The following is a 72089-nucleotide window of genomic DNA, read 5'->3' as shown; positions in this document are numbered from 1 at the left end:
CAGCTTTGATTACGGACTACAGTTCCCGTACATCGACAAGGTAAGAATATACTGAAATGTCATTGAACACAAATGAAAAGTGTATTGTGAAATTTGAAATTCAATATGTTTATATAATATATCTTTGTTTTTTTATTATTACGACAGTAGCGTTCTAAAGCTAATAATCATGTAACTTAAAGGGATAGTTCACTTTAAAATAAAAATTCTGTCATCATTTACTCATCACCATTAGCTTACTTAGTAGGACAAATATTTTGTATGTATTGTGATAAATGATGAAGAAAATATTTTGATAAATTATGGTAAGCACACAGGTAACGGTACCCATTAAATTCCATTTTTTTATTACTACTATGGAAGTATATGGTCACTAACTGCTGTGTGTTTACCATCACTTCTCAAAATATCTTTTTTTGTGTTTATCAGAAAAAAGAAATTCATACAGGTTTAGAACATCATGAGGATGAGTAAATGATGACAGAATTTTCATTTTAAAGTGAGCTATCCCTTTAATATCATTTGCGGGTTAATATTAGCTACATTCTTCTATTAACACACTTGTATTCAACGGGACACATACCTGTTATGTATGCACTGGAGCTGTATTTTGTTGTTTATCTAATTACACTTCAAAGTGCTGTAATGCTGTTATGCATAAACTATATACAGGTAACAATATTTCTCTATTCTGCTGCAGGACCATATGGATTCGGCAGAGATCTGGTGTGTGGTGGCAGCATGTTCTCAGCAGCTGGACAGACTGTGAGTGGAAGGCTAATTTCAGAATGAGAAGGACATCATTCTTGCAGTTGTGCAACAGCCTGCAGCCGCACCTTCAAAGACAGACCACTTCATTCAGAAAACCAGTGCCCGTGGACCAACGTGTTGCAATATGCATATGGAGACTGGGCACAAATGTAGAGTACCGAACCATCTCCCATTTATTTGGGATTGGTCAGTCGACTGCTGTTAGCATTACCAACCATGTAGCCTCTGCAATTGTGAAAAATTTGCTTCCCCTTTTCATCAGAACACCCTCTGAACAGGAGTTTGAAAGCATAATTCAGGGATTCAGAGACAGGTGGGGCTTCCCACAATGTGGAGGAGCAATTGATGGCACTCACATTGGGATTTTGGCTCCACCTGTTAGCTCTGCAGACTACTACAACCGGAAAGGTTTCTACTCTGTTATTCTGCAAGGTGTGGTTGACAACCGACTTATGTTCTGGGACATTAATGTGGGATGGCCGGGCAAGGTTCATGATGCAAGAGTTTTTGCCAATTCATCCTTGTTTGAGAGGGGTCAGAGTAATACACTTTTCCCTCGGATAACAGTGAGGTTTGAAGGAGTAGATGTGCCAGTGGTGATTTTGGGGGATGCTGCATATCCGTTACTGCCTTGGTTGATGAAACCTTATCCAGAAAATGAACAAACAACCCCTGCACAGGCCACCTTCAACAACCGCCTCAGCAAGGCACGGATGACTGTTGAAAGGGCATTTGGCCTCCTGAAAGGAAGGTGGAGATGCTTAATGAAGAGGTGTGATTGCCGCATACACAACATAAACACTATTATCAGCGCATGTTGCGTTCTGCACAATTTTTGTCAAGTAAATGGTGAGGAATGTGAGGAGATTGCCACAGAAGAGGAAAATCTGAACAGTGAATGTAATCCTCGTAATACAGCCACTAGTTCAAATGCCACCAGAGATGCATTGTGTTCATATTTCTCAAATTTGTAAAGAGAGAGTGTATATTTCAAGAGGATGGTTTTCATTACATACTTCTGTGTCATGCCGCTACTACATTCAGTGCATGTATATTTGTTGTACTTATTGGTTTACTATGACTTATTTTTGTGCTGTTGTCAATAAAGTCATATTGATGATTTCAAGAACAGTGCAGGAGTTATTTACAAATAACACACAAAACATAAGATGAGGCCAAAAAAGTTTTAATCATAAACTCAGGAGCACTTCTCACAGGAAAAAAAAACAGTACTTCACAGAACACAAACATGTACTGTGGTGAAACAAAATAAGACAATAAATCAAATACAAAGTGCTATGTAACCAGGCACTGCTGTGAAAGAAGTTTTCTCAAAAATGACAATTTGCTTGCAGTATACCTTACTTCAATTTGCAAACATACCTGAGTGTCATTATTCAATACAGCATAGAAGAGCGTATATAAACATGAAATTCAAAAAGTTTGTGTGAAGTCCAGTAAGTGTATATGGAAAGGTTTGAGAGAACTATAGGTTACCTAATGTGTGTGGTGTATAATTTTTGGAAGTGTGTGGTATATATTGTAGAGGTTCGAGTTAGAATTATAAAGTGTAGAGGTTTGAGGTAGTGCGTAGTGTTAGGGTAAACTGCATAAATATATGTTACAGGAAATTAAACAACTTTTGGTCATATTTACCTATGACAAACATGTTATTAATTAAAACAAGATAAAACTTAAATAACCCTTATAATGAAAGGCAACGTCCAAACACAATAACAACATACAAACATGGACGTGAACAACTGTGCCTTTACAGGTTGCGATAAACATGTGTAGAGTTATCAAGCTCAGAGTAGGATGATGATGTCTCAGCATGGTAAGGATACTGCAGATGAGGATGATGTGTAGCAGGAGGAGGAGGTGTAGGAGGAGGAGGAGCATGAGGAGAGGGATGTTGAGGAGAGGGCTGGTGATGAGAGTGTGAGGGAATCATGGCATCAAACAGTCTGTTCATGGTTTGCAGGAACATCATGTTTGTTTCTTGGCGTTCCTCCCTTTGTAGTTGCAGTCGACGCTCCTCCATCTGTACTTGAGCCTTCATCCAGTTATCAAACATTTCTTTTTCTTGCTGGTAACGCAAGTTCTCCCCTTGAATGAATTCTTCATTCTGCCTTTTCTGCATATCTAGAAAGGCAGTCATCATTTCACTCACTTCTACCTTTCTCTTTCTCTTTTTGCCTTGCTCTGAAGGTATTGTCTCAGTGTTATCTGATGTATCCTGTGTCTCATCACCAGTGTTTGAAGCGATTGAATTGACCGATGTTACTACAAAAATAAAAGCAAAATAAACACAAAAGGTAATCATTTTAATAATAACATTAAACAAACATCCCTTACGTAAACTCAATTTTTAATTGTTGTAGTATAACCCAGTTTTAACTGCATACCCATGGTCAGTTTGTGGACACCACGATTTTACTACAGTAACCATGGTTTCTTGGTTGGATTCGTAGTAAAACCTTGCGTAATTTACTTTAAGGACATGCACAGACTGATTTAACAGAATAGATATCAAATGGAACTGGCATGTATGTTAACGTTACTCACAGCTCTGTGATCTCTCCAGTCCTGTGTTCTCCGTATCAGATGACGTAGAATCCAGCGATCTTCGCGGATGGGACTCCAGCACATTCGGTTGGCTAGAAGGTTTGCTGCCAATTATACTGTCGATAGCGTCATACCATTGAAATTTGTCCTTTTCTTCTGCAGAGCTGCCCGATTTACGGAGTGCATCCCGTACCCTCAAATACTGTCCCCGCAGTTTCTTTACCTTGTCTCTACACTGCTCGGTAGTTCTTTGATATCCATGACGAAGAAGATAGTCACGGATTTTTCTAAATATATCTGAGTTTTTATGCGTTTTGTCCAGCTGTTCTTGTATGCTCTCATCTGCCCAAATTTCCAACAAGCATTGCACCTCTGCCGCAGACCAAAGCGACCCTTTCCCCGCCATGTTGGTTTTGGAGCGTCGCAAAACCGTGACGTCACGCGTCCTGTTCCGTACTCCAGCACAGTTAGCGCTCATACTGCATGCGAACCGCGCCTGAGTCCAACTGAACCGTGCTCTGGCCCACCTCTTCCAAGCGGGCCAGGGCCGGCTAATCGAGCCGCGCCCGGGCACGGTTCGGAGCACTCACACTAGTCAAACGAACCGCGCTTTGGTGGTCAAACGCACTCGGGCACGGTTCAAACTGGCTAGTGTGAGTAGGTCCTTAGAATGCTCCTTAGTCAGGGGGCCAATTCTGAAAAGGGCTTCCGTTAAGACTTTTGCGGACATGTTTTGGTACAAGCTGTCACCCTATTTTTTTTGTTAGAAGACACCTATAGGTAAGAGATTAGGGTGGTTGTCAAGCTGAATTATTATTTTTTTACTTGTGGAAGCGATTTAAGGACAATTTTTTTGGTTTCCAGCTCAACTCGACAATCCAACAATAAATGTTAAAATCTCCACAACCACAAGGCCCATATACATAAAAATGGTATCAAATGAAAGCAAACACTCATGGGATGTCTGCTGAAGTGTCAGAATGAACATTTATTGTACAATGTAAGAGAAAACAGAACTAGAACATGAAAAAAACAATCTCCGCCTAAAGAGAACCAGTTTTCAAAGTGAATATCAGCTTGGAAACATAACATAGTATCCCAAAAGTTCTATCTATCAGTACCCCTATCTATGGGAATGAGCCAAGCCAAGTTTAAAGCTTGTAGGGAGAGACAGTGCAATGATGCACAAGTTATAAAACTTTAATGTCAAGCCGAAATGTAGAACTGTAGATATTGGAAGTAAGTAACAGTTAATTTATACTATTTATATTTGCTATCATTTAATATGCTCATGGCTTGTGCAGTTCAGCCTACGTACAGTAAGCATCAGCAGACGGCATGCTTCGGATTGAAAAAGTTTTGCATTGTTTACAAACGAGGACGCGATCTCACGTAATGGCGGATTTCACTGTTGTATGCTGTACAATGTTAAACACAGTTATTCACTTATATCCTTCATGGCAACTTTCAGTAAGCCTGCACTGCTGTATCTTTTAAGTGTGTGATGTAATATGATTCCATGTTTACATGCTTATTTACAAACGAGGACGCAATCTCACGTAATGGCGGATTTCACTGTTGCATGCTGTACAGTGTAAAACACAGTTATTCACTTATATCCTTCATGGCAACTTTCAGTAAGCCTGCACTGCTGTATCTTTTAAGTGTGTGCTGTAATATGATTCCATGTTTACATGCTTATTTACAAACGAGTACGCGTGACCTCCCGTAATGGCGGATATCTGTTACATGTTGTACAGTGTTAGACACAGTTATTCACTTTCGTATCCTTCATGGCAACTTTGAGTAATGCTGCACTGCGGGATTTGCTGTAAAATGATTCCATATTGTTTACATGCAAGGCATTTCCATACATTGCGCTTTACACGCGACACCGTTTTTATGAGTGCCGCGTTACACGGATACGCGAGCCCGCGCACATGGCCGCCATATGCAATGTGTTTTTAAAGTTCATACGCGCTTACAGAAACACGTTTAAAACAGAAGCTAGACGATAAGGGGATGGGCATCTGAAAACAGCTTTTTATATAACTAATCACTGCAGATGTTTATCTGAGATGTTCTGAATTTAGTTTGTGTACATGATAGTTTATATGAATGTACTATCAGTGATATTTACCCATCAATTATATATGTAAGGGTATTTCTGTGGACAATTTAGGCTAACAGCTGTCCATAACTCTCTTACAGGTCTGCATCCCTCTCATCAGTACAGAAACTATGAAGTGGAAAAACACTTTTTGGACATAAAGTTATATGGTAACATTAGCCACATGACCAGCTCTGTTGTTTATCAGTTTCTGAATTACAAGTTAAGTTTTTGAATTAAGTTTGTTTCTAAATAAACTGAAAATGTCCTACTGACCTTCATCTCTATTTTTATTATATTGTTAACTTCTTAACAAACCTCAAACAAACATGTATACATTTGTCCTCACATTCTTTACTGGTGTTTCTCAACATTCCTGCCTCATTATGCAGCTCATTAAGCGAGCCTTTGTTTGCTAGCTGTAAATCAATCCTTTCTCGCATACGGCCCCTCTAAACAAAAACTGTCTTACAATTTCTAAATCAATATATTGCTTTATGTGAATGAGTAAGCAGAATGATTTTCACATCATTTTAATGAGAAAACTCTTGACGATTAGATTCTGTTTAGAAAAGTCTTGTTAAAACATGTTTAGTATGGGTTTTGTGGACTTATATCAGTGAAATTTTGCTTTTTTAAAAACCACGCATAAACATTTTTCTCTCAAAAATACAAACATGTACATACATGTAGCTCATATAATATTTTAACCCAGTTTGTGCTGAACGCAGTGGTATGAGACACTTGCCATTAATAAGTTTAAAGCAACTGAAAAAAGACCAAATGTAAGAGCATGTCAGAACCTCTGACAGTGTCCCAAAATGTTCAGACCCAAGAGGGTTAATGTCCTAATGATCAGCATACTTATTTGTATGTCCCACAGCTGACATGGAACATTATTAACCTGTTTGGGAACTTCATTTTTTTTTTTTTGCTCTAACCGGTTCAGGAACGTCAGTTTTAGGGTAGAACCGAAAACCGGAAACGTTAAAATACTGCTTCTGTTCGGAACGAACCAACTGGGAAAAAACCTGTTCAAAGCCCTGGTTTGCAGACAAACTGCTCTTCATGTGCAGCCCGTATGTGGGCAACATTAATCATCAATCCCAGCTGCCGTTGCCACTTTTTCATCATCATCGGGCGGCAGTGGCCTAGTGTTCATGTAGGTTGTCTACAAACCGGAAGGTTGGTGGTTCAATCCCCGGCTCCACTGGACCAAGTGTCGAGGTGTCCTTGAGCAAGACACCTAACCCCAGCTGCTCCCGACGAGCTGGCTGGTGCCTTGCATGGCTGACACCGCCGTCGGTGTATGAATGTGTGAGTGAATGGGTGAATGTGAGGCTAATTTTAAAACGCTTTGGATGGCCATAGGTCTGTTAAAAGCGCTATATAAATGCAGTCCATTTCCCATTTACCATCATGATTAGAAAGTTTGGTTCAGACTGTTGACTCTGCTGTGATCATCTTCTCTGGATCTGCTGCCTCATGCCAAATCACAGCTAGGCTGACACAACAGTGCCCAATGTGGTGTGGTACTCTTGTGGTATTTATTGATTATTATTTTTTAACGATCATGCTTGCACATAAATTGGATTATATTGCACATTTGCCCAAAATTACAGTAGGACATAGAAAATGGAAGCACTTTGGGGGGGATCCGCTTTTACCACTTTTAAGAATATAATGTTAAAATGGTCAAAAAACATTTACTAAGCTGACAACCTGGCTAGAACACATGTTGAGGGGTTAAATATTAATACTGGATAGGTTGTATGCTTGTACCAAAAAGTGTCCGACAAAGTTTTAATATCAGTTTTGGCCTCCTGACTATTTCAGTCTTTCTTTCAGATTCTGTTCATTTGAGATTGTTGCAGATCTTTCACTGGGCCTCGTTTAAGGCAAAAGTCCATAGCCAGGAAGTTTAATTGACTGTAGCAATGCAAATCTTCTGTAGTAATCGCCTTCGTTCTTTAATTGACTGTAGCAATGCAAATCTTCTGTAGTAATCGGCTTTGTTCTTTTCAATTCAATTTCTTTTGACAATTTCTCTTTTTCACTTCTTCCTCTCGGTGCTCAAAACTTTGCTCTCCATCCGTCGGTATACTTGAATTGCTTTTACTTTGATTTGGTTTTGATGTTTCTTCTTTCATATCATGGCATTCTTTCTCCTTCTCTCCTTCCTACGAGCTCTGCTATATTGGCTGCTCCTCCCACTTGGACATTTCTGGGGCTGGTCTCATCCTTCAGTTAGGCCCCCTGTGGCCGTGTTTAGGCTCCCCCGACCTCTCGACCCTCAGATAAGCTAGATCATCTCGCACAATGAGTCATGTTGTCTCATCTCCTCCTCAACTCCTTTCAGCTTTTTCTGTACACAAATAACTCAATACATAGACAATTAGTTTCTTCCTATAACACTTAATTCCAGATGTTTTTACAATACGCATAGGTCTATCGGCAAATATTTCATGCAGTGTTAAAGGTGTACGTTTGTTAGTTTACATGCTCATTAATACAAGGTAAAACATCAATTCTGTTACGATTAGTATTTTCACACATTTTGTTAAGTATGGCTTTGATGATTATTCCTTTTCTATACCATTTTATCTACCATCCTTTGTGATTATAGATGATAGTCAAATTTTTCTTCTCTCTTATCTATCACATCAGTTTTTCCCTTTTTATCTCAACTCAAAATCTTTATTCTTCTCATGAATCAAATAATTTATTTTCATTCATTTATTTGCCCCATGTACATCTATGATAATAATATTTATGACTGAGATTTTTCACTTCTATACAATCTAAAAAGATCTCCTGACACTCTGAGGCCCTTTTTAGCTTCCACATCTGTTTGCCCATGCTGGCAAAATCAACTGTTCTCCTGTGTCCCTGTAACTCAATGACAACCAATCATTTTATCAACTTTTTAGCATTAATCAACCAGGCTAACCTTTCCGCATGTTGGAATAGTAGTTCATCCATTCTAAACCTGTATAATATTTTCCCTTATTTTTAAATACGTAAATGCAAGTATCTACTTCTTATGCAAATCATAATTCACAGTAAAAATGTTTATCAAATGGAGAAACACTTGTAAGTATGTGGTTTTTTGGATCATCAATCTTTTCTTGTCATTAATTGCTCTTAAATCGTGACTAGATACAATTTAGATTTATTTCCTTAAATCTGTTGTGATGGTGGTAGGGTGTGAAGGGATGAACCCAAATGCAGACAACAAGGGGTTAACTAAGGATATTTATTAATGAATAAAACAGAAAACAAAACCCACGAGGGGGCAAAACAATATAAAGAAGATACTAAACAGAGGAAGTGAACACTAAACAAGACTAGACTACAACTACACTTAACACTAAACAGGGTGACACTACACAATGAACTTGACAATAAACACTATTTGACTAGACTAACTGAGACAGCATACTCACAGGTATCTGGAAACAAATGCACAAGCACAGGACAACAAACACAAGGATCTTAAATAGAGGACAACTAATGAGGGCAACAGGTGACAGGAGTTAAACAATGAAGATGAGAACAACAAGGGAGCGGGGTAAAAGAGACAAGACACAGGGAACACGTGGTCTAGTAAACCAATACTAAGACCACGTGAACCCACACAAAACATAGGTCTGTCATGATTCTGCCACAAGACTAGATTAAACAAAGGACAAGATGGCAGAACCATGACAGTTTCCCCCTTTAAAGGAGCGGCTACCAGACGTCCCCAGGGGAACACTAGACACGGGACAAGACAGACTGACAGATAGACAGACACCAAGAAAACATGACAAATATACATAGGGGCAGACAAGAATACAATACAAAGGGGTTGGGGTGACACATTAAAAACAACAAACAAGGGAGGGGGGGCGGAGGCAAAACAGAGTTCACAAAAGGAAGTCCAGGTAGTGTGGAGCTGGGTGGGCAAGGGGTCTTGGGTTCAGGGGTAGTGGAGAGCTTGGGACGAGGAGTCCGGGCAGGCTTGGTTATGGATACAGACTGGGTAAGGGGCAAGGCAGGGTTCCAGGGCATGGTAGGGGTAGACAAAGGAGAAGACGGGGGCAAGCCAGGACTCACTGGGTAGGGGAGAGAGTTCAGGGAGGACATGGAGACAGTAGCAGGGGAGGAAGCAACAGAAGGAGCCGGTGAGACAGGGGGCGCTGCGTCCGGCAGCGGAGACGAGACAGGGACAGAGACAGGGGGCGCTGTGTCAGGCAGCAGAGACGAGACAGAGGCAGGGGGCGCTGCGGCCGGCAGCGGAGACGAGAAAGGGACCGTGACAGGGGGCGCTGCGTCCGGCAGCGGAGACGAGACAGGGACCGTGACAGGGGGCGCTGCGTCCGGCAGCGGAGACGAAACTTAGACCGAGACAGGGGGCGCTGCGTCCGGCAGCGGAGACGAAACTGAGACAGAGACAGGGGGCGTTGCGTCCGGCAGTCCAGACGGCAGGGGCTGCAGCGGTGGCTGCGCAGACGGCCGGGGCTGCAGCGGTGGCTGCGCAGACGGCCGGGGCTGCAGCGGTGGCTGCGCAGACGGCAGGGGCTGCAGCGGTGGCTGCGCAGACTGCAGGGGCTGCCTCTGTGGCTGCGCAGACGTCAGGGGCTGCAGCGGTGGCTGCGCAGACGGCAGGGGCTGCAGCGGTGGCTGCGCAGACGGCAGGGGCTGCAGCGGGGGCTGCGCAGACGGCAGGGGCTGCAGCGGTGGCTGGGCAGACGGCAGGGGCTGCAGCGGTGGCTGGGCAGACGGCAGGGGCTGCAGCGGTGGCTGCGCAGACGGCAGGGGCTGCAGCGGTGGCTGCGCAGACGGCAGGGGCTGCAGCGGTGATTAAGGCCCGCGATGAGGTAAGAATTGAGGAGGGTTTCAGGCAGAAAACACCTCCTCGCTTCCAAGTCTTTGGCATACTCCCTCAGGGCCTTATCTCCCTGGGGAGGAAATGGAGCCTTGCCCATCTTCATGTCGACGGCAGTCGACTGCCACCACTGTTCAAGGTCAGCCGACTGCCGCCTAGCGGGAAGAGACATGCTGTCTGCTGGGTTCCTTGTTGGCTTGTGCATTCTGTTATGTGGATGAAGGATGAACCCAAGTGCAGACAGATATGATGAACACTAAAGACTTTTATGACAAAAACAGAAAATAAAACCCACGAGGGGGCAAAACAATATAAACAAGATACTAACACAGGAAGTGAACACTAAACAAGACTAGATTATAACTACACTTAACAGGGTACACCTAACAATAAACTTGACAAAACACTTAATATATGTTTAACACTACTAGACAAGACTTTGATGACAGCGTACTCACAGGTATCTGGAAACACAGAAACAATGCACAAGCACAGGACAATGAATACAAGAGGATTAAATAGGGAAACAAATCAAGAGGGGAACAGGTGATATAAATCAAACAATAATGAGGAGAGGATGACAAGGGAGCGGGGTAAAAGAGACAAGATACAGGGAACACGTGGTCTAGTAAACCAATACTAAGACCACGTGAACCTACACAAAACATGGGTCTGTCATGATTCTGCCACAAGACTAGATTAAACAAAGGACAAGATGGCAGAACCATGACAAAATCCTAAGTTTGTTACAATAATTAGTTATTTCTTTTTTTTTTTATTCTCACAGCTTTTTTCTTGTTTACCTTTTATAGTATCCTATGGTGTTTTTTCAATTTATTTCTTGTATCTATTTTATTTTCCTTTCTGTCATAGCTGTTCTATGCCATTTATATTTGCTTTTTAGACTAGTACCATCATTGGAGTTCTAACTTCCTCTGTAGAATACCAAATTCAAAAAAAAAAAACCAAAATTTCATTATGCATTTCTTCCTGTCAGATTAATAGGAGTCTGATTTGATTTCAAAACAGGTAGTCACACCTAACAACATAAGTTCTTGATCAGCCTTTAAATTTGTCTAGCTGATTTTCTCATAAAGATTGTCTGTGTCCCTATAGTAACAGGGTCTTTTGCTAAACATTGAACGGCTGTTTACTCTTTCCCCTTTTTCACTCAAAGGCTCGTATGAAGATGAAAAAGTTCAGTGTCCAGTGAAGTGTTGTCCAGTTTCTCTTGCCTCCAAGAACATTATTGTCTTTGTGAGTCTCCTTCTTGACTCCACTCAGTCTTTTTTCATCCTTGTAATTGTCTCTGAACATATGCAGTGCCCCCTTCACTGCTTGAGATCAATTATAGTCCCATTCAAATAGAATGTGTTCTCAGTCCAGTTTATGAGTTACTCCTCTCTTTGCAACTCCAACACTTTGATGTCACACACAGTTTTTCATTGTCTGTTTCTGGCCAGTTTTTTTGTCACTTTCTTGAATGTCAAAGGATGAGAGCTTTCAGCTTTTCAAGGTTTAACTTAACCCATTGCAAAATATTGCCTTTCAATTTAAAATAAAATTTATTTTGTGACCACCTTCAATCATCAGATGAAGACTCCTCTTCATTTTGTAATAATTTATCTTTGTATAATTTATCTGTGTCAATCACCTTTTAATTTTTCTGTCCTTTTATTTTTCTCTTTATTTCCACTTTTAATAACTTGGTCTCTACTCTTTTTTTCTCTAATTTGTTGTTTTTCTTTCAAAGCTTCGCCTCTGTCTTTCTGCTAGATTTTGCCTAATCCCACAATTCCCTCGAGCTATGGGAGTTGACCTTTACAGGTCAAATCTGGTGACCATTTAGAACCCCCTCCCTTTCTCTCTCTCTCTCTCTTCTTCTCCCTTTGAGCATTTCTTTGTCTGTTAATTATCTCCTCTTATCTTTCATTAGTTTATATTTTTATTTAGTTGTATTTATCCTCACACCATGCCACACCAAATGTTTCCTCATTTGAACATCCAATTATTCTATTTTCTAATTCTCCACACAACAATTGTTTAATCCTTATTTTTCCATTAATGTGACTGCCATAATCTTTTCTTTGCAATATAACACACCTTATATTTTATAATTATTTCTCATTTAACCCCTTCACAAACTTATTGTTTTTATTTGTCCAATTTATATATTCTCCAAATAGTTACTTAGATTTCCAATGTGTCTTTAAAAATAAAATTTCCTTTATAATATTTTGTAATGTTTTGTCAAATAATGTCAAATACCATCACCAGCATCTGTCCCTTTTTTTTTTGACAAGCAATCTTTTCCTATTGAGCACAATATTTTATTTTAATCAATCATTTAAATTAATTATTTAATTTCTAGAAGTAGCTGTATATTTCACTGTAATAACTAATATTTTTAGCTACAATACCTCAGAACCACAATGTCTTCAAATCTACTCTTTAATTTCCAGCATTTATAACTGTCTCTTATCCATACTCATATTACTCATATTCACATCCTTTAAAATTTATTCCCTTTTTTATAGTTTTAAACAATCATTCACTCCTGTAACACAACACCTCTCTGTGGGCTCTTTAGAGCCACAGGAGAAGGACACACCCACTACTCACTCAGCCCCCACTCTTTCCATCTCAGACATTCACACACAGACTCATTATATCACAGACACATTGCATTCTCACACAAATAAAATAAAACAACTCTATCTAGACTACCTGGCCAAGTTCATCTTTCCATTACACTTCAGTCGACATGGAAAAGATTCACTTACACAATTTACCAATCCAACATGACAAATAAAACAAAAACAATATCTCTCATCAGCCCGAGCGTCAGTGGCGGAACTAGAATTTTTTTAATGGGGTGGCCAGGGGGTGGCCAAAGGTACTTTAGGGGGTCCATAGTCACTAAAAGAAAATGACGTGTAATGATGTATCAAGAAAGCATAAATGAATCTTTTGATCGCATTATATGTAAACATAATAAGGGTGAATTTAAATCTTTCTACTGTATTTCTTACATATGATTTACTGTCTGTTAAAGGGATTCACCCAAAAATTAAAATTCTGTCATCACTCACTCACCCCCACGTTGGTCGTAACCTGTATTTTATTTTAATAAACACAAAAGAAGATATTTTGATAAATGATGGTAAGCACAAAATCCACTGAATCCCATCATGTTGTTTTTATTCCTACTATGTTAGTCAATGGTTAACGGCTGTGTGCATACCAGCAAAATATCTTCTTTTGTGTTCATCAGAAAAAAGAAATTCATACAGGTTTAGAACAACATAAGGATGTAAAAATGATGACAGAATTTTCATTTTGTGAACTATCCCTTTAATGAAACAAAAGATCAGGAAATCTAAACTCCATGATAAACCTTAAACTTACTTCAAATAGCAGTGCTCAACACAAAGGATGCTTGGATTCATCTTTATTTACGAAGATACAGAAGATGCAAAAGTTTTCTTTTTTCTTTTGATATTTAATTAACTTTAATGCAGATTTCAACACGTTAGGATAAGACGAATGCAATAAAATGTTTATTTGTTTAAGACGTACAGTAACCAAATGTTTAGTATGAAAATCACCAAAACAGCTATTTTGACATATGAGCATTTGTCCGTTTAAGCAAAAAAGACGCGAACATGAAGTCGTTTAAGCTCTGGCTGTGCACGCGCATTATCGGATGCGGATATGCGCGTCGCGCTTTCAAGTTCAATGTGGCAATCCAGTCGAATTAACAATCATACAGTAGCCTATAAAGATCACGTCAAGAATGAAAACATGGTGGGATTTGTTGTAAAAAGAATTGGCAATCTTAGACTTTATTCAGTCCACAAGAAAATTACCACACTTCCAGCATATACGGTGAAATCATGTAGTATTAGCAATGTACAACTTCACTTACATAATTTTAAAGAGATTCCAAGCATTATGTAGACATTACATTTATCTTCTGATGATATGAAAAGTATTCGTTAAGTTACAGTAATTTTTCTGACGCGTTTTTGAAAAGACGTCACTGATGGAAAGATAACAGAACGCGCATTATGTATATTTTCTTAATTTTGTGAAAAGCACAACATTCAGTTTTTATAGACACACAAAAAATGACACTTTAACGTTTTAAATGATGTATAAATCATATCTGCATGTCCAAAATCAGCAAAGTAATCCAAGTCTCTTTGCGCAGTGATCGAAAAATAAAGAGTTTGCGCCGCGACCGCAGGGAATTAATATTCATAGTGTTTGTTTTTAACAATGTGCTGCGCTGCTGCACGTCGAAAAATAAACATAGCGATTAAGTGAAAGTAGCGCATTAAATTTGGGGTGGCACACGGGGTGGCCAGTGACATGTCAAGGGTGTCCAGTGCCACCCTGGACACCCCTCTGGCTCCGCCACTGCCGGGCGTTCCAAAACAACAAGACAAATAACACATAGACCCTCTGACCTACAGGATTTGAGTACTCTTCTCTCCGAACCCCAACGTGTCTGCCCCGACACGGTAACACTCAGGTTCCTCACGACTCTTGCGTGAAACTTCTTTAAATCTTTATCCAAGCCACTCAATGACAAAAGATAATTCACACAATAAACCATCATCTGTCCTAGCAAACATTCCTTTTGAAAATGAAACCCTTTATTCTTATCATTTAATCTAATAATCTTCAATTTCCCCTTTTTATTCTTAAATTTGGAAGAGCATTTGAGATTAGACCACCCCGAGCCCTCTTAGGTGAACAATACAATCTTTTAACAAGCAAAACTGCTCATCTCTTTAGGTGGCCACCTGATTGCATTGTCCATTGAGAAAGCCAGCTGTGGTCTCCGGTTCTGTGTTCTTTTTGATGTCCCATCTGGTGTCAATTGTTTTTACCAAACCTTAAATTTCAAATGTATGTTTGATAACCTATAAATCAAATTGTTAACCCAACCATTTTTCAGTAATAATCCATTAGCATTTATGTACAACCCTTTATGTATTTATTTGGGCTCTCTTTATTTTATTTATTTATTTCCTTAGGGCTCATTCTTCCACACTCTAACACAGTAGTTTTTTACCCTACACTCACATACACCCCCCTTAACAGCCCAACTGCCCAAGGGAAAGTCTCTCCCTGCTTTACCAGATGCACGTTCACATTTCTCTCACTAACACACACTCTGCAGCTGCATACATACACACTCAAACACAAATCATTAAATAATTAAACAATCGTCACTGCACTTCCCCGACGTAACGACTTTTGCGTGTCCTTTTTTACATTAACCAATTAACTCATTCACCGCCATTGACGAGTTATCTCGTCATTTATGAGTTCATATTTAACTAATAAAAATGCCTTTCTGGACGAATTTCAAAGTGAAAGTGTAATACCGCTTTTAACCACCAGATGGCGCCAAAACGAATTTATCAAAAACGGATGTTAAAAAGATATTAAAATTTATTTAAAATGCCTTTATGTTTGATAGTCATTCTGAGTCTGATCTCTAACATAAATTCCTTTTAAAAAACACAATTTTTTAAGCTTTTTGCTCAAAATGTTGTATTTTTGAAGAGAAATATCCATATTTCAGTGGTTAAATTAAGTGGAAAAAGTAAATATATGTAACCAGGTCAAAAAGAGAACATGTAAATCATAAAAGAATATGTAATTTATCTTATTTAAGCCCTGTGTTATGTGTCCTGTGCATAAAATGTGTATAAATGCCTTTTTTAATGTGTTGTTGAAATGTTACGCTGGCCCTTTAAGAAATGGGACTGTAACAGACATCCCAAGTCTCCCGGAAGTTCCGGGAGTCTCCCGCATTTTGATAGCGGCTCCCTGATGCCCGCAAATTAGTTAAAATCTCCCGGAATCTAGAGCGAGCAAGAAAGAGTAGCACACGCACGGCAGAGAGGGAGGGGGAGACCTTACGTGTGTGTGATAGTGTGCCTCACTAAGCGCATGTAAGACAGAGAGCATCCTGATTGGCCTGCTCCGGTAAATCAACCAATCAATTGTCAGTGTGGGCGGGCTTTTATCTCTTCTCCCGAAGGTGAGTTCAACCGGTTTAATATCATGTGCATATTTTTCAGGCTGGATACTAGTTGCCAAGGCTACATGAAAACAACAAACTCTTTAGACCTGTTTAAAGTTGCAATAGAATATAAATAAAACAGTTCATATAAATATTATAAGCAGCTTATATAAATAGTAAAAGTGATCTAAATATTGTAATATAATTAACAAATAATTGGGTAACACTTTACAATAAGGTTCATTAGCTAACATTAGTTTACTACATTAGTTAACATATAATAATGAACTGCATTTATAAAGCATTTTTTATCTTTGTTAATGTTAATTTAAACATTTACTAATACATTATTCAAATCTTGTTAACATTAGTTAATGCACTGTGAACTAACGCGAACAAACCATGAACAGCTGTATTTTTATTAACTAACGTTAACAAAGATTAGCAAATACAGTAACAAATGTACTGCTCATGGTTAGTTCATGTTAGTTAATACATTAACTAATGTTAACAAATGAGACCTAGTAAAGTGTTACCAATAATTGCATAGGCCTCTAGAAATTAATATTATGCTTCGGGATACCTCCCTGAAATGACTTTTTGCAGGTTGGGATGTCTGCTGTAATGCTGCGGGAAGTTTTTTGTTTACTTCCTGTGTACAGCGCGGTTCACAACGCAGTTTAGAGAGTGCACGTGCAGTGGGGAATATAGCATCCAACACAAAAAACACAAAATAAGAAACTATAGTGAGATATAGTGAAGCTAAAAGCTTTTGAGTGTTTTATTTTATTTGGATGGCTGTGTATTTTGCTGATTGACAGCGATTTCTGTTGAGATACTCGTGTGGTGTGTAAATAGCACGAAATTGATTCTCAAAGAAGCGTAAGTGTTTACATATAATCAGTATACGAAGAGTTCTGAGTATATGATTATTGAGTTTTGTGTGTAATTTTATGTGGACCAGTGATATTGAAACATAGTTATTCTGTTTAATTAAGAGGGGAGAAAGTGCTTCGTAAGCCTTCTGTGCGTTTCCTGGGGAGTGTGAAGCATCAGAAGAAAGAACGAGTCTGTCATATGCTGTGATAGTGTGTGCATGTGTCAGAGGGGTGATAAAAAGTAAGTTTGAGACATTGTATTTAATTAATTTTCTCTATAAGCTTATTTTGAAGTTATTTACTGTGATGTAACACTGATGTTTAAGTGTAAGAGAAAGTGTTATGTGGTGTAAAGATACTTTTAATGTTTGAGCTGTACTAATCACACAAAAAGATGTAACATGTTATGTATGACTGTGTTTTTGTGTATTCTCATGTTACTCAATCAGCCTTATTTAGTCTTCTGTGCATTCAGGTGTTATATTCATGTGTCTGTTTGTTTTCTAAAAAAGGGCTGCTACCGTTGTCTATGTTAGCTTGTTAAACAAAGAGAATTCTGTCTTTTACTAAACAGAAGGACATACACATTGTGATAAGAGAAGCAATTTTTATTGTTTTATTTTATTTCCACAAACTTTATTTACAAGCTCTACCTTTCCATCTCTACAACTCCAAAGTTTGCATAATTAACGCTGCACTGCTTAACGTGCAGTCTGAAATAAAAGATCCCCGTTTAAATTTTATATCCTGTGTCCGGTGTCATCACTAATCCATGTCCCGGGCTACATATATAATGAAACGTTTTTTCCCCATTTTGTTTGTTTGTTTGTTTGTTTATTGTTTGTTTGAAAGCAGAGGGTGTGTTCTTTAATTTGCGAAATCCGCATGACCTATTTATTCACATGCTTGCAGAAAGAGCCTTACCAAAACAAAGTTACAGGGTTGCTATTTTTCATGTTTTCTGGGTTGGTAGAAGCACTGGGGACCCGATTATAGCACTTAAACATGGAAAAAGTCTGATTTTCATGGAATGTCCCCTTTTACAAGAAAAACAACATACTGATTCAGCAATAGGCTATGTCTTATAAATTAGCCATAGAGATTCCCTAAGCTGGTCAGCAGTTAGTTAAACAATCACTAGTTAGGTCATAATTGATTTGTATAATCAAAATACATCATTTTATTAAACTATACAATAAGTTGTATCCAGTTATCTAATTAACATATTGTAATAAGATGATTGACATGGCTATACATACTTTAATACTTTGTTTCAACGACGTGGGCACTAGTGATGCACGGGTCGTCTCGTAACCCGGGTTGGGGCGGGTAACGAAATTGTAACTTTAATGCGGGGCGGGTTGGGGCGGGTCATTAAAAACAAAATTAAAAAACTGATATGTTGCGTCTAATTCCCTGTAGCATATATGAAGAGTTTGGTTCCAAAACGCGATAAACGCCATTTTTGAAAAAAATGAGTTACTGCCAAAATCAGTATTATATCAGGTCAGTAGTTAAAAGTAAATTCTTAATTTTACGCAAAATCCAATATCCGCCGTGTTATTCTGTCATCTTTTCTCCCTTTTTTCCCAAAATGCGATAAACGCCACTGCTCCTTTTTTACAGAACGCAATAAATCCATTTCTGATATTACAGCCCACCAGTCACGCAATGTAAACAAACAATGGCGGACGCGCTGAGTCCACGGAGTCCTAGTTTTCCTCATCTACTTTGTACTTTGTGACAAACAAACAAAACAAAATAATACTTTAATTGCATCGCTAAACCTGTGATGGTTTTCTGTGATGGGAAAGAAACGTAAGCCATCAGCATCTAATATTTTCCCTGAGAGGCACTCGGGAGACGGGTGCTTGTTCTCCCGACAGCAAGCTTCTCATGCTAACACATTGACCCCAGAGGATCTTATGAAAAACTTTCCATAATTTTACTCAAAGTCAACGAAAATCGAGCAGGACCAAAAACATTTTACAGCTGATCTCTGTGAAAGACGATAAGCGAGGACGTCAAGTAACCGCAATGACAGTGATCTTAATATGACAAAGTAAGTGTTTTGATTAATGACATTAATGTTTATATTTTTAATTAGTGTGTACAACTAGTCAACTAAATGAATATAACATGGCAAAGATGAATGCACATTTATATAGGCGATTGATTCAATAGATTTACAGCATTTTGAATAAAAACTTGTCATGGATTTTTTGCATTTTGTGGAAAAAATTATCCGTTTTTATAATAAATCTTTGAAAATCAACTTATGGATTTGAATTTTTTATGTTTTTATAACCTAAAGATGCTATGTGAAAGTTTGTAACAGAAAATAGTTGTTTTCATCTTGTCACTTTCTTGGTATAGAAAACACGTTTTTACCAAAATTTGTCAAAATGGATTTATTGCGTTTTGGAACCAAACTCTTCATATATTAAATATTTGGGGATATATATTTTTACATTTAATTACGTTCTTTGATAAGGTTAAACGTAGGCCTATGTGGCAACATAACTTCCGCAACGTAACTTGCGCAACGTAACTTGCTATCCCCAAACCTTTGACGTCACGGAAGCGCCAAGTAGCTCCCGCTGGCTCCCAGCCACAATAACAAAACAAACGGAGAATTAAAAGATGAAAGACGATCTGCAGGAGAAATTAAGGTAGGGAATTTGTGAATAGATAATACAAATGCTGCTTTTTTGTGTGGTGATCTACTTTTAAAATGATAAAGCCGACAAGTTCTACATGTTAAAAACACTTTAAATGCGTGGACTATACTTCATATATCTCTACATTGGATTTAGGGATGTCACCATTACTCTATTTTCTTGAGGAGTTAAAAAAAATCCTGGAGCACATGTCGAGTACTGTTTAAAATAGCGGAGATTTAGTGAAACAAACTTGAAAGAAAATTACAATAGTATCAGAAGCATATATTAGCACAACGCTGCCTCTCTCTCTCTCTCCCTCGTTCGCTCGCTCTCGCGTGCTTCATCTCGTGCATGAAAGCAAGAATGCAATGCGATTGCATGCTTGTAAATTTCGGAAGTTTACACGACTGAGCTGCAGCGGGCAGGCATAAGATTTATAAAAACACATATGAGAAGAAAGGCACAGCAACTCAAAAAGACTTAAGTGGAGGCATGGAGCAGCATGAGAATACACAGTTAACTTATGTGCGATCTACCAGCATTGCCTTTGCGATCGATGTATTGGACACTCCTGGTTTATCATTATCCTATCTCTATATTAATATGACCATGCTGGATTCTATGGCTCATTGGTGTATGTTGTTGCCAGTTTACAGGGCGATGTAATCTAATGGCTGTTTCCAAGCACTCTTAGGCTGAAATAAAGCCTCTTTTTATTTACATTACAAATGCCTAGTATGTCTATTTTAATGGTCGCGGGCGCGGGGCGGTGCGGGTTGTAAAAATAGATACAGTGCTGCGGTGCGGGTTGGGGCGGGCCAAATATTTCATAAAAGCGGGACCCGCGGGTTGGAAAAAACGCCGACCCGCGCATCACTAGTGGGCACCATTCTTACCTCTCTCTCTCTATCTCTCATCTCTACAATGTGTAATGTGATCCTCCTGCGCAAATGCGCGTTCTTGAGGTTCTGAGTGAGACACGGAGCGGCATACTGATGTAGATTAACTGAGCACATAGTGACAAAAATGATCGACACGTCGTTTAAATGAGCGGTAAAAACCCGGTTTTGTCGTGGGTGCACCGCATACACGAGTGTGTGAAGCCTATGAATGAAAACACGTCATTATTCGCGTCAGTTCACATGCACCAGCGCAGCGTGTACATTGGCGCGGAACAGAGCGAGACCTTCAGTCTGTGTGCCGGGGCATAGCCCCGGACAGTCCTTGCCCAATTTAAACCCTGCACATGTATCCGAGTCCTGGTCAGAAGGTAACGTCAGATTCTGATCGAGTCTGAAACCACATGATCGGATCACGTGATCACATCCCTATTTTTATCATGGTGATTGCTTGGTCTATGTCCTGGTAGAGCAGAGAATATTCCTCGCGGGAAATTAGGCTATTTATGCTGGAGACCAGGTAGTTATGTGGAGCTGATAGATCGATTATTAAAGTTTTTTCCCCGAAAATGTGCGGTGGCTACTCGGATAGGGCTGATGCGAAAATTTTAAAGAGGGGATTCTCAAAAGGGCCGATCATGAAGCCCGACTCGACTTCTTTTTCGATCAAATCGTCTACTGTATCTGGCTCTGCAAGTGCGGATTGGAGATTGTTGCATATGAAACTATGGGAGAGCAGGCATTTAGTACCAGGATTAAAACCTTGGAGGCCGGATAGTAAATAGTTAGTACATTTAGTGTCTGGGTGATGTGCAAGTTCAGATGAAAGACGAGAATAATTGACTGGAGTCGATAAGTAGTTTCTAGATTTTTTTATTAGAAATCCTCATGACAGGGCATATGGTATGGGCATGAGCCCCGCCACAATAATTGCAGACATGTAAGTATTTGCAATGCTGTCTCACGCATTTCCCCCTGTTGAAGTTTCCGCACACCTGGCTATTAGAGAAATGGTGATTTTCCGGTGCTGGATTTGTGGTTGCTGGGCGAGGGACGTAGCTGGTAGATTTTGTTGCTGTTGGTTCTGGGCAGGGTGCTATGGCGGGATTGATTTGAGGGCATGAGGTGGTAGAGTGAGCTACTGATGGGCAAACTGCGCATGAGATGTTTTTACAGCTCAAGAAAACTTTGTTGTGGAGATCGGAATCCAGCGGGCCCCAATATTGACACTGGTTCCACATTTTTTCAGAAAATAATTTGTGGTAGGTGTAAAAATGTGTTCCGCACCTGTTAGAATTTGATTCTTGATGGTGGCACCGGAGGTGGTTCCAGAGCAGCAGCCTTCGGCGGGGTAGGTAGAGGGGTTGCTGGAAATAGAGTGTATGGAGGTTTTTGTGCAGGTATATTGGAAATGAGATGAGGCGCTGAAGCGCCTGGGTCTTGGGGTAGCCCGTAGAAAGATGTAGAATGGAAAGGAGGAGATACGGGGGGCGTCGCCGTTTGCGGAGCCAGCCTCACGCACGGATTAGCCCCTGGTGCTTGAAGAAGCCCGTATGATATAGAAGATGGAAAAGTGGTAGGAGGCCAGTGCGTTGTAGCTGACTAATGGTGCCCTGCAGGAGCTGGGGGCCATTGGTAGGAAAAGGCAGGAGGATAAGAGAGAAGAGGCTGAGTTTGAGCGGCTGGCGGAGGCATCCTCACACCGTCGTTTTCAGCCAGAGAAAAAGTGGAGGTTTGTGAAACCAGATGTTAGAAAGACATGTTGGTTTTTTGATTTGAGAAATTTTGTTACCTTCTTTGATGTTGGTGGATTATTTCCCACGGAAATGTAAGGGCTGTAAAGTTGATGTTTGCTCATTTTACAAGAAAACTTGATTTCGGAGTTGGTGAGAGCTTGTCTTAGACCCGCAACGGTCTATTTCCCAATGGAAGGGATGGATGGTGAAGCCGAGCCGTATGACGATTTAGGGGATTGTGAAGGCTGTCTTGAAGGTGGAGGTGAATGGGTATTGCATGGTTTAGGAGTGCGGGCGGCAGGTCTTGTGAGCTTCCGCCTGCGAACCGAGGCGTGGAGCTCTGCAGAAGGTCCGGGTTGGCTCGGTATTCCCTTAGAGCCAGTAGAGGGAAACACCTTAGAGCCAGTTGCCTGCTTTAAACCGGAGGTTTTCTTTACCCTGGTGGCTTGCAGTGGAGCATCTAGCTCGTTATCGGATGGATAAAGAGTCATATCACTCCCTGGTTAAATACGGTGTACCGCAGGAATCAGTTTTAGGTCCTATCCTGTTCTCCTTATATATGTTACCCCTAGGAGACATTATCAGGAAACATAACATAAGTTTTCACTGCTATGCGGATGATACCCAGCTTTACATCTCCTCACATCCCAGCGAAACACACACATTTTCTAAGCTAACAGACTGCATTAGCGATGTTAGTGACTGGATGGCACATAACTTTCTTAAGCTCAACTCCAATGAGACAGAGATACTTTTTATTGAACCGAATCACTACAAACATAATGTCAGATTACAAGTTGCACATAGATGGCTGCACTGTGGTGCCATCTTCCACGGTTAAGAACTTAGGTGTGATGTTCGACAGCAACTTATCCTTCGATAGTCATATCGCCAACGTCTGCCGCACAGCATTCTTCCATCTTAGAAATATCTCAAAAATATGCCATATACTATCTACATCTGACACAGAGAAGCTTATCCATGCTTTTATGACCTCTAGAACAGACTATTGTAACTTGTTACTCAGGGGATGCCATGCAAATCAGGAAAACAAGCTTCAGCTAGTTTAAAACGCTTCTGCAAGGGTGTTTACTCAATCTAAGAAGTATGACCACATAAGCCCAATTCTGGCATCTTTACACTGGCTTCCAGTTAAATATCGCATACAATTTAAAATATCACTAATCACCTACAATGCTTTAAATGGCCTATCACCCTCATATCTTACAGAATTACTATCAGAATACAATCCATCACTCACACTACGGTCGCAAAATTCTGGTCTCTTGATTATCCCTAGACTATCAAAAGTGTCTAAAAGTGGAAGATCCTTTTCCTACTTAGCCCCTAAGCTTTGGAATGATTTACCAACCGATGTCCGAGAATCAGATACAGTCGATCATTTTAAATCTAGACATAAAACTTTTCTCTTCAACAAAGCATTCGCATAATTTGTCTAGTAAAGGTACTTAACTCGCAATAGTTATTTTTACGGAACAAAGCACTCACGGTCATAACACAGACCAACCAAATAAATAAATAAAAACCTTATCTGCATGAACACTTCAAAATGAATTGCATTAAATAGTTTGCCACCGTTTGCCACTGAACCTTGTGATGTCCTAGTGAGTCACTGTGTTCTGTTTGAGATACAGGTGATTGACAGATTGGATGACGTAGCATCGCACTTGCACTTAATCAGCGCTCTTTAAAAGCGATCCGTGTGAACTGATGAGAGTGAGACGAGACGTTGTGCTTGCTGGAGTGGTTTGCCCGTCATGTGACTACCGGTGTGTCTCGAGGGATATGGAGTTTGCGGGAGACCGCAGCCGCATTCGAGGAGTTCTCGTTATGATCCGCCTCACCGAGAACGGCTTTTGGACATTAATCTTCTGTTGGTTTTGTTGACTTTAATTGTTTACACTTGTATCACTTACACGCACCTGCTGACACGCTGACAATTCATCTACACTGACTACTATACATTTCATGTTTACGTTCTTTAGTTTAATAAATTGCTTTGCAAATTTAGCGGTTGTGTGGTGTCTCCCTGGTTTTGTTGCGTTCCTTGACAAAGAACCGTAACAAATGGGGGCTCGTTAACATATGCGTTCGTTTGATTTAAATTAAAATATAGTTTTGTGTAACTGTGAAAGGAACAAGCAAATCATTGTTTATTCGCATTATTTGGGAGATGCACGCTTGAGTTTATATTTAAAGATGTCCCGCGAGTTCGAAGGTAGTCGTCATTGAAGGTAAGTGTATTTTTATTACGTTACAGATAAAACATTGTTCATATTCCCCATTAGGTATTAGCAACGCTTTGCGTTGATTTATTATTTTGCCTTTTTTATTTTTGTGTAGGCTTTTGGGTGAAGCACACCGCCGTGGTAACGAATTGGGCTATTTTGCTCAATTTCGAAACTGCCGGTATTTGGTGTTTAATGCCGCTTTACTCTTGAAAGCTGCACGAAGATTAGGCATAGAGTAGTGTAGAGGGTGGTTAGGCAGTGTAGAAGGGGAAAGCGTGAACATATGTTTGATCTGTAGCTGTTGTTTTTAAATGCACTTGCTTTTCAATTGAATAAATTAGCCAGCAAGTTTAAGATTTAAATATGGCATCCATTGAAGAATTTGTTAAAGCTCCATCACTTTCACTTCACTTCACTTTATTGTCATTGTCATTGTAGTTCCAGAGAACAGCAACGAAATTACGTTGGGGCATACAACCACAATCATGATTACATAAATTAAGGTGCACCAACACCAGGAAACAGAGTGATACAGTGATATAGACATAATTAATACACCCGTGCAAAGTCCAATGAGGGAGGATTGGAGAACCCGTTAAGCAACCTCACAGCATAGGGATATAGGCTGTTAGCCAGTCTGGCTTTACTGGCACCAATAGACCTGTACCGCCTGCCTGAGGGCAGAAGCCGAAATAGATGATGAGCTGGGTGGTGCCAGTCCCGCATAATGCTGTGTACTCTCTTTAAACAACGAGTGTCAAACAAAGTACTGATCTCTGGGAGAGTAACACCAATAATTCTGCCCGCTGCTTTTACCACTCGTTGGAGCGCTTGCTGATGGGCCTTGGTGCAGCTGGAATACCACACCAGAAAACCATACGTCAGGACACTGCTGATGGCACAGTTGTAAAAATTGACCATCAGCTGTCTTGGAATCCTAGCGTTCCTTAGCTGCCTCAGGTAGTAGAGGCGCTGCTGGGCCTTTCCTACCACTGCGATGGTGTTAGTTCCCCAAGACAGGTCCTCGGTCACCAATACTCCAAGGAATTTGTAATGTGGCACCCTCTCTACCAACCCATTGTCAATAGAGAGAGGAGAGTGATTGGGCCTGCCCTTGCGGAAGTCCACTATAATCTCTTTTGTCTTTTTAATATTCAACTCCAGGTTATTGTTGACACACCATGATGCTAGATGTTGGATTTCAGCCCTGTAATCCTCCTCATTGTTGTTGTAAATGAGTCCTAGCACTGTTGTGTCATCGGCAAATTTAACAATAAGATTGGAATGGAAAGTAGCAGAGCAATCATGTGTAAATAGAGTGTAGAGCAAGGGGCTAAGCACACATCCCTGGGGAGCCCCGGTGTTTAGTGTAAGGGCAGAGGACGAGTACCTGCCTACTCGTACACTCTGTGTGCGATTTGTCAAAAAGTCCACAATCCAATTGCATATCGAATTGCTAACGCCAAGATGCTGTAGTTTGGCCCGGAGTTTAAATGGCCTGATTGTATTAAAAGCCGAGCTAAAGTCGACAAAGAGGAGCTTCGCATAGGTGTTCTTGTGCTCGAGATGTTCTAATAGAGTATGCAAAACGATAGCGATGGCATCCTCAGTCGACCGGTTCCGTCTATATGCAAATTGGTGTGGGTCTAGTGACATTGGGATGAAACTCTTGATGCGAGTGCTGACCAACTTCTCAAAGCACTTTGCCGGAATGCCGGTGAGTGCCACCGGTCTGTAGTCGTTCAAATGAGTGGCATTAGACTGCTTTGGAACAGGAATTATTGTAGCTGCCTTAAAACAGGGGATCAGAGGATGTGTTGAATTTGTTTGTGAAGGAAAAATTGTGGGAACTTATAGACCATTTTAAAATTCGTGACGTAGATAAACGAACAAAGAAAAAGGAACTTCGTTCTATCGTGAGAAATTGGTTGATTGAAAATAAACTTTTAGTCGTTTCCACACAGAAAAAACCTGAGGCTGCGAAAAATCCGGTGGATATTTGTTCAGGGTTGTCTTTTGAACAAAGAAAAGAAATTTTGCAAATGCAACAGAATCATGATAAGGAATTGGTCAAGGAAACTAGGATATACGAGTTTGAGTTGGAAAATTAAGAACTGAGAACTTGCTCAAACAACGTAAAATTGAATTCGCACAGAAACAATTAGAGGTTGAAAAATCGACACGCGAGTGTGAGTTGCAAGCGGAGCGTTTAAAGTTAGCAAGGGAAGGCAGATTACCAATTGACCCTGGTGAAAGAAACTATGGTGGTTTTGACATGGCTAGTAATTTAAGATTGCTCCCTAAATTTAACGAACATGATCCGGATGTGTTTTTCTCTTTGTTTGAGACTCTTGCTGAAGAAAGAAATTGGCCAAATGCTGTACGAATTGTTATGCTCTAAACTGTGATTACAGGCAAAGCACAGGAGGCATATGCAGCTCTTCCGATGGAGGACCGGCGAGATTATGATAAGGTAAAAGTGACAATTCTAAAGGCTTATGAGTTAGTTCCTGAAGCATACCGCCAGCGTTTTAGGAACTGGAGGAAAGGTGAACGCCAAACACATTCTGAGGTGGTAAGAGAACTTGTTTCACATTTTGATCGTTGGTGTACTGCTTCAGATGTGGATAACTTTGAGAAGTTACGTGACCTTATTATTTTAGAACAGTTTAAGAACATTGTACCTGACTACATTGCCACATATATAAATGAAAAGAAGCCAAATGATGCGGTTGAAGCTGCAGTTCTAGCAGATGATTACATTTTGACTCATAAAACTGCATACAGAGATGACAGATCAGTGCGTCACTACAGTAATTTTGCTGAAAATAGAGTTGCATCAAGGAAATTTGAGCCAACTTTTTCTTCAAAATTTGAGAGAAATGGTCGTGGGAAACCTGACCGAGATTTGGTATGCAATTATTGTTTCAACAATGGACATTGGAAAAATAAGTGTCCTGTTTTGGCCGCAAAGTTGAAATCTAGTCAAAAGAAGTCTCATGCTAATGTTAGTCCTGTATTAATGACTGAGACTACAAAAGTTAATGATTTGCAATCAGATGCTTCTATGGATGAGAATACAGTGTGCCACTTAAAAATTGAAAATCACTTTGCACCTTTTATTACACAGGGTTTTGTTTCTCTGGCCAAATCAGAAGAAAAAGTCCCGGTTAAGATCTTAAGAGATACAGGATCTTCTGAATACTTTATTCTTCAGTCTGTCTTGCCTTTTTCTGAAGTATCAAGTGAAGGCAGGGATGTTTTGATAAAAGGGATTGGTTTAAACACTCTTTCTGTTCCTCTGCACAGAGTAAATTTGACTTCGGAGTTGGTCTGTGGAGAAGTAACCCTGGGAGTCCGTCCATCATTGCCGGTGGATGGTGTCATGGTAATACTCGGGAATAATTTAGCTGGAGGTAGGGTATGGCGAGAGGTAATTCCACCACCTGTGGTAGTGCCCACTCCATTAACTGAGAAATCTGATGCATTAAAGCAGAAGTTCCCTGAGGTATTTACATCATGTGTGGTAACGCGTTCTAAGAGTCGTGAGGCTTTTTGTGAAGAAAAAGTGTCAAAGTATGCACTGTCTGGTTTGTCTACTCTTTCTCCTATTTCCAATAGGGAGTTGATAACGGCCCAACAAAATGATCCTGGGTTGCAGAAGTTGTTTGAGGATGTTATTTCATCAGAAGAGGTGAGAAGTGCTGTCAGTGGATATTTTGTCCAAGATGAGCTACTTTTGAGGAAATATGTTCCTTGTAAAAAAGGTTTAATTGGGGAGGCGATAATTCAAGTGCTGGTACCAAAACCGTTCCGTGAAATGGTAATGAAGGTTGCGCATGGTGAAGTAGCAGGTCATTTAGGAGTAAAGAAAACTTATGACAGAGTTTTGCGACAATTCTATTGGCCATGTTTGAAAAAGGATATCTCAGCCTTCATTAAAACGTGCCATACATGTCAGTTAACAGGCAAACCGAATCAATCTTTGAAACCAGTGCCTCTATCGCCTATAGTTGTTACAAGTAAACCTTTTGAACATCTAATAATTGATTGTGTAGGTCCATTGCCTACTTCTAAATCAGGCAATGTATATTTGCTGACTGTAATGTGTCAGGCAACTTGGTATCCGGCAGCTTACCCTATTCGAAAAATTACAACCAAAGCAGTTGTGAAAGCTCTAACTCAGTTCATTTCTGTGTTTGGGATACCCAAGATTATTCAGAGTGACAAAGGGTCAAATTTCACTTCACATATGTTTGATGAAATTTTGAGAGTGCTTAAGGTGAGACATAATCAATCAAGCGCATATGACCCTCAAAGTCAAGGTGCTCTTGAATGATTTCACCAAACGTTGAAAGCATTGTTACGTAGTTACTGTGTGGAGTTGAACCGTGACTGGGAGGAAGGGTTACCCTGGTTATTACTCGCAGCTACAGAAATACAACAAGAAAGCTTGGGTTTTAGTCCAAATGATCTAGTCTTTGGTCACAGTGTAAGAGGTCCTCTCTCTGTTTTGCGGGAAGGACTGTGTGAAGATGATCCTCCACAGAATTTGTTAGAATACGTGAATGGTTTTCGTAGACGTTTATTTTTGGCTGGTTTAAGTGCGCAGAAAAATCTTGTCGGAGCGCAGAGTACAATGAAGAAGTACTATGATAAGCATGTAGAGTCTCGTGTTTTTAGACCAGGTGATAAAGTGCTAGTTTTGTTGCCTTCATCTGGATCTCATTTTTGTGCACGATTTACTGGTCCATATAAAGTTCTGCAAAAAATGACTGACCAAAACTATCAAATTGAAACTCCAGATCGACGAAAGCAAAGCAATGTTTTCATGTGAATTTACTTAAGCCTTATCATTCTCGTCATTCTGAGAGTCAACCAGTTAGTCCAGTTGTTACTGTTTCTAGTACCTCTCTTGATCATGTTCAATCTCTTTTTGTAGAGGGAGGGGAGGATGTGATGGTCCCTGGAGACTGCGTTTTGCTTCCCCGGTTAAAGAATTCCGAGACTCTTCAAAATTTGGATGCTTTGCTTTTGCATTTATCAGATATACAGAGGTCAGAGTTGTCAAAGTTAGTGTTTGATTTCCCTAGTCTGTTTGCAGATGTTCCAACTCGTACGCATCTTATCCAGCATGATGTGGATGTGGGAGATGCCCGTCCTATTCGACAGCGTTTCTACAGGGTTCCTATGAGTAAGCGGAAAGTGTTGGAATCCGAAGTTCAGTATATGCTGGAGAATGAGATCGCTGTTCCTTCTTGTTCCAGTTGGGCTTCACCATGTTTGCTGGTGAAAAAGCCAGATTCTACTTACAGATTTTGTACTGACTACCGTAAATTAAACGCTATTACTAAACCTGATGCGTTTCCACTTCCTCGAATGGAGGACTGTGTAGATCAGGTGGGGACTGCACATTTTGTAAGTAAACTGGACCTTCTAAAAGGATATTGGCAAGTGCCTTTAACTCCTAGAGCTCAGGAAATAACTTCATTTATTACGCCATCTGGATTATATTCGTACTCCGTGATGAGTTTTGGCCTGCGAAATGCACCCGCAACCTTCCAGAGATTGATGAATAGAGTGGTATTTGGTCTGGAAGGTTGTGCGGTGTATTTAGATGATGTTATTGTTTTCAGTGACACATGGGAACAACATTTGGTACACCTTCGTGCACTTTTGACTCGTCTGGCAGAGGCGCATCTTACCGTCAACTTGGCAAAGTGTGAGTTTGCCAAGGCGACAGTAAGATATTTGGGTAAAGAAGTTGGCCAAGGTGAGGTACGTCCTATTCAAGCCAAAATTGTGGCTATTCAAAATTTCCCTCCCCCATCAAACAAGAAGGAGCTGATGCGTTTTCTGGGGATGGTGGGGTTTTATCGAGGGTTTTGCCCAAATTTTTCAACGGTGGTTACCCCACTCACTGATTTACTTAAGAATTCCATCAAATTTGTTTGGAGTGTGAATTGTCAGAAAGCTTTTGACAATGTTAAGCTATTGTTAACCACTGCTCCTGTTCTAGCTGCCCCTAGGCTGGATCAACCTTTCAAAATACAGGTAGATGCAAGCCAGGTTGGTGCTGGGGCTGTTCTGTTACAAACAGGCGAGACTGGACTTGAACATCCTGTAAGTTTTTTTTCTCGTAAGTTTAATACTTACCAAAAAAACTATTCGGTAATCGAGAAAGAAGCCTTATCTTTAATTTGGGCTCTTCAGCACTTTGACGTATATGTGGGGGGAGGACTACCAGTGGAGGTTTATTCTGATCATAACCCCTTAACATTTTTACATTCCCTACAGTCCCCGAGTCAGCGGTTGATGCGCTGGATTCTCTTTTTACAGCCTTACAGCTTAACTGTAAAACACATCAAGGGTTCTGATAACGTAGTGGCAGATGCGTTATCTCGTGTTCCTGATCAAACTGAATGAGTTTAATGTTTGGCCAGTCGTATCTGTTTTTCTGTTTCCTTTTTCTCCTTAATTTGCTTTCAGGATCCAGATTGCTGGGGGTAAGGGGACAAGGAGAATTGAGATGGCTGTAAGAACATACTATTACTGGTGGATCGGATGCTATAGAAATAAAATAAAAGGAAGTATGCTTTTAGAACTTTTCATTTTTGGGTTGGTTCTGTGGTGTGGTGCGGATCCTTTTCATAGAATACCGGATCTTTTAACAGGGGGGGGGTGATGTCCTAGTGAGTCACTGTGTTCTGTTTGAGATACAGGTGATTGACAGATTGGATGACGTAGCATCGCACCTGCACTAAATCAGCGCTCTTTAAAAGGGATCCGTGTGAACTGATGGGATAGTGAGTCGAGACTTTGTGCTTGCTGGAGTGGTTTGCCCGTCATGTGACTACCGGTGTGTCTCGAGAGATATGGAGTTTGCGGGAGATCGCAGCCGCATTCGAGGAGTTCTCGTTATGATCCGCCTCACCGAGAACGGCTTTTGGACATTAATCTTCTGTTGGTTTTGTTGACTTTAATTGTTTACACTTGTATCACTTACACGCACCTGCTGACACGCTGACAATTCATCTACACTGACTACTATACATTTCATGTTTACGTTCTTTAGTTTAATAAATTGCTTTGCAAATTTAGCGGTTGTGTGGTGTCTCCCTGGTTTTGTTGCGTTCCTTGACAAAGAACCGTAACAACCTGCATTAACCCCCTGGGGTCCAAAAATGCGGCGCCGCGCTTTGACGTGTTTTTTCCTTATCATGGCAGAACCAACTTAAAATACTCCATCATTAATAATCATACACTTACGTGTTTGACATCATTTGAAACAGTAACGGATCTTCTTTACTATGTGTTCATTCACAATAACAACAGATCTTTGTGTTTTTGTCAAATAAAGAAAATAAACAGGGTGTGCATCCAGACATTTCTGTCTCCGCCAGCTGTCTCTCAAAACACGTTACAAAAATCAATTGAAACTCCGCGAATACTCGTCACACAAGCATGATACACATATCCAAAGAAAGCCTGAAATGTCTACTTTTAAACAAGCTAAATATAATCGAAAACAAATAATGCCTGTTTATGTAATCTGCATTGAAGTAAAGAGAGTACCGTTTTTTCTGGCTGACTTCATTATCTTTAATTTGGTCACGCCCACAGCTGTTGACATGGTAATGAAGACACGAGCTGTTCAAACTATAAGCAAAGCGTAAAGTTTATCAGATTTAAAGACTTTTTACCGCATGTTTGGATTATAAACTTTATTCACACACGTGAGGAATATCTTCATTTATGTCTGGACATTGAGGAAGAGAAGCATTTATCTTTAACGTTACCTTAGAAGAACAATAAAGGATGCACTGGAGCTGGATTAGAAGTATGTAACGTTAACAGTTAATTTATACCATTTATATTTGCTATCATTTAACTTAATATGCTCATGGCTTGTGCAGTTCAGCCTACATACAGTAAGCAACCTCAGCAGACTGCACGCTTCGGATTGAAAAACTTTCGCATTGTTTACAAACGGGCGCGATCTCACGTAATGGCGGATTTCACTGTTGCATGCTGTAACAGTGTTAAACACAGTTATTCACTTATATCCTTCATGGTAACTTTCAGTAAGCCTGCACTGCTGTATCTTTTAAGTGTGTGCTGTAATACACTGTAAACCCGAATAAATTGGGATTACTCAAAAAATTTGAGGTAATCAGTTGCCTCAAATCTTTTGAGTTTTGATGATCCTGATTTTAATTATGCAGAACTTCTAAGTTTTGAGTTTCTGGTTCTCATTTATGTTAATTGGACCTAACTGAAAGTACTAAGTTAGTTCACACAAACATTTTAATTACTACACAGTTATATTTTGAGTTTTTGCATATCAAACATTTTAATTACTACACAGTTATATTTTGAGTTTTTGCATATCAAACATTTTAATTACTACACAGTTATATTTTGAGTTTTTGCATATCAAACATTTTAATTACTACACAGTTATATTTTGAGTTTTTGCATATCATACATTTTAATTACTACACAGTTATATTTTGAGTTCTTGCAACTCAAACATTTAATTTACTAAACTTGTGTATTTTTAGTTCTTGCAAATCATATGTGTCATTTACTATACTTTTCTAGCAAATTATTTATTTTCTATATCAGGTTAAATCAACTTCTAAAATCTTTATCAAAATGCTTCAGCAATTTCACAGAAACACATGACATATGTAATAAAATTTTGGCAATTTATTTCACAAAAGGATTGCTCCACAGCACATTTCATACATTTAAACTAGCATGAGACAGTTGCATTAAACACCTCTCTTAAATTTACAAATGTGATACAATCTGCAGTCAAAAATTAAAGTCTGTTTAGCAACCCACAAAAGTAAAGTTACCCTTTTAATGGGTTTAAGGTAACATAACTGTTTAATAGCATTTAATATTTTTCAGTCAAAAATTAAATTCTCTTAGCAACACAACATACCCTTTAACAGGCTCAAACTGTTTAACAGCATTTTATAAAATGAGAAATGAGCAAGGAATGCTTAACAGCCAACTTTATATATTAACACCACACAGTTGCATTAAACATGACAATTTCTTAAACTGAACCGGTTTGTTAATACAATAACTTGTCAATAAGAACTAAGAAGATGTGAAAAGCATACAGGAATCCAAACAGGACAAGAAAGGCCTCTGGAAGTTGGTTGTGGGTGGGGAGTGGACCAATTCGTCCTCAAGAACAACAGAGACATTCACTGGGTCACTATGCATTTGGGCATTAGAGCTGTAACCAGAGGTGGGTAGAGTACCCAAAATCTGTACTCAAGTAAAAGTACAAGTACTTATACAAAAATGTACTCAAGTAAAAGTAAAAGTATCAATCTAATTATTTACTTGAGTAAGAGTAAAAAAGTATTAGATGAAAAAACTACTCAAGTAGTTAGTTACTTGTTACTTCTGATCTGATAGAGAAGTAGCGCAAAAGCACTGAATTTCAGACTACTTGGAGGGTTTTCACAAATCTCTCCTTAAGAGTCTCATTGTTCTGCTTATATACAAGTAAAGCAGCCTATCTCAGTCCTGCAATGGGTACATTAACATCACATAACGTGTCATTTGAGAAAAAAATCTCAAACACACACACACAGATGTTTTCTGACGGTTAACTCTATATTTAATTTCATGTTCACAACACAAACTTATCAGCATCTGCCTTTAAACATGCAAACAGTAAACAAATAAGAACGTGTGTGTCTGTTTGTTATCATCTTTTTATATGATATATAGGTTATTTTCATTGCCATTAAAGTGCAATTACTGAACATAAACAGGAGCTTAATAAAAATGATCATTTTAGATTTTCATATGGAACTTATCTGTTTTTGCAAATCATCTCTACATTTATTATAATATATAATACATGTTTCTTTCAAATCAATCTTTATTCTTTTATTTTTATTCATTCATTCTTTAGGAAGGATTTAAATAAAATACAATCCCGTTTTTATTTGAATGTATTTTATACACATTAGTGAGGTGTCCGGATTTGTGGATAAATGCAGTCATTACATTATGCTGTTAAGTTTGATTAGTTGTGGGGAAATTATATGGAAATGTGCAGATGTGAACGTGCTGTTTGTATGGTTTAACTTACATTAGGATTTGTATTGTAATCGCTTGCACAAGAGTGCATATGGCAAAAAAACTCGGACAGTGTGTGAAATGACCATTAATAGTGTTCAAATAGACATACTGTGACACTTACTTCAGGTTGGATCTTGAATTCCTGTACGCTGAGATGTCAGCTCGTTTAGTGAACAAAGCATGCATCACATTATGAAACTATTCTTTTTGACCTCTTGGATTGAAAACATAGACCGAACTTGAAGCCACGCATGATCTGCATCCGATAACTCACACAATGCACACGCGCCCTCATCTGCTTCTCCTGTCATCGCGCGCTAAAGGGTGACGCAGCCTGTTTCGCGCAACTTTCGAACACGCCCTATAAACTTTAAAAATATATATATATTCATTAATTATTACCATTTGACAGTAGCGCAGTAACGCCGCCGAATGTAGCGAAGTAAAAGTACAGTTTTTTCACTAGAAATGTACTTGAGTAAGAGTAAAAGTACCCATCCTTAAATTTACTCTAAAAGTACTAGTTACCCGAAAAATGTACTCAAGTAAATGTAACGAAGTAAATGTAATTCGTTACTACCCACCTCTGGCTGTAACGCACAACCGTATATTGCTCCAGTGGCTCCTTCTCAATGTGCACTTCAGAATCTAAAAAAACAGAAACAAAAAAGATTAAGAACATGAAAATGATGCTGCTAAAATTTAGTACATCACTTATTAGGAATTATCCGTTACATGGCTTCTACACAGGTGACTTTTGAGTTCACCGAATGTGTGAAAACATGCAGGGGCAATCATGATACATACATGGAAGTGGACTTATTTTTGAGGAGTGTCTATGTTCTAGTCTGTGGTGTCTGAGGAGGTGGAGTCTTGAACGATTCATCTTTTTACACCCTGCACTCCCAGTCTATCATCTTATTTGAAATCTGAAAAGAAACATTTACATGGTTAAACACTATGATTCAAACAGTAATAGCAAGCAGGATCTAAAAATAAACAGCAAACGCAACAATTCTCTCTCATTAAAACACATACATTGACAAATGCAATATAATGCATATTAATAGTATACATATATGTCTCATTTACATCTCATTGCGTGATATTGAGTTAATCACTTAAACTGCCATGTGCACAACGATTCACATTAACCACTGTTTATTACTTTTAGACCAGTCATTTAACACATCGACTAATAGTATAAACACAAACTTAAAAACCCTGATCAATACATATAAAACTTGCATTGCCATAACCTTAATATACACATCATTAGAAACAATCATTTTGACCACACTCAAGTTATCGTCACATTGGGGGGGGGGATTCACGTGCGCCACGCGTGACCTACTTTTCATTAAACACAGTTTAGCTACTTTTTAACTAATAAAGTGCATAAAACAAACTCATAATAATTCCCACAACAGTCACTGAAGCATTAAAGCAAGAAATAATAGGTTTTCTATGGGTTTTACCTGCAATAAGGGAACAGGTATTAGAGACAAAGAAACACGCTGAGTTTCCCTCGATCAGTGTATTGTTCTATGATACTAAAGGAACGCGTGCTTGACCCTAGTCACCTGTCAACGCCCCCTACTGGAATCTTCCAGTACTGCAGTCACTAAATTCCCTAGCCAAATATGCCATTACTCACAAAAGACAGCAACAATGTGACAACGCATCTAAAAATATTATATCTACATCACATCTAACTGTTAAACACAATTATGTACATGAAAAGTAAACATAATGGCCTTTAGAATTGATACATTGAGGTGATACTTACAGCACCCCATGAAGCGACCGATCCATCATCTTGAGGAGAAGAACTCAACGCGAGCAGCTTACGTGAACACGGATGACGTCAGACGCAAAATCTCTAAACTGAGGGATTTTAAGTTGGTGTACATTAAAGAGACAGTTAGTGCAAATTAAAAACAACATGCATTCATCTAACTTAAAAAGTTTAATTTGTACAAACTCATAAATATCTGAAAGTTCTAAATACTCAACAAGGTTAATTAATTTGAACTAATTGTAATTATTTAAGTTAACAGTACTAAATAGAATTAATTACTTTGAGCATTCGGGTTTACAGTGTATGATTCCATGTTTACGTGCTTATTTACAAACAAATCCGCGTGACCTCCCGTAATGGCGGATATCTTTTACATGTTTTTCAACGTTAGACACAGTTATTCACTTTCGTATCCTTCATGGCAACTTTGAGTAATGCTGCACTGCGGTATTTGCTGTAAAATGATTCCATATTGTTTACATGCAAGGCAATTCCATACATTGCGCTTTACACGCGACACCGTTTTTATGAGCGTCGCGTTACACGGAGACGCGAGCTCGCGCACATGGACGCGCCATATGCGATGTGTTTTTAAAGTTCATACGCGCTTACAGAAACGCGTTTAAAACAGAAGCTAGACGATAAGGGGATGGGCATCTGAAAACAGTCATCTGAAAACAGCTTTTTATATAACTAATCGCTGCAGATGTTTATCTGAGATTTAGTTTATGTACAAGATAGTTTATATGAATGTAGTATCAGTGACATTTACCCATCAGTTATATATGTAAGGGTATTTCTGTGGACAACTTATGCTAACAGCTGTTTATAGCTCTCTTAGAGGTCTGCATCTCTCTCATCAGTACAAAACTATGAAGTGGAAAAACACTTTTTGGACATAAAGTTATATGGTAACATGAGCCACATGAAGTTTACAGCTCTGTTGTGTATCAGTTTCTTAGTTTATACAAAGTTTTTGAATAGGGTATGTTTCCAAATAAACTGAAAATGTCCTACTGACCATCATTTCTATTTTGATTATATTGTTAACTTAATAAACCTCAAACAACCATGTATACATTTGTCCTCACATTCTTTACTGTAGTTCACTCTCAGATTCCTGCCTAAAGGCTCATTATGCAGCTCATTATGCAAGCCTTTGTTTGCTAGCTGTCAATCAATCCTTTTCGCATACAGCCCCTCTAAACAAAAAGTGTCTTACAATTTCTAAATCAATACATTGTTTTATGTCAGGGGTGGGGAACCCTGGTCCTGGAGGGCCATTGTCCTGCAGAGTTTTGTTCCAACCCTAAATAAACACACCTGAAAAATCTAACTCAAGTCTTCACGATCACTTGGAAATTAAATTCAGGTGTGTTTGATTAGCGTTGGAACTAAGCTCTGCAGGACAGTGGCCCTCCAGGACCCAGGGTTCCCCACTCCTGTTTTATGTGAATAAGTAGGCAGGGTGATTTTCACATCATTTTAAAGAAAAAACTCTAGACTACTAGATTCTGTTTAGGAAAGTCTTGTTAAAACATGTTTAGTATGGGTTTTGTGGACTTATATCAGTGACTTAAAAATTTTGCTTTTTTAAAAACCATGCATAAACCGTTTTCTCTCAAAAATACAAATATTTACATACATGTAGCTCATATAATATTTTAGCCCAGTTTGTGCTGAATGCAGTGGTATGAAACACTTGCCATTATTATGTTTTAAAGCAACTGAAAAAAGACCAAATGTAAGAGCATGTCAGAACCTCTGACAGTGTCCCAAAATGGTTGGACCCCAGAGGGTTAACGACGACAGTGGGGCCTGTGGCCTTAGTCAAACGGGTTGGCACGTATGGTCGGGTTGCGATTTTGGCACTTTTGTGTGTCTTGTGAATAGGATGCCATACAGACCCGTTTGCCACTGAACCTGCATTAACGACGACAGTGGGGCTATTTCCTCGGCTAAAAAGCTGTGCTTGATTAGTTAATTATCTGATCGTGCTCCTCCCGAACCTTGTTAATAAAACATCGTATGTTGAAAGTGTGACATTGAAACAACGTTGTGAAATCAATCTGAATAGAAGTCCCAGCCGCCACTGATAGTGACACATAGTACTAAAGTAATAAACACGAACCTCGATTAAAGGGGAGAGGGGGTGGTGTAGCTACAATATACAACAAAATTTTTAAAGTAAACCAAAAATCTGAAGTAAAATTAAAATCATTTGAACTAATGTTGTTAAATATGGAAATAACCGATCGTAACCACAAACAGCTCTCTTTTGCCTTAGCTACAATCTATAGACCTCCGGGCCACCATGCAGATTTCCTTAAAGAAATAGCAGATTTCCTGTCTGAGCTTGTAGTCACTGTAGATAAAGCTCTTATCGTTGGTGATTTTAATATTCATGTGGATAACCCAAAAGATGCACTAGGACGTGCGTTTATGGATGTTCTAAATTCTCTCAATATTAGACAAAACGTGACAGGGCCAACGCATACTCGTAAGCACACATTAGACTTAATTCTGTCACTCGGGCTCAATATTAATGACATCAAAATATCACCTCAGAGTGATGCAGTTTCTGACCATTACCTTGTGTCATAGGATCACTCAATCCACAACATGCTACAGATTAGCCAGAACAATAATTTCCACCACTAAAGATAGCTTTATTAGCACTCTTCCAGACCTGTCCCAAATTAAACATGTAGCAGATAACTGTGACGATCTAGATATTGTAATAGAAAATCTAAACAATGTCTGTTCTAACACATTGGATGCCGTTGCTCCCATTCGAAAAAAGAGAATCAAAGAAAAAACGCCAGCTCCATGGTATGATGATCACACCGCAGCACTCAAAAAGGCAACTAGGAAAATGGAAAGAAATTATAGAAGCACAAAGTTAGAGGTATGGCGTGCAGCATGGAAAGAGAGTGTTAAACAATACAGACAGGCTATTAAAACCGCCAGATCTACCTATCTTAGCAAGCTTATAAATGAGAATCATAATAACCCTCGTTTCCTCTTCAGCACCGTTGCAAAACTGACTAGAAATAAAGAACAAACAGAAACCAATAGTAAACTTCAACACAATTAGTAACGACTTCATGAACTTCTTTTCTAACAAAATTACGGCTATAAGGGAAAACATCGTTGCTACCCAGGCAGCCACCACTCTACCCGTTAGTTCACTTAACACTAGACTACCATACGAACATCTTGATTCATTTAAACCTACTACAATAGATGAGCTCTCTAGACTAGTTACATCATCCAAATCATCATCCTGTATATTAGACCCCGTTCCCACAAAACTGCTTAAAGAGGTATTCCCTGTAGTGTCAACCCCGGTTCTAAATATCTTTAACTCATCACTAGAAATAGGATACGTTCCAACAGCTTTCAAACTAGCAGTCATTAAACCGCTTTTAAAAAAAACACAGCTTGATCAGGGAGAGCTTAATAACTTTAGACCAATCTCAAATCTCCCTTTTCTTTCGAAAATATTAGAAAAGGTAGTGGCAAGCCAGTTACGCACATTCTTGACAAATAATAGTACATATGAAAAGTTCCAATCAGGATTCAGGCCCCACCATAGCACAGAGACAGCGTTGCTTAGAGTTACAAATGACCTCCTATTAACATCCGATCGTGGTGAAATCTCAATTCTTATATTATTAGACCTTAGTGCAGCCTTTGACACAATAGATCATACAATCTTACTCAATAGACTAGAAAACTATGTTGGTATCAGTGGTCAGGCGCTAGCCTGGTTTAGGTCGTATCTAACCAATCGCTATCACTTTGTTTATGTAAACGAGGAAGAGTCATATCACTCCCTGGATAAATACGGTGTACCGCAGGGATCGGTTTTAGGTCCTATCCTGTTCTCGTTATACATGTTACCTCTAGGAGACATTATCAGGAAACATAACATAAGTTTTCACTGCTATGCGGATGATACCCAGCTTTACATCTCCTCACATCCCAGCGAAACACACACGTTTTCTAAGCTTACAGACTGCCTTAGCGATGTTAGTGACTGGATGGCACATAACTTTCTTAAGCTGAACTCCAATAAGACAGAGATACTTATTATTGAACCGAATCACTACAAACATAATATGTCAGATTACAAGTTGCACATAGATGGCTGCACTGTGGTGCCATCTTCCACGGTTAGGAACTTAGGTGTGATGTTCGACAGCAACTTATCCTTCGATAGTCATATCGCCAGCGTCTGCCGCACAGCATTCTTCCATCTTAGAAATATCTCAAAAGTACGCCATATACTGTCTACATCTGACGCAGAGAAGCTTATCCATGCTTTTATGACCTCTAGAATAGACTATTGTAACTCGCTACTCGGGGGATGCCATGCAAATCAAGTAAACAAGCTTCAGCTAGTTCAAAACGCTTCCGCAAGGGTACTTTCTCGATCTAAAAAGTACGACCACATAAACCCAATTCTGGCATCTTTACACTGGCTACCAGTTAAATATCGCATACAATTTAAAATATCACTAATCACCTACAAAGCTTTAAATGGCCTAGCACCCTCATATCTTAGAGAATTACTATGAGAATACAATCCATCACGCACACTACGGTCGCAAAATTCTGGTCTCTTGATTATCCCTAGACTATCAAAAGTGTCTAAAAGTGGAAGGTCATTTTCCTACTTAGCCCCTAAGCTCTGGAATGATTTACCAACCGATGTCCGAGAATCAGACACAGTCGATAATTTTAAATCTAGACTTAAAACTTTTCTCTTCAACAAAGCATTCGCATAATTTGTCTAGTAAAAGTACTTAACTCGAAATAGTTATCTGTACGGAACAAAGCACTCGCGGTCATAACACAGACCAACCAAATAAATAAATAAAAACCTTATCTTAACCTATAGTCGGATTGCGATTTTGGAACTTTCGTGTTCTTGTGAATAGTATGCCATACAAACCCGTTTGCCACTGAACCTGCATTAACGACGACAGTGAGGCCTCCAGCCTTAGTCAAAAGGGTTGGCACGTATGGTTGGGTTGTGATTTTGGCGCTTTCTGTGTCTTGTGAATAGTATGCCATACAAACCCGTTTGCCACTGAACCTGCATTAACGACCACAGTGGGGCTTCTGGCCTTAGTCAAACGGGTTGGCACGTATGGTTGGGTTGGGATTTTGGAGCTTTCTTTATATTGCGAATAGTATGCCATACAGACCCGTTTGCCACTGAACCTGCATTAACGACGACAGTGGGGCTTCCGGCCTTAGTCAAACGGGTTGGCACGTGTGGTCGGGTTGCGATTTTGGTGCTTTCGTGTGTCTTGTGAATAGTATGCCATACAGACCCGTTTGCCACTGAACCTGTATTAACGACGACAGTGGGGCCTCCAGCCTTAGTCAAACGGGTTGACACGTATGCTCAGGTTGCGATGTTGGCGTTTTCTCGTGATCTTGTAAATAGTATGCAATATAGACCCGTTTGCCACTGAACCTGCATTAACTACGACAGTGGGGTTACAGGCCTTAGTCAAACGGGTCGACAGGTTTCATTTTCTCTTAAAAATCGGAAGGTGACCCTTAGTTACCATATATACCGTTGCAGTGGGCCCCCAATTTGCAAAATCCTCAACTGTGGATAATATAATTATGCCGCAATAGTTACTCTGTCTAAACTAAGCTGATTAAACCACATCACTGTGTGACACTTGCATTACATGTGAACGGCCCCTACGCTAATATGATTTTGTTTTTCTCTCCCGGTCTCGTCCCTGGGTCCCATTGACCCTGAGGACAATGGGACAAACAGACCCAGTTCCGGTAGATGTGAAAGTCGGCACACCTCTGATCTACTGGTCGTCCTTCAATGTGATGCCCAGCTGATGCCTGACCAACGACCACCGGCAGGACCCGCTTAATATCCGCTTAATCTCTGCTTAATCTCCGCTTAAGCTCCTTATCCGTTTATATGTGTGTGTATACATGTATATCTCCCAAGGGTTTTTCCCTCCTAGGACTTTTATTTTTATTTCCTCGGCTAAACAAATCGGGGTTTTTGTTTTTTTTCTCCTAGGGGGGTTTTTAACCCAGGGAGGTAGCCTGCTTGGGCTTAACTTAGCTTCTTCTCCTAGACGTTACATTAGTAATACGCTCGCTCATAATGTCGCGTCATAGCCGCAGCAAATTTGACTGCTTATGCTATTGTGTATTATGTTGTGCTATCTGTCGTTTTTCTGTGCTTTTACTGCTTCTATTAATGTAAAGCTGCTTTGAAACAATTGAGTATTGTGAAAAGCGCTATATAAATAAAATTGAATTGAATTAAAGTGTTTTACTCACACACACGTGTGTCTTTTATCATAAACCCTTTCAACGCGTGTGCAGCATGAATTCGCGTACCCTCGGAAGAGAAGTCACCGCCCGCTACTGTGACACATAATAGTACTAAAGTGTTTTACTCACATAAGCTGCGCCATTCTGTCCGGATCCAATATTGATGGAGGAGCATTGCTTTTTAATCGCAGTCTCTCTTCAAATCCAGTGTTCTTCTGAACATCCAAACATGTACCAACTGTTATGATTCCCTCGTTTAATAGGAATGATGTCTCTCAACGTAAAACAATGGCCCGAATACGGTACGGTTGAGGTTTAGCCATCCTTGCTGTAACTTGTTATGAAAACTCACTGAACTAGATGTATTATGTGGGCGCGGTCTCAAGTTGGAGAGCTCATGAATAGTAATCACCTCGATCAATTCTACGCCACACTGATAAGCTTTTTAAACTGACCTGATTTCTCTGCTTATTTCTTTTCAGTGGCTAGATCTGACAGAGGAGATGGAAGTTAATTTTCACATTCACGACACAACACAAACACATATGGACCTAACACATATCATAAAATACAAGTAAAAACGGTTTTATGTGGAAGGGCCTCTTTAAAGAAACCTCCCTCACTTATTCTAAAATGACCAGTATGTGGCAGAATGATACAAACAGTGAATTTTCTATTAGTAGAATATCACAAGGCTGGGAAGGGCTTTTAGAAAAACAGATTTGAAAACCTTGAAAACCAGAAAGAACTGATATATATATATATATGAATACTTTCGTTGCAAAATGAGATACATTTTTGTCAAAACATGTTTATTATTATCATGTTATTATTTTGTATTATGGTGCTACTTAGCTGTATTTTTTTTAAGTTATAAAGGTTTAAATCAAAACAAACCAACTGCATTTGAAATGATATTAATTGGAATGCCCACCAAAAGACGAGATTTCTGAAAAAAACCCAGAGTTATCTCGTTTTGCAACGAAACTCTTCATTGAGCAGTCGTGCTCAAAATTATTCATAGCCTACCTACCCTTTGTGAATATGGCCAAAGAAGGCTGTGAAGGTAAATCTGCATCATTAATACTTTTGATCTTTTATTTAAAAAATCTACAAAAATCCAACCTTTTATTGGAGAATAATCATTTTAAATGGGGGGAAATCTCATTATGAGAGAAATATTTTCCTTTATATACACTGCTCGCAATTAATCATACCCTTTTTTTCAATACTTTATGCAACCTCCTTTTCCCAAGAGAACAGCTCTGAGTCTTCACCTATAATGCCTGATGAATTTGGAGAACACCTGACAAGAGATCAGAGATCATTCCTTCATGCAGAATCACTCCAGATCCTTCAGATTCCAGCTGTTGGTTCTTCTTCTCTTTAGTTCATCCCACTCATTTTCTTTACACTGTAAAATATTTCTGTAGAAATTACAGTATTAATGGGTATTACTGGGAACTAGCAGCCAGTACGTTACTGTAGATTTTACATTTATGTTATTTACTGGCAACAGTTTGTTCAAAGTTAAATGAATATGAAACATTTTTAGCCTTTATCTTCTACAGTAAGTTACTGGCAACCAGCTGCAAAATTACAGCACGTTTTTTACAGTGTAAGGTTCAGGTCAGGGGACTGGGACACTTTTGCTCAGTGACTAATTTTTGTGTTAATTTTGATGTTTGTTTTGGATCATTGCCCTGAAGGAAGATCCAACCATTGTCCATTATAAACAGTAAAATTTGCAGTGTTAAATTAACTCTATAAGAGTTGAAATTAACACTGTGCCCGAGTGTATTTGGTCCCACTCAGAATTGGTGATAAACTAACTCTAGACATAGTGTTAAATTTTAAGAGTAAAATTAACTCTATTTTGAGTAGAAATGTAACACTAATCAACACCAAACAGTGTTACAACAATTAACACTATGGGGAAATTAACTCAGTTTAGTGTTAATTTGTCACTAATGTAGAGATAATTTACACTTTTAATGATGAAAATTAACTCCCTAAGAAAAATATTTTAACACCTATTTTGTGTTATTAAAGGTTAAAGGTCAATAAAATAAACACCATTAAGTGTTAGTATTTCACTCTGTAGTGTAATTATGTTAATCTGTTACAGTGTAAAATTAACTCTAAAAGAGTGTTTTTTATTGCCAATGACACTGTAAAGTGTTTCCAAAAATATTTTAGTAGTGTTAATTTCTACACTTTTAAAAGTAATAATAAGTCTAATACGATGTCAAATTACCTCTTAAAAACGTTTATTAAAACACATTCAGGCTTTAGAAACATACACATACATGCACAAAAATAAAAAACACAAACATCAAGTCTGCATGAAATGACAGTACGGCACTACATGCAGTGCAGAATCTGTTGTACCGTATTTCATCTGGATATCAAATGGTTTAAAATAACATAACTCCTCAACATTCACAACCTTTAAAACTCTGTCTGGGTGCAGTCTGACTTTAAATGAATGATAATGGTCATCAAAACATACAGTTTCCAGTAGTGTTCCGCATAACAAAACATTTTCATCTTTTACAGCAATGGTCTTAATCTTGCAGAACACTGGCATCTCACATGCTACTTGAGTACAGATTATAAAATCAGGGCGATACTCAGTTCCATGGTGCTTGATCCACTTTACACAATAGATGAGATCTGACATTACCGCTCCAAGTCTGGAGGCCATTTCTTGACCACCTTTAAGTTCACTGAGCGCCATCATCTTTCCTGGGCCAAGAGACAATCTATCATGGCTAAAAGACTCCCAATACATTGCCATACAACTCTGGTGCTTTTTGGCTAGTGTTTTAGTGATGTTTTTGAAGCTTTTCAATTGTGTTTTAAAAAATTTGTGTTTAGCTTCATAACGCATACACCACATGTGGAGAATTGGTCCAATTTCTCTTATGCTTCGTGGGTAGTGCAGCATGAAGTGATGTTTGGGTAAAAGATTTCGTTCTGGAAACAAGTTTTTAAACAGTTGGTGATGTTCAGCTATTAAATGTTTAAGATAAAAGGTCATGCCTTCTGTTAGGACTGGAGAAAATATGATGTTAACAATTTGAAGAAGTAAAAGCAAAAGATGCCAGTACTTATCATCTTGCTGTATTAAATCACCAAATAATAGGGGCATGTTGCGCAACAAGCACCAAGATTGGATGGCATTTAAACCCAAATCATTGCTTCCATCAAACAATTTGACCATTGGAGGACGGTTCCGCTGCTGATTATAACCATAGTCAAAAGCATGTATTCTGCCAGCAAGATCATTAGCACTCAGAAAATGAAGCTGAATGTATTGCAAAACAAGTTTAACCTCTAACTGTGCAACTCCTAGAACGTCGTGCATTATATCCACTGAAAAATTGTTGGCAGTGTTGAAATATTTGAGAGAATTTAACAAACACACCCGTTTAACACCATAAATGTGAGGTAATGAAGAGTCAGTCTGTATTGTCTCACAGTGCAAAGAATGCATTTCAGTAGTTCGAAGTACAACTTCTGGGTTATCTTCACAGAACACAGATTGGAAGCGATCTTTTTCAAGGAGACAGAAATGACAGCAATATCGAGCCCCAAATGACTCAAGGAACCCAAACAAGCCATGTAAGCCAAGATTATCCCCAGTGACTTGAACAATCGTACCCCTGATACAATGTCCAGATACTGGATTCTGAATCCCTTTAATCTCAAGCACTTTTAAATCATTAACAAGAGGTTCAAGTATAGAATTAAAACCATAACGCCTAATGTCCTGTGCATGAAAAAGGGCACATAAATGAATATTTACTAATGAGGAGTTAAAAATTGGGGGAAAATTCCTTAATGTAAAATAGATTGCACCCAATTTGTGTACACCCTTTTTGGGACCCAAAGGATTAGCCGTCTCAAAATCATCGTAAAATAGCTGAATTTGTAAAGCATCCTTTTCAGTTACAAATAAGGGATTACTTTTAAAATATGATGCATCACTTAGATCAACATAAACACCTTCCTTTGGGACATGTCTGGGTTTAAACAAGTTTGTTAGTTGTGGATTTTGTAAAATGGCCTTAAGTGTTTCTAAAATGGGAATATAAGAATACCTATCAGTTACAATAACTTGATTAAACGTTCCTGTGGTTTTATTTCTCCTGCTGTCAAATCGTGTTCCAAGAACTATTTCTCTTGGTTCAACAGTTCCCCATTTTTCTGCAAACAATTTCTTTCTTTTGGCATCAGAATTTAACAACGTAAATGGGTTTTTTAGTTCCTCAAAATAATTTTCTATTTTCCTTTTAGTACCAGTGTCCTGTGAAGATAGACAGAGCAAAGCTGCATCCTTAGCCTGACTATGAATTTCAGAAACAACTTCTTCCATAGATGAAACAAAACTATTTATAGCAGACTGACTTAATCCAGCAACGTTTAGTTGGGCAACAGCAGAGGCACACATATCCAAAGTGCTCTTATTTGACTTTAACAACGCAGATGTTGTGGCCACTTCTCCAGCATTGCTAACCTGATCAAATGTTGCAGAACTACTCTCTGCATCTGCCACTGCAGTGTCCAAGTTGTCAATGACGTCAAAACTCTGGTCACTTTCTTCGGCATGTTTTATGTGTAGATGTTTCCGAAAACCTGAAAAACTACCAAACACTGAACCACATCCTGACTCTGCACATTTAAGGCGAAGATTCTTTCCAGGAACAAAACCATGAACTAATCTGAAGTGCCTAAGAAGTAATTTTGAACCATTGAACTCGGCCTGACAAGCAAAACACTTCATCTGGTCTGGATACCCTAGCTAAGAAGCCTTACTCTAACCTCTGCAACACGAGGACTCTCATTTACTTTGCCAACATCTATGTTGTACACAGTCTGAATGAAAGTGTACATGTTGTGCAAAATAGTGTTGTAATTAGTGCCAAATACAAAGTGTGCCTTAAACAGTTCGTCAAAGGCACCAAGAGAAGAGGTTGACTTGCACGGAATGGCATGCTGATCAAGAATGATGAAGTACTGATGAACTGCGTTCTTCTGAGGTCCCACAGCCAAGAGATAGGGTTGGTCACTCCCAGTGATGTTTCGAAGATGCTCTTCTATGTTTGTTCCACTCTGAGAAAACAAAGCAAATTGTAAATAAAATATTACTAATTCATAAAATAAATAAGCAAATAAATTTAACAACCAAACAAAAAACCAACCTTCTTGAAGACAACAAGATGCCTCTCTGCTTGAGAAGCAGACACCTTTCCTGGCCTCTTCCTGCCTTGAGCAGAAGGTGGGATCAAATGCAAAAGCAGTAGTTTGGAGGAGAGATCACTGTCCCAAACTGTTTAGATACAAGTTAGCAATAATGAAAATTAATGAACAGTACAAAAAATGCATTCTACCATAATGGTCCTTTAAGTGTTAATCATGATATTAACTATTACTGAACAAATTCTGCAATATTTTAATTAACCTTAAACATCTTACCAAAATTAGCACTCTCTTCAGAGTCATCAGTGGGATGTTCAGCAGCTATCAGCAGTTCTTGCACATCACTGGTGGTCGGAAGATTTTTGCAATGCTGAATAACCTTTTTCTTGAACATGGTTGGCCACCTCTCCAGCAGCTTACCTGACACTGCTCCTCCAAACATCAGAACGAAGTCTTGTTTAATCTAACAAGTGGACAAAAAAATGACCTAATTACCTAAAATCTGTATCTGTGAGAACCAGTCAACATCTTATTAAATAGAAATCTATTTAAGCACTGAATCACTTTTTATACATCAGAAATAAATTTATAAAAATTGCTCAAAATTATTATGAACGCATACCAAGCCTTTAATGTCTTTGAAACGTGGAAAGACTGTCAGTATATTGTTCGACTGCACAGGGTCAAGAACCATGCCATGGCGATAGTCAAATGTCAACTTCATTTTCATCTTGACGGAGTCCTCATCAGCAGAATGCTTCATGAATGCAATTGCTTCCTTGCATTCATCCTCACTCAAGACAGCCTCTGGAGCAAATTGTGGTTCTCGTCTTATAGTTGGTCCACCAGACATCCCCTCAGCAGATGGTCCTTGTCCTGATGGTAAACACCAGAGCATTTTATGATCTTAAACACTTAAGTTTTTTCCTCATATCATCAAAGTAAACTTCGTACAGGTACAGAAAGTAGCTTAGAGGTCAAAAGATTTCTGAATTTGATTGTGTACCTTCAAATGATGTTCGTCTCTCTTTAGCCAAGCCTCTCTGTATAGTCTTAATTCTCCATGCTAAGTATCCAGTGCCGCTCTCACCATCATAGTAATGCTCCTTACAAAACAAAAATACAGAAACAAAAAAAACCTGAATGATTAAATAACTTATAATTCAGGAACAACAACTCTAGCATGGGTGTGTGTGATCAACAGCATTTAAAATGTCAGCATTTTTCAATGCAAAAACTGAGTGACACTTACATAGCCATTTTTGGAAAAGGGATCACTGAGGTAAGGAAACAAAGCCACAATTCCTCTGGCATATTTTTCTTTCACCTGCCTTGGTGGGGATGAACTGCATAATTAAGAAATTAGATTGGCTTAAAACGATACAATGTTTAAAAGACAATTATCGTTTAATAATAATGATCATAATGCTGATTACCCATTTTTTTCTGTCATATCAGCGGCCAGGATGTTAACCATTTTTCTCCTTGTTTCATCCCCCAAAGACTTTGTTCGGTTGTATTCATTTATTATTTGCTCCCCGCCTGGTTTCTGGATCAGAATGGATTCTACCAACTAAAAATCAATTGAGAAAAAAAATAATAAATATGGCATGTTAAGACATTTCATTGCAATTCCAGCATAATTTAAAACAATTAATTAACGGTATCTATTCTAAAAGTTTTATTTTTCTTTTTAAACTCCAATCACACATATCAAATGTTAACACTTCTCAAAATGCTCAAGTATTAAAATCTCGATCCCCACCCTTTTGGCTTCGGAATCTATCCTCATTCGTTTACTGGAAGGGCTTTCCGCAATGATGACTGTATCACGTGATTCATTGGAGTCAGTGGACGAAGAAAGTGACCGATCTGACTGCACAGGAGAGGCTTGTGGAGAGGCAGATAGTACATCTGGGTGCATATACATTCATGTGGTTAAAAAAGTTTGCATGTTAGTAATAGACCCCTTCACGGTTCACGTCACAGGCTGTTCCCACTGCGCATGTCGGGGTCAGAAAAGTCATTACAGCTGATTGAGTTGCGTATTATTCGGTATCGTCAAAAATGCCTACTTACGTCGTGGGCTGTGAAAATCGCACGAGGTCTTCCGTTAAGTTTATGCGATTCATGCAGAATCTCAAAAACAAAAAAATACAACATCTGCGTCTGCAAGCAATTAACGTGCAGACTGGGACGATGCAAAGATCAAAGAGGCTTGTGTTTGTAGTGCTCACTTCATTTGAGGTAAGTCATCATTTTTCAGCATTGTTAGATTAAATTATAAAGCCTAAATGGTATGAACAGTTCGACCCTGTGCTGCGCGCGCACCCGATAATCATCCAATGTTTACAAACCTTGAAGGGGTCTATAGGTTGAGGAAATGTCTATAACCTGTCAGATACAAACCTGCACCATATATGATGGTGAGAACTCCAAGTGAGGGATCCTTAATTACGTCCTCAAACACATCATCATCCACCTCAGTCCCCGATTCATCAACAATCTTCACTCCCTCGGGCACAGTTGGGACACCAAATTTTAGAAAGGCTGAAAACAAGTTAAAGAGAAGTTAAAGAGAAACTAAACTGCTTACATTGTAGTTTTGACATGAATGGTCTTTAAAAATCTAACTTTAAGAAGCTTGCTGCTAAAATACAGCTAAATACACCTAAATAAACATTTTTTTTACCTGCAGACAAAAAAATCCTTCAGTCTTAGCTCAGATATTTTGACAAATTTTTGGGCATCCCCTAGTTTCACCTTAACCAGCATGTTCTGTAAGAATTTCACAGTTAACAAAAATGAAAAGATTGTGCTATGCATATAAATAAAGAGATAAACCGGTTCAACAATTTGCATAAACATGACAGTATGTGTAATTGTGTCCACAAGATAACAAAAAATAGTGTGTTTGACTTACACCAAAATATATATTATAAGTAGTAGCATTACAATATTTTTTTTAATACGTTTACCTTCCTACTTTCCAATCATCAAGTTTAAGCTTGCCTGCAATAGAAAAATTAAAAGGATACCATATTAATAATATGTACTATGCAATATTACCACAGCAACTTCAATTAAACTGCTGCAATAAATTGAACTAACGTTATAGCTGTGTGCGGTTTCATTTTCAATATTAACACACATTTCCTTTACCTTCAACACAGCATGCAAACACTGCCATTGCTGACAAAAGAAGCTAAAGTTCAAATTGCGTTATTTACACAACTTCTGCTGTGATTACATGAAGCAATTGTAACAGTAATAACGTCAAATAATACAGCGGGTTTTTTTTTATAACGGACTATTAATGATAACGTACTGTTTACAAAAAACAATCATCTATAAAAAGTCCGTGTAACCAAAGTTTTTTTCTTGGTGTAACCAAAGTTTTTTTTCGTATAACCAAAGTGGAGCAACAGAGCACACGCAGAGTAACGTTTACAGCATTCTTCTTCGTCTTAGTGCAACTATGAACTAACAGTACGACCACATCGCCCTCTATCGGGCGTTAATATAACTGCAATTATGAAGTTTGACCATGAGTTCGACCCAAGAAAACTATGTTACACATTTAATCTATCTAAACCACCAAGATTAACGTTATACCGATCTGTTTTATGATATTATTTGTTCCAGTTATTTACGCTAAACTCGAGTTAACGTGTATGACGTCATGCATGGCAACTCGACACATTTAAAACAATATTGCCTTAATTACACGTGTTAAACATTTATATTTCAAACGGATGCAAACATAAGCCACATAAATACTTGAACATGGCAATTTCAACCGCCATAAATCTTTAATTAGCAGGTATTTTATTTGAAACAACCATCTTCAGACATATACATTAAGAAATACGTTAAAAAAATCTTATTTTAATAAAAATAAAAAAACAACAACTACATATAGCAAAGAAAAACTGTGAAACAACATAAAAGCTAATCATTACCACATTATCTATTGAATGAATTTGCCGCGAATTTGGTCAGTTGCCTATTCAAAATGTAAAAGTTTAAACCAACATATATTCAACAAAATTAATCAAACTAAAACTTATGAAGTAGAAAATAACACACGTATTCAAATTTTTTCACACAAAATGGAAAAATTACGTTTTAATAGGAGCTTACCTTTCGACGAGAGTGAAAAGAAAATGGCGCCGACGAAACTTCTCTTCAGAGAGCTTGAGGGGCGGAGCTTGACAGTGTAAAGTTAACGAACCAGAACATAGCACTCAAAATTTTCACTAACACTAGGGGGTATCTTTCACTATTTGTTGTTACCATAACTCCAAAAGAGTAAATGTGAAGTAACACTGCGGAATTAACACTGCCAATTTTACTGTGTATGATTTCTAACAGGGACAGTCAGTTTGGATTTTTTATCTGTTGGTATTTCATAGAATCCATGATGCCATGTATCTGATCAAGATGTCCAGGATCTCCAGCAGGAAAATTAAACATTAAAGATACAGTATATTTCATTGTACACCTGGGGTACATTTTACACCTGTGTGCACCAAACTAATGTTGAGTGTTTGCTACTAAAAAAGTATTTTTTTATTCATCTAGGTAAATCAGATAATAGATGCAAAACCTCGCAAACAAAATATCTTTTTTATTACGTTGATTACTCTAGCACAGTGGTTCTCAACTCCAGTCCTCGGCCCCCCCTCCCAGAACATCCCAGACGCCTCCACATATAAAACACCTGATTCAGTTCATCAGCTTGTAAGTGTGTTAATTAAAGGAACTGTATGTAGGATTGTGGCCAAAACTGGTATTGCAATAACAAAACTTGTGGCTAAAACTGGTACTGCAATCACACAACTGGTGGCCAATACACAAAATGACAACATAAACATCAGTTGAGGGCTGCAACCCGACTTTTTAAATGACAATATCCTGGCCAGAACACTGTTGTCAGTGATATAAGTATTTGAAATGAAAATGATTTCTTAATGTCTAGTGACATATCAGGGCCATTTTATGATTAATTGGTATAAATTTCTTACATACTGTTCCTTTAAGGAAAAGTTTCAAACATTCTGGAAGGAGCCTAATGAGTGGAATCAGGTGTTTCATATAAGGAGGCATCTAAAACATACTGGGAGGGGGGGGCCGAGGACTGGAGTTGTGAACCACTGCTCTAGCATGAAGAGACAGAAACATAATAATTTAGAAATAATAATACAGAACCAGCAACTAAAACCTGTAAGTGATGAAAATGACAAATACAACTTTATTTACAAAAGAAATGTACAGGGTGAAAGTTCACATTAGAAACATTCCAAGAAGGAAATATCTTTTGTAATACAATTCTTACAAGAAAACAAAACAATATCACTAAGAATATCGATCTTTTCACATTTTTATGAGACACTAATTACAACAGTTTCCAATATTTACATCATACCTATCAACCCTCACATTTTTGCCGGGATTCTCACGTATTTTACCATTCTTTCTCGCCATCATCCAGTTTAAATCATTTCACGTATATCTCTCGTATTTTTAGTAAAAAAAAAATTATATAAAAAATTCCACCACCCGTATTTGATGTTTGCTATATTCACCTCGGGTACAGCAGGCAGCAGTATATCTGTAACATTTCACTGAAACGATACCCACCAATGAAACAAGAAGAAGAAAAGCTACTTGAGGATAGGTGGAGGATGACGAGCCGTGCGCCAAGCTACAACCGCCACGTGCATTAAGCAAACTTGTCAGCCCGCATACACAAACCCACATATTTGGATGTATATTTGTAACTTTGCGTGTAGGGTAACACTGCTATTTGTGCTTTACTACTTAACTATGTAGGTGTTAAGGAATGCAACGTCTGTGACCTATGTGTATAACAAGTCACTTGCAAATGCAAGAGCGCCATACAAACAATGATACAAGATATACACTGCAAAAAAATGACTTTCTTACTTAGTATTTTTGTCTTGTTTTTAATACAAATATCTAAAATTCTTAAATCAATATTAAGGCTGCACGATTAATTGAAAAATGTTAATACTTTCTCTTTAAAACATACTACTGCGTGTGAGGTTACGTGGCTCCGCCCTGTCCAGTCAGTAGCATAGCGACACATGGAGGAGAACTGAAACACTGTGTTAACTGAGCAGATCATCTAGTGCCAAAGAAAAACGAAGTCGCGCATGTGGAGTAACCCCAGGGTGCACCCTGGACGATGAGGCGGGGCGACACTTCCTGGCGGAGCAACACGTGTCGTGCCGCCCATATTTGTTCCCCCTGCCTTTGGCATTTTCTTCCGACCCAGCAGGGGGCAGTTAGCGTTGAAACGGTGGCAACTGCGGCAGCAGAGTAATAATAACCAAGTTGATTGCATGAGGTGAAAGCAAAGAGTTCTTTGGTAGAAGTGTTCAGAAAAAGTGGAAGCAACGGTAAAATACATTTTTATTAGTAAAATGAGATGGAAAAATGTCAAATGAACGAATTTTATTTGTTTTATTTAAAATGATAGATTTGAACTGTTGCCTAAGAATCATAAAGCACATCGCTTTCTGCATGGTAAAGTAACAGTCTAAATTATTTTATTGATAACAAGATATAGATTAGCCTACGTATCTGATATTTGTTTCTTTGTTACAGGATGTCAATGTGTATGTTGCTAATTCCTACGTGATAGTGACCTGGCTTTCACTACATTCTTGTTTTTCTGGGTTGTCTTTTTTGGTAAGTTCTGGAATGTTGTATCTTATGAATGATTGTACTATCACTGAATATAAACAACATATTTCCTAGGCTCTGATTTGGTTCTACATATTTTAGCCTAATGTCAGTTTAGCAATATCCAATACTAAACAATGTGCTGTTGAATTTTGTTAAGTTGCACAATGCTATTAATTACATAAACCATTACAGAGATGTTTGTGTAGAGCATTATATAGACAAACCAAAGACACGAGAAATGTATTTTCTTAACCCATATGCAACAAGCAGGATTTTGGACCGTATATTGACACATTCAGGTTATAGAAATGTTATCAGAATGTGTTCAGAGATTACAGTGGTTCTGTTTTAAACTGTAATCACATATTTTTTGTTTATTAAAAATGTCAGTGCATGACCAGTTATGTATCAACAAACCACATATATGACACTTGAAAATTAAATATAAATGTGTTAATTGACATTAAGGACTACATCCCTAAAATATTGGGTGTCATTTTTCTTTACAGAAACATTGCAAAACTCATCGACAGCAGAAATTGGACAGAGAAAACTGCCAATACATTTGAAGTGAAACATTTTATATACATGCTAACAAAAGTCTGTTTCATTACATAAATTATAACATTTACAATAATTGATGTGATGGTAATCTGTAAAGGTAAAACTATGTGCTTGTTTTCATCCAAACCTCACAGGGAATCCCGAAGCAGATGGGTGGGAACCACTTTGGGATTATCATACTAATGGTAGGTAAAATTTGAAGAGTTATTGTTAAAAATTGTAAGTTACATAACCTGCTAATTTTCTCTTTCTTTGTGGATTTTACACTCTGTACATGGCTTTGGGTCTGGAATTTGATTTTACAGAGGTCATGTCATTACATTTCTTAAGTTATTTAAACAGACATACATGGTGATTGTGTGTGTATGTATATAATATTATTGTTGTTGTTGTTGTTGTTTTCAGAATGATGCCTCTGATTAGTAGGTGGTGGTGTTTTGTTCTCCTGGACAATGTATGTAGCTATTAGAATGTTCCTACATTAAACATTACTCTGTACCATATCTACCAATATACCTACCTCTTGTCATTTGTTCTTTTAGCACTCAACCACTGAGGGGGGTCTTAACTATTCAAAAGGCAACGTCTTCAGGCAGAGACCAGTGAAGCAGGTTATTTGTGCACATACATTTATTAAGAACTAATAATAACATGTGTGTGCATGCAGAGGTATTTTTTTCTTAGTTGTTACAACTACATAGTTGTTCAGATATGAAATTGAAGGGATTAAGTACAAGTACTATATCGGTCAGCACTGCAGATCATTTCATATTATCAGTTAACATCAGCATCAAAGACATTTAATAACATTTAAGCTTAACTCAATTTCTGTTTGCTATCCAATGTAGGTACTGTTCACCATATAAGACAAATATTTATATTCAATACAAAAGATCCCCATGTGGATCATACTGCCGGTCGTCAGACTCCTTGTAAATACCAAGCTGGATTATTACAATTAAACGCAAAATGAATGTTTGGAAATGTAAACTAAAATTTCCTACTGACACACTACAGCAAAGATAAAAATAACTGGCTTAAAACATTTATATTTCTGTGTAAAAAAACATGCCTAAGACTTCTGCACAGTATATATTAATATTTTATTTGTAGTATTATAAAATAATATTAATCTTTATTTAGTATGAAGTTGTGACGACAATCTTTCAGGTTTGTCTAAACTAAGGTTGTCTGTAGTCTGTGTTTATATAATGTTTAATGACTTTAATAGTCTAAATAAACATATGTTTGTTTTTGTTTCAACAGGTGACTCTGCGTATTTGACACTTTCTCTGGGATGCAGATGGTTTATGAATGTGGTCACTCAAGATGTTTTTCAGAAAGCAGTGCAACACGGTAAGATTCACCCCCCTGTTCAATGAACATTCTTGAATTTAATTTTGTAGTATGAGGCAGTTATACTTTTTATTTATCTTTCCTGTATTTTGTCTTTAGACTTTAAGGTGTGGCCATCTGGAAGAACTTCAGTCCTGTCTACTGGACAGGGTTTAGATTGTGTACAGCATCAGGGAATGCTTGCAGTTCAGAGCCCTTTTCAAGTCATACCCACCAGGGTTTAGGGGAAGAGGCCGACGTGGTGAACTTCTGGGCTTTTACTGAAATGTTTGCACAGGATTTTGCTTCCAGGACTGTTTTTTTTTTTGCGGCAGAAAACTCATTAGTGTGTTAAGCGAGAATGAACTGAGATCAACTGGTTTTGATGTATGAATTAATAATTTAAAGTTAAACTTTGCAGTGTATAGTGTTCTAATAAAAAAGCTATGGCAAACACGTGCATGAAAACAAGGTTTCAGTCATTTACATCAGTCTATTGTTCTTTAGGGTTTCTCATATTCCATGTAAACATAATTTGCTATGAATTAAGCAGGCATGAAGTCCATCTAATTAATAAATTCTTAATTTAGCTGTGACAATTTTTTGTAATAGGCCTATTTAAATTACCAATGATTTTAGAAAGAAAGTGTTTAAAGGGGTTATTAAATGTATTGTTTTTTTTTACGTTTTTTTATATAGAAATGGGAGACTACATTTAGGATTAATAAGGTTTTCAGTAATGCAGTTCAGAAATCAAATACGACCTAGTTACTTCCTTGCGAAAAGTAATTTTTATTGGTAAGATTGACCATTTTAAAAAGTAAGGTTTTATTGTTGTAAAAGTCTTTGTTGGCATGTGGATTACCATGTGTCACACAAACACATTTTATACATATAATCTGTGTGTTTGAATATATTAGTCAAGGTACATCTACATAACCATGCTTCGCATTATATTGTCGTGTCACTTACAAAAACCAGCGAGTAATGTCGAGGTAACCTTAGTGTGCTGAGGGTGTCAGCTGTTGAGGGAGTAAATTAAACCATTTATTTATATTCTGTTCGTCGTAATCCTCAATTCTTTGTATATCTGTTTTCATGAAATGTTGTGGAATTGAAACGTTAAACGCAAAAACACAATTTATATTCGCTTTTTAATATATATTAAAAGTGTGTTCGTCTCATGATTCGTCTGAAAGGCTACTTCCGCATTCCAAGCCTGCTCAAAGCGTCATAATTCTCTACACCAATTAGCTGTAAAAGCGTCGCACATCTCTACACCAATAAGCTCATCTTAATCATAGACCAATAACCGTCGAGCTGGGCGGGGCGACACGTGTCGGTCCATCCCAACGTGTCGACCCGCCCCATCGTCCAGGGTGCACTCTGGGGTACTTGCGCATGTGCAGGTCCCCGTGATAAAACTACGGAATGCGCGATCGTGTTTTTACCGCAGATTTGTATGACGCGTAAAAGTTTTATTTCACCGTGCGCTCAGTTAAATCTACCGATGAGTCTACGCAGCCCGGGTGAAGTCAACACATACCTCAGAACCGCGACAAGACGCGGGCAAGCAGGTTTAAAGGGACACTTCACCCATTTGCATTAATCTTTGTATAGTTAGAACCCCAGTCATGTTTTTGAATGGTCGTGCATCATTTTCTCAGTTGCCGCTGAGACAGGAGAAATACAGATTTCAGTGTTACACTTCCTTCTTTCAATGATGTAAAAATCATCATTTTGCATCATTGAAAGAAGGAAGTAAAATATCTTTGTTGAGGGGGTGAGACTACAAACACCCCTTTTCTCGGTCAAATAGGCCCCATATTCGAAATGTATGTTACATTGCGACTACAAATATGACGCACTTTCAATAAAGATTAATGTTTCTACGGGTGAAATGCTCCTTTAATAAGACATTGCAGAGATGAGAGAGAGAGAGAGAGAGAGAGAACGGGAGAACTTGTAATCTTCATTAACACCAAAAACATTATAGAAGAGAGTAAAGGTCTTAGACAGCAATGCTCATTATCTGGATATAACTTATTGTATTTGTATGTATCTTATGGCTAGAATTAGTCATGTTTGTATGAATCTTTGGTTCATAAGTTCCTAAAGTTTCATCAATTGTGCATAATAACATGTGCAGCCACTGCATATGGTCAAGTCTATTTAGTATTTTTCAGTAATGCAGTTATTTTGGGGGGAAGTGTGAATAATTGCATTACAGGCTGATTTAAGGTGTGCCCTAAATTTTCTGCTTGTGCTCCTAAAATTTTCAGTCAGGGGGTACAGTTCTCCTAATAACAAAAAAGTTAGTCTGGAGCCCTGAATTATTAGACTTTAAAAAATTGTTAAGTTATTTATTTTCTACTTTTTTTAGGAAACTTTCAGTATACAGTAAACTAAAATGTGACTATTTTCATTTCAAGCAATGTGTGCTTTGATTTCAGTTGAAGTCAAAATGTTCAATAAATAACCTTAACAACTAATACTTTCCTCTTCACTTAATTCTTTTAAAATTGCAAAGATAACAACAAATGCCATTTCAATAGAAAAATATATTCCACTTTTAATATCTGAGCCTATTTAAAATACAAACCTTGCCAGTGAACTATGAGGCAAAAAAATAATAATAATCGCTCATTAATCGTAACCGATGTCAAATGTTAAATTAACCATGGTTTTGATTTTAGGTCAAATCGTTCAGCCCTAATCAATATGCATTTTCTTGATGAGCAAAATGACCCAAGAAAATAAGTCTAGTTTTAGACAAAAAATAAATAAATTTGTGCTTAAAACAAGCAAAAAAGCAGCCAATAGGGTATGAACATTTGACATAATTTTTTTATCCTTGAATTAAGGGGTGGGGGGTTAATGCTATTTCATGCATTCTGACTTTTTAACATAGTTTAAGAGTTGTAACCCTCATGCAAAACATAAGCAAAGTCTCAAAAAAGCAGTTCCTACAAGTTTCGGAAAGTTTTTTTTCGAATGGGGGTATCCGTTACTGCTGATTTTATTTTCCTTTTATTCCTTTTACTGCCCTGTTTGTCAAGTGAGGGCGAGATTGCGCATTAGCATTGCTATGTCGAGTAGAAGTCACCATTATCACTGCACAGCACACGACAACTTTGTTTTATCAAGATGGTTCGACAAAAGAAGTTTATTTTTGGATGAAAGGAGAAGAAAACCTTATTTAGCTTTCCAGGTCTTAAGACAACAGTGGATGAAGTTAGTTAGGAACCGAGCTGACTTAAACCACAATACTGTAGGACACTTGCATTACATGTGAACGGCCCCTACGCTAATAGGATTCTGTTTCTCTCTCCCTGTCTCGTCCTCGACCCTGAGGACAATGAGACAAACAGACCCAGTTCCTGCAGCTGTGAAGGTCATCACACCACTGACCTAATGACCGTCCTTCAACGAAATGCCCAGCCGATGCCTGACAGGTGACCACCGGCGGAACCAGTTTAATTCGCTTACCCGTTCGCATACCCCGATAGTATTTATATTAGGGATGTCCTGATCAGGTTTTTTTGCCCGAGTCCGAGTCATTTGATTTTGAGTTTCTGCCGATACAGAGTCCCGATCCGATACTTCTATAATACATAAAAAAAGAATAAAGAAGAGCAAAAAACAGATCCAGGATGTTTCTTATGTCATGCCGCACGCATTGCTGTTTGTGTGTGGAGTCAAAAGGGTCTAACTCTATGCCAGCGCATAACTATTGATGTGTTAAAGAAATGAGAATATAGTATATGTGTTGAGGGGTTAAATTGGGGTTTGTTTTGTAGGGATGCTCTGTTAGGAGGGAGGGTTCGAGGGGTAACATGTTTTATCCTGATGACAGCAAAGCCACTGGTGTCACGGTAGGAATTAAGGAGAACCCAAACGCAGACAAGACGTAAAAATAAACTAAAGGTTTATTTAAATAACAAACACAAAAACCCACGAGGGGGTAAAACAGGTGATAAACAATGATGAAGTAAACACAAAACTGGGAAACAAACACTGGATAAAAAAACAGACTCTGATGCTGAGATTCAGGAACACGGAGGACATGAACTAACACACTGAATCTCGACGAACGAACGAGCACAAGACAGAGAACGAGAGGGCATTATAAAGACACAACACAAATGGGGAACAGGTGTACATGATTAATTAATCAGGACGAGAGCACATAAGGGAGTAGGGTAAAAGTGACAAGACACTGGGAACACGTGACACCAACACATGATGTGATTACACGTGTCCCCACACAAAACACAATGCTGCCATGATCTTGCCCTCTGAAATCAGACCTGAATCTCACACAAAGGTCTGGCAAGACCATGACAGTGACAAGACACTGGGAACACGTGGAAGCCACACACACAATATAACTCCACGTGTCCCCACACAGAACATAGTACTGTCATGGTCTTGCCAAATGAACTCAGACCTGAATCTAGCACAAAGGTCTGGCAAGACCATGACAACTGGTGTGTTTCAATGACATTTTGGACCTCTGTTAGGATTTTATAAGTTTCAGCTTTAAAGCTGTGCCACATGTTGACCCAAACTTTAAAACCTAAACTTTAAATTATGCAAATCTAGTCTGTCTGACACCCTATATGCATTTGTTGCACATGTCATTTTGCACTAATGATCAAACTTTGAGGGAAGTTATAGACTCAACCTCCTTGAGTAATTCTAGGCATAAGATAGGCCAGTGGTTTTCACGCTGAAAAAGTTTGGGAACCACTGAGATAGGCTACCCAAAAAGACTCAATTAACAAGAAAAACAACATACTGATTCAGCAATAGGCTATGTCTTATAAATTAGCCATAGAGATTCCCTAAGCTGGTCAGCAGTTGGTAAACAATCACTCTAGTTCATAGGTCGTAACTGATTTGTATAATCAAAATACATTATTTTATTAAACTATACAATAAGTTGTATCCAGTTATCTAGTTAACATATTGGGGCTGTTTACACTTGGTATTAAGATGTGTTTTCGTCGATCGGATCACAAGTGGACGAGAGAGACACGTTACGTTTACACCTGGTATTTAAATCCGTCTCTTTTGTCCACTTTCAACCGCTTCTGTGCTGAATACTATGAGGGGGTGGTCTGTGAGACGGTGGGCGAGTCTCTCTGCTGTCATTCAAACCCGAGCGGGAGTAATTATGAGTTTATATGGACGCAAACTAATTTTATGTCGAAGTCCACTGCTTGTTTAGCAAGTAAACATGCTGCACAGAGTTTTGTACATGTGTATGTAAGAGCTTTCTCTGAATTTTCAGCGATATTGATGAAATAGGATCGCGCAACTTTCACACGCTTTCAAAACGAAACTACGGAGATCAGCCGCTTATTTTTATCAATGAAAGGCTAATAATAGCGCTGTTCACCGTATGTTCACGCCAGAAGTCAAAAAGACGTAAAACTTGTGTTTAATACCTCAGATTAGATAAATGGGCGGAGAGAAGGCGGTCGCGTGTGGCTGTTCGAACGCATTCAACCACATGTGCGTTCCGCAACTCCAAAGCGATCCGATCGAAAGTGGTTTCGACCACCTCTGGATGTGGTTGAAAGTGGTTGAAAGTGGACGAGCTCAAAACGTTTTGAACACCGTTTACACCTGGCATTAACGTCGTCCACTTGTGATCCGATCGACGAAAACACATGTTAATGCCAAGTGTAAACAGCCTCATTGTAATAAGATGACTGACATGGCTATACATACTTTAATACTTTGTTTCTAGACTTCTATTAAGTTTTTTCGACGTGTGCACCATTCTTACCTCTCTCATCCCATCTCTCATCTCTACAATGTGTAATGTGATCCTCCTGCGCAAATGCGCGTTCTTGAGGTTCTGAGTGAGACACGGAGCTGCGTACTGATGTAGATTAACTGAGCACATAGTGACAAAAACGATCGACACGTCATTAAAAACCCGGTTTTGTCGTGGGTGCACCGCATACACGAGTGTGTGAAGCCTATGAATGAAAACACTATTATTATTCACATCAGTTCACACGCACCAGCGCAGCGCGTACACTGGCGCGGAGCAGAGCGAGACCTTCAGTATGTGTGCCGGGGCTTAGCCCCGGACGGTCCTGGCCCAATTTAAAACCTGCATATGTTAAGAGTCCTGATCGGAAGGTAACGGACGATTCCGATCGAGTCTGAAACTACGTGATCGGGGCCGATTTCTGATCACGTGATCGGATCGGGACATCACTAATTTATATATATTAATATATATGTATCTCTCGCAGGGGTTTTCCTCCTCCTAGGAGTCTTCCCTCTGGACTAGCCAGGAGGGTTTTTCTCCTAGGGGGTTTTTTCATCTCCTGGAGAGTCCGCCACCATTGGCTTAACTTAATACTTTACTGTATACGTTACATTATTACTACGCTAGCTTTTCTATGCTTTTCCTACATCTATTAATGTAAAGCTGCTTTGAAGCAATTAACAATTGTGAAAAGCGCTATATAAATGAAATTGAATTGAATAGTTTTTCCTAAAAAGCAACATAATTGCGAATGAGTTTATGTTTGTTCCTTGGCTGCATTTCGCAGAAGATTGCTTTACAAACAAGGCTCAGTTTGACGCTGTATTTGCCACTTGTTTCTAACTGATGAACTTTAAAAGACACTGTTTAGGAGTCACAACTACAGGCGTAAGTAAATCAAAATCTCACGTGTTTTGTTTGCAGTCGGCGCATACGTGCATGTAATGTAAACAACACGAACAATAGCAAACATTTTCTGCCTCAGTTGGCGTTGTACTGCACTTACGGCATTTACACCTTTTAAACGTGCAAATGCAGAAAAAATATATCAAGATTTACGTCGCATTTTTTTATTAAAATAGCGGATACACAAAAAACTTTTTTGTTGCTTGTTTTAAGCACAAATACACTTAAATTTGATATTTTTTGTCTAAAATCTAGATTCATATTCTAAGGTCATTTTAATCATTAATCTTAGTAGTTTTCTTGTTTTCAGTAGGAAATTAATTAAGATGCTTTATCTTGATAAGTAAAATTACATCTAGTTTTTAGACAAAAATATACAACTTAAGTGAATGTGCGCTCAAAACAAGCAAAAAAATCTGCCAATTAGGTAAGAAAAAAAACTTTAAATAAGTATACTTTTTTCTTAAACACTTAATTCAAGAAATAAATTCTCAACCCACTGGCAGATATTTTTGCTTGTTTTAAGCACACGCCCAATCAAACCGTATATGTTTTGCCCAAAAACTAGACTTAGTTTCATAGGTCATTTGCTCATAAAGAAAAAATCTTGATTTAAGAATTTTTAGATATTTGGACTAAATGACTAAGTAAGAAAGTCAGTGTACCCATACATTCCCTTGCAAAGTTATGATTGGGGAGGGGTTTTAGGGTTCGGGAAATTTACTTTATTTTCAAATCCCAATGTTGACAGGTATGATTTACATCAATATATCCCACAGTACTACCAATATACCAATATACTGTTTAGTAATGAAGTACTGTTCTTCACATGTTTTTAAATTACTTATCAAATTAACTAGCAATTTCAGTCTGTTTTTTTACAATACCACATCACATCACTAGTCAAAAATTAAAAATAGACATGCCGATTTGATTAAACATAAAAAGCTGCAGTTTTTTTAAGCAGCTTAAGGTTTCCCAGGAAGCATACAGAACAAAATGTATAGTAGGCTATGAATGTACTCGGTTTGTATAAAAGTGTCTGCCAAATACATAAATACAGACGTTATTCTAAGTAAATACACAAGGTATCCCAGTTATATCTTCTATCCCTGTATATCTATAGCAAGATAAATGCAATACTTTTTGCATAACTCAATATATGCAAGTAGATTATGTAACTTACATTCTGACAGATTATTATGTACATATTAAGATTGTGTGTGTCAGATAAACATCATTTTAATTCTTCCAAGTTGAGCCATTACACACCTGAAGTTCACTTTCCTCCACAGGTGGGGAGCTTTGAAGACGATGCCGATTCTGGTGGGTGCTACTGATATTACCAGAAGCCCTGCGAAAGGTGGAGAGGCGGACTCGAAAATTTTCTCCAGAGAAAAAATAAAGCATTGGGTCAAAGCACGAGTTGGCAGCAGCCAGGCAGAGAGTGATAACCACAGACTTCTGCATATAAATTTTCTCCTCACAGGTAGTGTCTTTACGACTTGTGAAATTAAGATGCCGTGTCCGTTGAATGTGATAGGGCATAAAACTGACCAGGAAAGCCAGCATCACCACGAGAATCATTCGAATGGCCTTGTTGCGCGTGTAACGCTGCCTGTTCACAACAGTGTTGTTTCTGAGTAGAGTGCGCAAGATGCCGACATAACACAGCAATATAACTAAGAAGGGAACAATGAAACCCACCGCCAGGGAAAAATAGTTCAGCAAAATCAGTTTGGTCAGGTTTTTATTATTTTCTGGTGGTTCAAAACACTTGGTTTTGTTAGTTTTTTCATCAAAATGCTGTCCAGAGAGGAGAAAGGGTGAACTGGTGGTGCAAATGAACACCCAAATGCACATGCAAACTATCCAGGCATTTTTCTCTGTGGCTAACCTCAGGTTTTGCACTGGAAACACAATGGCCAAGAAACGGGTAAAACTCATTGCCATCATGAAGAAGATACTGCAGTAGAGGTTCATGTACAATGCGTAGGAACTGAATCGACAAAGAAAGTCACCCATGTTCCACTGGCCTTTGTTGACGTAATAAATTACACGTAGAGGTAGCGTACTGACACAAAGCAAGTCTGACACTGCCAAGTTGAGCATGTAGATGTGAAAGGCTGAGGTCTGCCGGTAGGTACGAAGTAGCACATAGAGTGCAAAGCCGTTACCCATCAACCCAAAGACGGTGATGATTGAATACACCGTGGAATAGACTTGGTTACGGAAATCATCAATTGAGGGGCACTGTGTTTCATTATGATTTGCCAATGTTACATTTTGTAGAGCCATAGTTGTATAGGTCTTTCTGAAAAAAAAAAGGAAAGAAGAGTATAGGGAACATTTTAACCTTCTAAAAATGGAGATATTTATAAATATATAGATAATGGAATTTCAAGAAATTCCTTTTTAAACCTACTCCTCCCCTAAATGTTATCAATTATTTCTCATTTACACTTTGATTTCATTTGCTTATTTCTAGTACTAGTTGGCTAATTAACAGTAACACTAACAAACAAGCATGTTAAAGCAAATTATTTGCAAACAAATCCAGAAAGGAAAATCCAAACAAAAAAAACTCATGTCATTATTATCTAATTATTAGCTCACATTACAATTATGGGACACATTCTTAAATGTACCTCTTTCTGACTAATACCATAAAAATATTACATGCACAAAATCACTATTTTAATAAACTGTTGCAGAAACCAGCTTCCATATACACCAGTAATGTTTCTTAAGGAAATCATTAAGGAAGTCATGAGCTTGACCTGCAAACTATGATTTACATTTTAATTGTAATTACACATCACAGCAAATACTATGGGATGCTATGGAACATACGTGCACATGCATTTATCGTTCGTTTTACTAAAATGATCCACAATTGTTTATCAGTAAAAGAACACTGTATTCAGAGACACACGTGTTTATTAGCCTACATCTTAGTTTGTCGTTTTACTTGCCCTAGACGTACAGCTTAAAAATAATGCGCACTTGGTGAAGTAAAACTTCTTGACTTGACTAAAAGAATATAAAAAATATGCTCATATCTGTCTCTAATAAATCTAGACAGACACAACTTTGTAAATTTCTGAATCAATATTTACAGATCCTAAAAAAAGAGATGCTCACGAACGTCACAAAGTGTCGTTTCTTGCTAAATAACAAGCATGATAGGCGACATTTAAACGTACGCGTGCTCGGAAGTGATTGTTTTATCATTGTTAATCATTCACGTGAAAACAACACTTTTTGAGTTTGTAAATGCATGCTCGTGACCAATGAAAGAGATAAAAGTAAAAAGTGTGAGTAAAGCGTCGCTGACTAACCGTTATCTTTCCGCCTTCAGATGATCCGTGTCCCTCACAATAACCACCGACAGTTTGAAGAACAGGAGCTGACAGTATGAGAATGATCGCGTCAGTGTCACGCCTCCTTACTGCACATTTACATAAACATATTTACATCACTGCCCTGCACAGACGCTGTAAGATAGGCTACATTAACAAAGCGTACTGATATTATCAAAGCCGGAACAATACCACTGAAATACATAAAGTATAACAGAATTAATAACTTATGGTAATTGTTTTAGTACACACAGAAGTGTAATTTACCCAAAAGCATAATTTACATTTCATTCACTCTTTTGACTCTAGCCAACAGTGGACTTTTCCATATAACAGAACTTTAAAATCTTTTAGCATGCTTTCAAATCTTCAGAACCAGAATTACCTGTTTTTTTTTTTATTAAGTTTGCGAAAGAGACATCTGATATGAGCCATATATTTCAGACAGAAGTCTCTAAAGAACCACAGCACATTGCACTTAGCTTTCATTAACAACCATCAATGAAACCACTGACATTAGATAAAATCTAAAAACTTTTAGTTTAATTAGGAATGTACTTGGGATGTTACACATCCTGCAATTTGCCTGCAACTGAAATACATTAAATTACAAGACAGCACACAAATCATTATTTCACATATATTAGGACTGCATTTGTTTGGTTTGATAGGTCATTAAACATACTGTATAGAGTGAGCATAATTTAATAGGATACGATGCAGAACTCTTTTTCTTAATGTACTACCAGAAGAAATGAACAGTTTTACTCAGAGTTGTTCTTTTTTAATTTAGGAGAAATTATGGTTACCAGAATGTTCCCAAAAACATCCCCCGTTGGTTAGCCAGAAAAGGTTTATTAACATAAATAGAAAGTTCCCTTTAAGTTAGAGGAACGTTTTACTAACGTTCCCCTAACTTTATACTGGAGTAAGCACGTTAAACTGTTACATTCAATGCTATGGTTTTATCTATCATTTTTCTAATCTCACTAAAGTAAAACACACATGTCCATATAAAGCAGAGCATTAAATCAATATATTTAATTCTGCATTAATAATTCAAATTCTCTATTAGGCCTAGTGGAGAAATTTTCAATTTAAATATGTATGCTCTATAAAATGCGGGGTTATTTTCGGGTTGGGTCAAAAAGGGACGAGCCCAGCAGCTGGGTTACAATTAACCCAACAAGTGTTTATATTTGAACCAATAAAAGGTTAAAACAACCCAGTATTTTGGGTTGAAACAACCCAGCATGGGTTAAATTACAACCCAGCGGGGCACAACCCAGTGTGACACAACCCAGTTGGGTTGAAAATAACCCATCGTTTTTTTACCCGTATGATTGCACCTTATTTTACAGTACGTGTACTTACCTTGTACATATATGGTAAATAAGTTGTACTTACAGACAAATGTGTGGTACTTACTTTTAGGTATCTACATGGTAATTAACTGGTATCATTACTGTACTTACCAGTGATACGTACTTGGTAGTTATTATTTAAAGGTCACATATTTTTAGGCTTTCTAGAGTTTTATTTTAGGTTATGAAGTCCTTAAGAATATATATTTGCTGTTTAAGTACCAAAAACAATCTCTATATATTTTTTACAGCTCCTCTTTCAGGAGCTCTGCTAAAAACAGGTCGTTCCCTTTCAGTCGGTCACTACGACGTCACGTCATGACCGACGAATTGGGAACTCGCTTAGAGAGACCAATCTGCTTCGTAAACTACTAAAACGCCAATGAACTTGGCATTGAGATATTTGCATAATGCTGGCGCCGCCCCGCCAGGTGCGTATATAAGCCTCAGGTGCAAATATGGAAATTAGCTTTTTCACTTCGAAAGCCGGCATTATCTGCTACTGAGAAGCTACTCGCTCTTCTGGGAACGGTTTCTGAAGTTGATTGACAAGCAGTACTAACACAGCGGACGCTCGCAGTATTCCACTGCTCTGCATCTTTTTTGTTTTGAGTTTAGTGTGTTCGTTGCCTCTCCCTGTGCGCATCATCAGCTGAGCACCTAAAGAGTGATTTCCCTAAAGAGTGATACGTGAGAGCTCTGTGTCTTTTTAAAGACAGCCACTCTCTCTTATATTAGGAGATCAGCGTCCTTTTCAGGATAGCATTTCATCCGTGCGATCTTGGATGCGAGAAGTATAAGGGCTCCAGTGATGGTCACGAGCGCTGTCTTTTTGCTTGGGCATCGAGCACTCTGAGGCTGTGTTCGTGGAGAGTTTTTGGTTCTCTCTGTGAGAGTATAACCCTTCTTGGATTGCGGAGACGACTGTCGTTTCTACGGGAACGATGTCCGCGCCTTTGCAGTGCTGACGCCGCCATGGTGCGGCTGTCAAGCGCTCGCAGGACGCTCTTCGCATCACTACGCTGAGTAGGACGGAGGATGCGTCCTTCACCTACCGGCCTTCTCATCCTCAGCCGGTTGAGGCTCCGGTGGAGACTGCAGAGTCGTGTTCTACGATTTCTGCCGAATCCATTGGACCTCCTTCCGGTCCCGTCACTTCTGCAGCATCAGAGGGGTGCCCATTTTTTCCCTCCGAGTCTTCCCGGAGATGGCGGCCGTGCCCGTTCGAGCGACGGAAACGGTAGAGTTGGAGGGGTTAACCCCTCTCTGCCCGAACCGTCCCACCCACGTGATTGGTACTTCGGAGGTGCTCGGGCCTCTCGGTCCTCACCTCCTGTGCCTTTCTTTCCCGACGGCACGAAGAGCTGACGTGATTTTGTTGGGTTCCCGACGGCACGAAGACCTGACGTGAACTCGTTGGGTTTTACGCACTATCCGCCTCGGTTACGAAATACAATTACGGCACTCCCCCAAATTCTCGGGCATTCGTTTCACTATAGTGGAAGCGTCCGATGCACATGTACTGCGTGCAAAAGTCGATGTCCTGCTGGCGAAAGACGTTTTGAGCCGGTCCCTCTTACCGAGATGATGATAGGGTTTTTCCAGCCTTTATCTCATAGTACCCAAAATACGCGGCAGGTTACGACCGATTTATTTACGCACCGGCTCTACAAATGTGATCCTTTAGGATGATACGCTGAGGCTCGTATTTCAATATTTAGATCGGTTTGCGGCCTTAGACCTGTAGACCTGTACTTCATGTGTCCATCTCCCCTCGCCTTAGACCGTTTTTCGCTCTGCGGGTGGGTATATTAATACTAAGTACACCATTTGAGCTGTCTCTCTCTCCCCGTGTCTCCATGAAAGTGCTAGTCACTGCATTAAAATCTCTGAGAGCGTTGTTCGCATTCTGCTTATATTTACGTCAACTTACAATAGATCGTTCTTGACAGACGTTCGCGAACACAGAGATTTAATGCTTCGGCATCTCGCTCGTTTAAGTCATCAGGTCAACTGGGAAGAGACCAACTTTGCCCTGTGCAGAGGATCCTTTTCTCAGTATGGAAATAGACTCGATCGATTTATTGGCGTGTTTTATAAGAGCGCTCACCCAGTCAGTTCTGACTTGCCTCGGTTTAGTTCAAGGGAAGAACGCGGTCCCTCTGAAACAAGTTCAGAAGCTCCTGGACATATGGCAGCAGCTGCGGCTGTGACACTGCTCGAGCTGCTTCATATGAGACCGCTTCAGCGTTGGTTTTACGATCGAGTCTCGAGGAGAGCGTGGCACAACGGCATACACCGTGTAACCATTACACCTGCGTTTCATTTCTATTTTACCCCGTGGTCAGACCCAGCATTTCTGATAGCAAGATATGCCCCTGAGTCGAGTCTCCTGGCATTCTGTAGCATGCGATGCCCCCAGCACGGGATGAGCAGCCACGTATGACGGGCTTGCGGTCTCAGGGGTGTGCATAGCACCCCAACTACCGCGACCGGTGCACTGTATATCTGGGACTTGTACGCTCCGCTATGGAGATGCGAGGGAAGGATATATTAGCCGACAACATTGCGACTGTTGCGTTTTTTACCGTTAAGGCGGTTTTTGCGCTCTCATCACCTGTCGCATCTCGCTCGTCATCTCCTCCTTTGGAGTCAGAAGCATCTGGGGTCCCTTTGTGCCATTTACATCCCGGGTTCGCTCAATACAGGGCCAGACGCGCTTCCCGAGCTCCGCGCCCCGGCGAATGGCGACTCCACCCCCAGAAGGTCCAGCTAATTTGGAAGAAGTTCGGTCGTGCGCAGAGATCTATTTGCGTCACCGGAAGATACCCACTGTCGCCTGTTTTATTCACTAACCGAGGGCAGCCTCGGCGTGGATGCGTCGGCACACAGCTGGCCGCGGGGGACGCGCAAATACGCATTCCCTCCAGTGAGCTTAATCGCACAGACACTGTGCAAAGTCAGGCAGGACGAGGAGAGCCTTTTATTAGTCGCCCCGTACTGGACGACCAGGAATTGGTTTTCAGAGTTAATGCTCCTCGCGACAGCCCCTCCCTGGCGAATTCCCCTGAGGAAGGACTTTCTCTCTCAAGGAAGGGGCACATTATGGCACCCGCGCCCCGACCTGTGGGATTTCCATGTATGGTCGTTGAGCGCGCGCAAGGTTTAGGTGATTTATCGCAAGCGGTATCTAACACCATCGACGCGGTACGAGCACCGTCCACAAGACGGGCTTACGCGCTTAAATGAAACCTTTTTCGTCACCTGGTGCTCTTCGCAACGCGAGGACCCCCGAGAATGCCTCATCATTGTGCTTTCATATCTTCAACACCGTTTGGAGCGTAGGCTGTCCCTCCACGATTAAAGTTGATATCGCCACTATTTCTGCTCATCACTCACTTATCAACGGCAGATCAGTGGCCAGTATATTATATTTGGTTATTAGATTTTAAGAGGCGCTCGCACGTTAAACCCCTCGCGCCCTCCCTCTATTCCTCCCTGAGACCTGTCCATGGTGCTGAAGCCCTACAGGTCCCGCGTTCGAGCCTTTGCAGTCTGCGAGTCTGAAGTTTTTATCAATGAAAACTCTGACCCTGCTAGCATTGGCCTCCGTGAGGCGAGTAAGGGATTTACATGCTATGCACACCCCTGAGACTGCAAGCCCGTCATACGTGGCTGCTCATCCCGTGCTGGGGGCATCGTATGTGCTACAGAATGCCAGGAGACCCGACTCAGGGGCATATCTTGCTATCAGAAATGCTGGGTCCGCCACGGGGTAAAATTGAAATGACATGCAGGTGTAATGGTTACA

At 39.0% G+C, this 72089-nt stretch overlaps 4 protein-coding genes and 2 long non-coding RNA genes across 10 annotated transcripts in view; 3 read left to right on the top strand and 3 right to left on the bottom strand.

The window, feature by feature from the left end:
- The window catches only part of LOC129447599 (uncharacterized), a 2229-nt gene extending 341 nt beyond the window's left edge, over positions 1-1888 (top strand). Inside the window, exons 1-2 of the mRNA XM_055209376.2 lie at positions 1-40; positions 701-1888. The exon at positions 1-40 is cut by the window's left edge and continues 341 nt beyond it. Of these exons, the coding sequence (XP_055065351.2) occupies positions 1-40; positions 701-1745 (1085 nt within the window). The 3' untranslated portion in view covers positions 1746-1888. The remainder of the gene's footprint in view (positions 41-700) is intronic.
- Positions 1889-2096: 208 nt separating this feature from the next.
- Positions 2097-3757, bottom strand: LOC141350001 (uncharacterized). Its single transcript, XM_073853994.1, has 2 exons — positions 3340-3757; positions 2097-3057 (listed from the first exon to the last, which is right to left on the bottom strand). The coding sequence occupies exons 1-2, from the start codon at positions 3743-3745 to the stop codon at positions 2543-2545; spliced, it is 921 nt and encodes a 306-aa protein (XP_073710095.1). The 5' UTR covers positions 3746-3757; the 3' UTR covers positions 2097-2542.
- A 13210-nt stretch (positions 3758-16967) lies between these two features.
- On the top strand, positions 16968-18049 carry LOC129422674 (uncharacterized). The gene is made up of 3 exons (XR_008637504.2): positions 16968-17244; positions 17361-17481; positions 17753-18049. It is a non-coding gene; the product is annotated as an uncharacterized lncRNA (long non-coding RNA).
- A 26864-nt stretch (positions 18050-44913) lies between these two features.
- LOC129422902 (uncharacterized) lies at positions 44914-52705 on the bottom strand. 2 transcript variants are annotated; one of them, XM_055179050.2, is made up of 12 exons: positions 51405-52705; positions 51221-51254; positions 50935-51020; positions 50652-50792; positions 50008-50156; positions 49679-49815; positions 49495-49588; positions 49249-49348; positions 48865-49118; positions 48519-48705; positions 48245-48372; positions 44914-48155 (listed from the first exon to the last, which is right to left on the bottom strand). In XM_055179050.2, the coding sequence occupies exons 5-12, from the start codon at positions 50032-50034 to the stop codon at positions 47841-47843; spliced, it is 1242 nt and encodes a 413-aa protein (XP_055035025.2). In that variant the 5' UTR covers positions 50035-50156; positions 50652-50792; positions 50935-51020; positions 51221-51254; positions 51405-52705; the 3' UTR covers positions 44914-47840. The 2 variants fall into 2 exon arrangements, with proteins under 2 accessions (XP_055035025.2, XP_073710094.1); XM_073853993.1 differs by having other exon boundaries at positions 52386-52705.
- Positions 52706-54499: 1794 nt separating this feature from the next.
- Positions 54500-57326, top strand: LOC129422497 (uncharacterized). 4 transcript variants are annotated; one of them, XR_012357848.1, is made up of 7 exons: positions 54500-54667; positions 54748-54959; positions 55466-55705; positions 55926-55974; positions 56063-56131; positions 56787-56876; positions 56976-57326. It is a non-coding gene; the product is annotated as an uncharacterized lncRNA (long non-coding RNA). The 4 variants fall into 4 exon arrangements; XR_012357849.1 differs by having other exon boundaries at positions 54503-54667; positions 54748-54794; positions 54876-54959; positions 56787-57326; XR_012357847.1 differs by having other exon boundaries at positions 54502-54667; positions 56787-57326.
- On the bottom strand, positions 55465-67019 carry cysltr1 (cysteinyl leukotriene receptor 1). The gene is made up of 2 exons (XM_055178462.2): positions 66894-67019; positions 55465-65866 (listed from the first exon to the last, which is right to left on the bottom strand). The coding sequence occupies exon 2, from the start codon at positions 65848-65850 to the stop codon at positions 64795-64797; it is 1056 nt and encodes a 351-aa protein (XP_055034437.1). The 5' UTR covers positions 65851-65866; positions 66894-67019; the 3' UTR covers positions 55465-64794.
- Between the last annotated feature and the right edge of the window lie 5070 nt (positions 67020-72089).

The sequence above is a fragment of the Misgurnus anguillicaudatus genome, chromosome 16, assembly GCF_027580225.2.
Source record: "Misgurnus anguillicaudatus chromosome 16, ASM2758022v2, whole genome shotgun sequence".
NCBI lineage: Eukaryota > Metazoa > Chordata > Actinopteri > Cypriniformes > Cobitidae > Misgurnus > Misgurnus anguillicaudatus.
This window is presented reverse-complemented; position numbering and strand designations above follow the sequence as displayed.

Coding starts and splice junctions, on each gene's coding strand:
- cysltr1 (XM_055178462.2), bottom strand. CDS start 65,850: ATGGCTCTACAAAATGTAACATTGGCAAATCATAATGAAACACAGTGC.
- LOC141350001 (XM_073853994.1), bottom strand. CDS start 3,745: ATGGCGGGGAAAGGGTCGCTTTGGTCTGCGGCAGAGGTGCAATGCTTG. Junction 3,058..3,339: donor ACTGGAGAGATCACAGAGCT/GTGAGTAACGTT, acceptor TTATTTTTGTAG/TAACATCGGTCAATTCAATC.
- LOC129422902 (XM_055179050.2), bottom strand. CDS start 50,034: ATGAGGATAGATTCCGAAGCCAAAAGG. Junction 49,816..50,007: donor TAGATTCCGAAGCCAAAAGG/GTGGGGATCGAG, acceptor ATTGATTTTTAG/TTGGTAGAATCCATTCTGAT. Junction 49,589..49,678: donor GATATGACAGAAAAAAATGG/GTAATCAGCATT, acceptor TTAATTATGCAG/TTCATCCCCACCAAGGCAGG.